The sequence below is a fragment of the Zingiber officinale genome, chromosome 8A (assembly GCF_018446385.1).
Source record: "Zingiber officinale cultivar Zhangliang chromosome 8A, Zo_v1.1, whole genome shotgun sequence".
Lineage (NCBI taxonomy): Eukaryota > Viridiplantae > Streptophyta > Magnoliopsida > Zingiberales > Zingiberaceae > Zingiber > Zingiber officinale.
In genome coordinates, this window is record NC_056000.1 from 26,814,142 (window position 1) to 26,886,230 (window position 72,089).

The following is a 72,089-nucleotide window of genomic DNA, read 5'->3' on the forward strand; positions in this document are numbered from 1 at the left end:
GTTATGTTTCAATAATAACTTGATAACAATCATCATTTGGTTGTTAAACACTTGCTAGTGTGGAATCATTATGTTTCTTAATTATGTGTCATTGCATTTATTTTCTTGAGCTGGTTAGTGATCAAAGAAATAATATTAATGTCTACCTTGGAAGGTTCTCAACTTGGTCATTTCATCTATGCTGTGATAATGGTTTAACATTTCACAGAAGTTGACAGCAGTTGCATATCTACAATTGTTAGAACCTATTTTTCAGTATTAGTTGATGATGCATCTATGAGTAATGTTTCCAATCTGCTTATTATTTTGACTAATCTGTTTGTTTTTGTGGATTTTATTTTCTTATTATGCTTTAAAAAATTGTTAAAGTATATTGTTTCGCTTGATTAGTAATGGAAATTTGATTATTAAGTTGTTATTTCATGACATCATCAAGTTATAGTAGCATCGATAATACGATATTTCAACTAGTAACATGCAGGGATTGCGAACAAAGAACATTGGTGTGTGTTTCTAGATCAACCAAGAATCCTGGAAGGCACTATTACAGATGTAGGCAACATGGTTGGTAAAAGTGGATGATGACCGATACTAGCTCATCTGGCAATATTAAAAGTAAACATAATGCTTCGTGTTGTTAGTTCATCTTGTTAGTTAGTGTTAAGTAATGTTGGTGTTGTAATGTAACTTGCTAAATGTTTGTAATTCTTGACGTAAAATTTTTTTGTTAGTTGGTGTTGGAAATGTTAAACATTGTTGAATAGTGTTGGTATTGTTATTATGGAATGATAATGATATTTTGTTTGTTAAAGACAAAATTTATCTGAGTTGAAGTTAAAACATCTTGATTGTTGTTATGTTATTTACTAAAATTCTTATTTGTAGTTAATTATCATGGAGTTGACTAATTTTATTTTGATATTGAAAAACATCTTGAAATGAAAGTGTTAGTGTTTAAGTGAATCCTGTTCAAGGCAGGAACTAATTCAAGTGACCGACAGTGGGACAACACAACAGAGCTCTTTATTCTGATATTTGTTAACCTAGCAACTATAAATATTTCTTTTACAAGATAAAAAATTTCCAAGCAAATTCTACACTTAATTTAGCACAAATTAAGATTGGAAACACTGAAATACATAGTAAAGCATGTTTCTGTCTACAGAGAACTATCAATAACAGATGACACATATCCTCACCTTGAATGCTTGGATATTAGCATGACGAACCTTAGTGCCAGATTCCCGTTTTAAGGAATCCTCTGCTCACAAGAAGCGCAATTGTCAGATAACTTGAATGGCAAAGGCACAAAAAATAAATCTAGCATTATGAAAATAAGAAAAGCTTCATTGTTCCAAATGAATCACATAACGGCTACATTAAAAACGAACACGTTGCCAAGCCTATAAACAAACATGATCTGGCGAGCCTATAAACAAGATGAGCTCATGCTGGGTTCGAGCTTAGCTTGTTGAAAGGGCTCGGCAACGTGTTCATTTATAGGTTTGCGAGCTTTAACCTCTAAGTTGTCACTCAAAAAAAATTGAGAAGAAGTATTAATTGCAGGAAGTTGCGACTGGAATCAATTTTAGAAGATGGTGAACTTGATGCGTAGCACATACAAGCTTTTCATATATGATCAACTACATGCGGAGCACATCCAAATGGAAGGTGACGATACATTTAATACAGAGTTACTTGCTATTTTGCAACTTCATTAAAAAGTACATTATTTCCATTTCATTAGAAAGTACATGCAGAGCACATAGCTGGATATGTACATTGTTTCCATTTCATTAGAAAGTACAATAAACCACCTTGTTGTTAGAGATATCATTAGATACAGAATTGAGAAATCATAAACCAACCCTGAACTTCAAATTTACATCGTTTGCTTACATACAACACAATGGATAAAAATTTCAACAATCCATCTACAATAGGTAAATTGGGTCCAGAAAAAAAACAAAGCCAAAGCAAAACCAAAGCCAAGGCAAATCTTCTCTAACAATGAATTTCACTGAAAGAAAACACACATCAAGTTAAATACAAACAACAAGGATAGAAATATTTAATCTTAAACTGCAGGAAAAACATACCTTAGAAGGAGGGAGGTCCTTTCCATTTCCATAAACAAGAACATGTAACTCTCTAACCACTGTTGATACACACAGGAAATGTACTAAACCAAATAACAAATACCTCAATACAAAAATTGCACTAAACCAATCAAATATACAAACAAAGGAAATAGATATACCAACTATGGATAATTACAATATCCTAGCACATGTTATTAGAACTTGTAACAATAAAGATATCAGACCCTAAGAGGGCCTGATATCATAACATTCGGAAAGTAGCGAATTACCGGCCTGATGTCGAAATTTCTAACTCGATGGAGGCCATTTAAATCTTTTGTATAACAAATTTGGAAATGAAGACTCAAGTCTTATAACAAAAGGAGAAATGCTTAGGGTTTCATATTCAAGTCTTATAACTCGATGTCGAAATTTGAAAATTTGTTAACTCACGTCTTATAACAAATTTCTCCTTTTGTATAGTAATGTAATCTGGAAACAAGCCTAAGATGTTGCTCAATACACCTTAAGGTAGACGATCTTAAGATCATTAGTGGATGTCGCTAAGATTGGAAAAGTAACTTACCAAACAAGATTTCGTCATGCGTCAGCCACAGAGAGGGAGGCGAAAACCCTAGCTCTGTGGTTCTGGAGCTCAAGGCGAGGGAGGCTGGGAACCCTTGCTTACGAGAGAGGAGCGGCAGCCGAAGAAACCCTAGATCCAGCGGCACTGGAGCTTGCGGCAGAGAGAGATCTCTCGCGTGTGAGATTTGGTGCAGAGGGTTGATCGTGGCAAGAGAGTCGCTCGCCGCAAGGGTATGCTGAGCTGGATTTGGTGCGGAGAGGGAGGAGAGGCGCGACACGAGGAGAGGGAGGAAGGAGAAAAATCACGGCGCTTCTTGTGCTAGGGTTAGCGTAGAGGAAGGAAGGAGAAACAGGCGCCACGATTTTTTTTTTAAGGCTTTGACATGCCTTATTCTCGCGATGACGTGGAACTTGCCATGTCAGCAAACCGCACGAAACCGCAACAACCGCACCGTAGGAGATCAATTTTGTGTGTGTATATATATATATATATGGTCAATTTTGAAAAAAAAAAGTGAGGCATTGAACCGGGATTAAAACTATACTTATTAAGATGTAAAAGGTTTTGATCAAAGCTATTGTTAGAATCTTGGAGTACCTCAGTATTGACTCCAACATGGTTTGACAAATTAATAGAATCATCTTTGAATATCCTAAAATATCTTCCATTGATTGATGTTGTCATAGCATTTAAGAGAGTTCAACCATGGCATATCTAAGAATTGGACTACTTGGCTAAATAAGCATTTAATAATGCCTTCTCCCTCTATAGCCTTTATATAAGTCATGATACCTGAGTGGTTTCTTTTCTTGCCCTTTCATCTCCCTTGTCAAGCCACCAATATAATAGATTGAGTAAATATCTTGATGGTAATACAACTCCTAGAAGCATGGCATTGTTGTGTTTGTTCCAGTCATCATCGTATTGTTTGTTCTACCTATTTGAGATATTTCCCTATGAGTTTAGAGGATTATATTTTAAAGATTTTTTACCTAAATTTTAAAATAATAGTAAATAAGTTAATACTATAATGACTCTGCAAACCCTCACCCTTTGGGTCATGCATCACATGACTACTAAAATTGAAGTTGTGCTAAGCTTGGCTTGAACAACGAGGTAGCTAAGTAGTAGGAGCTTAGACTACAAAAAAAAAAATCTAGATTTCTGAGATAAATTCTGGGATAAAAATATAAAAAAATTTTGTTGTAAAAAATTTTGCGACAAAATTGGCGACGAGAAAAAAATTCGTTCCCAAATTGTAGTTGCAAAATTCTACAATGAAAAATGAAAATCCATTGCAAAATTTGGGATAAATTTTAGATATTTGTCGCAAAATTTATAGCAAATCTGTAATGAAAATAAAATCATCGCAAAATTCAATAATCTGAAATTTGCAACGATTATAAAATTTCCTCCTAGATTGGCGATGAAATTTTTTCGTCGCAAAAAATATTACATATTTGCAAATCGACGTAATTAAAAAATCGAATTTTCATCGCAAATTTGCTTAAAAAAAATGTTTTCGTCCCAGATTTGGGACAAATTCAGATTCATCGCAGATTTGGGATAAATATGAATTTGTCACAGATTTGCGACAAATCCAAATTCATCCTAAATTTGGGACGAAAATTTCTTCATCGCAAATTTGGGACGAATCTGTTTTCCTCCCAAATCTGGAACAAATTTGGATTCATCGCAAATCTGTGACGAATCTAGATTTGTCTCAAAATACATTAAATTTGCAACAAAAATATTTTTGTCGCAAAATAAAAAAAATTCCAACATTTCTCCTCTTTGTCTTATATCCTGTTTACATTTGTACATATATAACATAAACAACATTCAAACATTCACCAAACATTCAACTTTTTACAATCATACAACATCCTTCACCAAATTTGTGAATCCAACAAATCAAATTCATACAAACAAGTTCATACAAAAGACATATCGTCAACTAAACATTTCAAATTCATACACAACTACAACATCCAAACAAGTTCAACTCAAACATATCAAACTTCAAAAACTCATAATAAATAACTATACAACAAATCTAACAAGTGAAAGTAAAATATACATATCGTCATTCATCAAGGTGCTTCGTTCGTTTTATCGTTCATCTTTTCCTACGTCAAAATATAAATAAACAATAAGTAATAGTTATTAAAAAAAATCTATGATATATCAAAAGCATAGATGGCAAAACTTAGATGGTTGCCATAATACATCAAAAGATTATATGACAAAAGATATCATTCATCATTAAATTGTATGAAGCATATAAATAAATGAAATGAAACTTGTAACTAAACGTAACAAAAAAAATGTATACCTCATGTAATCAAAAATAAATGTATGAAACGTTCCATGACATAATAAAAGTATCAAAACATATATTGAGAAATTTGCATGGATTAGTAGTAAGCAAATCAAAAATATGTAAAAAATGACATAACACAAAGTACATGTATCAAATGTTCCACCATGACAGAATAAAAGTATCGAAACCTATATAGCTAATTTTGCATTGAATAGTAAGGAAGTCAAAAATACATAAAACATGGCATGACACAAAGTACATGTACCAAATGTTTCATAACATAATAAAAGTATCGAAATCTAAGCTAAATTTGTATTGAATAGTAAGGAAGTCAAAAATATGTAAAATATGACATAACACAAAGTACATGTATCAAATGTTCCATGACATAATAAAAGTATTGAAACATGGCATAAGACAAAATATCAAGGTAAAATAAAAATATAGAAATAGCTATAACACAACATGCAAAAAATTCTAACATAACACTTAATAGATAAAGACTTCCTCAAATATGATTTTATTGGAGAACTACAAAAAAAAAAAAAAAAAAAAAAAAAAATTAACAGTTATTTTAAAGTGTATAAAAAAGAAACTCAAAAAAAAAAAGTTCATACTTATGTAATTTAAGAAGAAGCACCACCACCGCCATCATCATCATTGTCAACGGGAGAAAATTGACTCGGAGCAGAACTCAACTAAAGATATTGCAAAATCCAATCTTGTTGTCTACACATTTCTCTTATTTCTTGATCTCTTTAAGATAAAATGTCCTTCAACTGACTAACTTCTTCAGTTAAGTTATGCATTTGAGTGGCTTGCGAGGAAGAAGAAGGCATACGACTAACTCTGTGGATTCTGTTCAACTTCTTCCATTCTGCATTTTGTCTGTTTCCAATCAATTATATTAATAAAAAGACTTAGACAATACACTAATCGTCAATATATAATTAGTACAGATATAGATGAAATTAAAATATAACAAAGAAGATAATAACATGAGATTGTACTACAATATGCAAATTGTTTCAATATTACAATAATAATATCATTCATAAAATATATAATTCTGACACTAACATTATTATTATTAAAACAACAATGCGAGATACATATACTTAACAAAGCAAATAAAAAATGAGTGTTTCTCCAAGTCACGCCAAATACAAACTTGCATAAATACAGAAGTTTGAGTAGTGTAACTTGCTCTATTCAATCATATATAGGTGCTATGGTTTACCCTATATACTCTAGCAATAACTGAAAAGAAAAATAAAGTGTCTCAAACATGTTGGATATTGGGGCCTTAAATGGACCAAAACGATTTAGAGGAAGGAAGCCATCAATTGTTGAAAGTCGTAATTGACTTCAAAATTGAAATCTACGATTCGCGTAGATAGATTTAGACTATTAATTTACTCAAAACCGATTAAGGGTGAATGAGAAATTAATGTTTAAAGTCAGCCCAAAATAACATTTATTATTCATTAATAAAGTGCATGGGAGAATAGTCCCACATCGGAAATTCTCGATGTGTATTCTTTACTTATTAATGAAGATGTGTTAATGGAGTTAACACAAAAATAAAAGGACAGGTTACCCCTTAGCCCAGGGCGAGCAGGTGCTCGCACCTGTGAGCCCGCCACCCGCCACGTGCGCAATGGGCGCTTTGTAGGCGCACTTTGCACTTCGCATCGTGAGTACCTATGCGGCATCCTTGTGGGCAAAGGGAGATGACTGGACAGTTGACTTAGGGAATGGATGGCTACCGTTGATCAACGTTGATCAAATAGGTATGATGGATCGCTTGTGATGCAATCTAGAGCGTTGGATCGCAAAGAGTAACGATCTGATGACCTGGGATGAGACTTGATCTGAAGCATCAAATCAATGGATCCAGATCCGATGGCCGATGACAATAGGCGGGATCTGAGGGTCACAACTCCTCAGATCTGATGGATGAGATTGAAGTGGGCTTGGTGAAGGGTTACAACCCTTCAGAATGGATGATCTAGATCGATCCAGCCCAAGGAACACATCCACTCACCCAAAGGACAATCAACCTCTTCTTTCAGTATAAATAGAACCCTCCAGATGATGGAAAATTCATTCAATTCACTCAATCTTCTCTTCCTCAAGCATTCATCTCATCTTGTGCATTCAAGAGTCCAAGAAGTCTACTAGAAGGTTCGCTGGTCTCGGAAGTCGGAGTGCTACGATTCCGAGACGTTCATCGTCGTTGTATCTTGGGAACGAATTGCAACAATCCGTTAAGCACCGTAGCGGAGCAATATCGTTTACGGAGATAGTGTCGAACACTAGCCTCGACGATCAGTTTGCATACTCCAGAAGCTACCCGGGGGTCAACAGTCGTAAACGATATTCCTGCAAACTGATATGGCTACCAACGACATTCCGACGGCTGTTCCGACCGCCATTCCGACAACCATTCCGCACGGAGAAAAGCCAGAGAAATTCACCGGAACCGACTTCAAAAGATGGCAGCAGAAGATGCTGTTTTATCTAACAACGCTAAACCTTGTATAGTTTTTACACGAAGACACGCCAGCCGCTACGGAAGGTAGTAAGGCTGCTAGCGATGCGTAGTCTCACGGAGATTTTCTGTGCCGCAATTATATACTCAACGCCTTGGATAACACGTTATATAACGTATATTGTTCTCTGGAGACGGCAAAATCTTTGTGGGAATCCCTTGAGAAGAAATACAAGACCGAAAATGCTGGATTGAAGAAATTCATCGTCGGTCGGTTTTTGGATTTCAAGATGGTGGACTCAAAAAGCGTTTCATCTCAAGTCCAAGATATGCAATTAATACTGCATGATCTGGACGCCGAAGGCATGAAGCTGAACGAGACATTCGCAGTTGCTGCGGTAATTGAGAAGCTCCCTCCGTCATGGAAGGATTTCAAGAATTACCTAAAGCACAAGAAAAAAGAAATAAGGCTGCAAGACCTGATCCTGAGGCTACTAATAGAGGAGGATAATCGAAAGTTATCCGACTCCAGAGGAACCAAGCGCACTATAGACGAAATGTCCAACCTGGTCGAGCCGAACGCCAAAAAGCCGAAGCAGTTCAAAAAGAAGGCTCAAGCAAAGAAGTTCAAAGGCTCCTGCTACAACTGTGGAAAGGCAGGACACCTATCCAAGGATTGCAGACGCCCAAAGAAGCCAACCAAGGGGCCAAAGGATGTTGCGAATCATGTCGCAACCTCTCTTGAGGACTTGGATCTCACTGCGGTTGTATTTGAAGCCAACTTGGTGGATACCAACCCGAAGCAGTGGTTCATTGATACTGGAGCAACTCGTCATATCTGTTCCGATAAAGCGATGTTCTCCAAGTATACTCCGATAAATGGCAGGAAGCTCTATATGGGTAATTCCACGACGTCGCCAATTGTTGGACTCGGAAAAATTGTTCCGAAGATGACGTCCGGAAAGGAGCTAACACTCATTGATGTACTCCATGTTACCGACATCAGTAAGAACCTAGTTTCTGGAGCGGCATTGGTCAAGGCCGGATTTAGGCTAGTGTTCCAGTCAGACAACTTTGTACTTACGAAGAATGGTGTCTTCGTAGGAAAGGGTCCCTCGAAAAGGGTCTATTCAAAATGGTTGTAATGCCTGTACTCCGAAATTTTGATGGTAATAAAATAAATGCTTCCAGCTATGTTGTTGAGTGTTTTAATTTATGGCATGATCGACTCGGACATGTGAATAATAATACTCTCAAACGTCTCGTCAAATTAAATTTATTACCAAACGTCAATGTTGACGGAACACACAAATGTGAAGTGTGCGTGGAAGCGAAAATGACGAAACTACCTTTTCATTCGATGGAAAGGACAACAACTCCTCTAGAGTTAATACATAGTGATCTATGTGACTTGAAATTTGTGCAAACTAGAGGAGGTAAAAATATTTTATTACTTTTATCGATGGCTGCAAAGTTCCATTATGTCTTTCTTTTAAGAAGTAAAGGCGAAGCCTTAGAGGCGTTCGGAACCTATAAAACAGTTGAAAACTAACTCGACAAACGAATTAAAATAATTCGGGCGATAGAGGTGGAGAATATGGTGCACCGTTTGATGAATTTTATGCAGATCGGCATTATCCATCAAACAACGGCGCTTACTCACCTCAATCAAACGGTGTTGCCGAACGTAAAAATCACTCAAAGAAATGATGAATGCCTTGTTGATAAATTCGGGCTTACCTCAAAACTTGTGGGGAAGCAATATTATCGGCAAATCACATTCTCAACAGAATCCCTCATAAGAAAAATGATAAAACTCCATATGAACTATGGAAAGGCCGCGAGCCATCGTACAAATACCTGAAAGTGTGGGGGTGCTTGGCAAAGGTCGAAGTACCTAAACCAAAGCAAGTAAAGATCGAACCTAAAACGTTCGATGCGATATTTGTCGGATATGCCCATAATAGTAGTGCATATCGTTTCCTAGTTCACAAATCAGACATTCCTTATATACATGTGGGAACAACCATAGAATCTCGGAATGCGATATTCTTTGAAAACGTATTCCCAAATAAAAAGGGAAACGTTGAAAGTGATAACAACGAAAGTTCAAACAAAAATGACGTTACCGAACTTAGCTGTTATAAAAGGACTATTGACGATCAAAGTGAAGAGCCACGTCGTAGCAAACGGGCTAGAGTTGAGAAATCGTTCGGGCCAGATTTCATGACTTTCATGTCAGAAATGTAACCAAGAACATTAAGTGAAGCTCTCTCTAGACCCGATGCTCCAATGTGGAAAGAAGATGTCAATAGTGAAATTGAGTCTATCATGAATAATCATACTTGGGAATTAGTAGACCTTTCTTTTGGTACTAAACTATTAGGTTGTAAATGGATACTAAAACGCAAGTATAAAGCTGATGGATCAATTTACAAGTATAAGGCTAGACTTGTAGCCAAAGGATACAAGCAAAAGAAAGACCTTGATTACTTCAATACATACTCACCGATAATAAGGATTACGTCTATATGAGTGTTGATAGTCATTGCAGCATTGTATTACCTTGAAATACACCAAATGGATGTTAAAATTGCGTTCTTAAATGGTGAGTTGGAAAAAAAAATTTACTTGGAGCAACCCGAGGGGTTCGTAGCTCCTGGAAATGAGGGAAAGGTGTGTCGACTTGTTAAGTCATTGTACGGACTTAAACAAGCGCCAAAACAATGGCACGAAAAATTTGAAAAAATAATGTTGTCAAACGAATTCAGAATAAATGAATGTGACAAATGCATTTATGTCAAAAACACACCTGAAGGCTATGTAATTGTTTGTCTATACGTAGACAACATGCTAATAATGGGCGATAATCATGATGTAATCATGACTACAAAGAAAATGTTGACCGAAATTTTGATATGAAAGATATGGGTCAAGCAGATGTTATATTGGGAATTAAAATTCTCAGGACATCAGAAGGGATAGTTTTAACACAATCCCATTATGTAGAATCCGTATTGAAAAAATTCAATGCGTACGATCTCTCTACAGTGAAAACACCTATGGATCTAAGTCAACACTTAGCGAAAAACCATGGTGAGACCATATCGCAGTTGGAATATTCTCGGATAATAGGCAGTTTGATGTATCTCACAAACTGCACACGTCCGGATATTGCCTGTGCGGTCAACAAACTGAGTCGTTTTACGAGTAATCCAAACGACACCCATTGGAAAGCATTGATGCGAGTTCTCAGATATTTGAAATATACTATGAACTATGGATTACATTATGGAAAATATCCCGTTGTGTTGGAAGGATATTGTGATGCTAATTGAATATCAGATACAAAAGACTCCAAATCCACTAGTGGATACGTATTCACGATCGGTGGGGGAGCAGTATCTTGGAAATCCACTAAGCAGACTTGCATTGCTCGGTCAACTATGGAATCCGAGTTTATAGCACTAGACAAAGCAGGTGAAGCTGAATGGCTGCGAATTTCTTGGAAGATATTCCTAGCTGGGTGAAACCTGTGCCTGCCGTACTAATCCATTGTGATAGTCAATCGGCGATTGGAAGGGCACAGAGTAATATGTATAATGGGAAGTCACGACATATACGTCGTAGACATAATACCATTAGGCAGTTGATCTCGAATGGAGTGATTGCAATCGACTATGTTAAGTCCAAAGATAATTTGGCGATCCTCTAACGGAGGGGTTGAGTCGAGATCAAGTATACTGCTCATCAAGAGGAATGTGATTAAAAATCTACAACTAGCAGGTGCTCGAACCTGTGAGCCCGAGACCCGCCACGTGGGCAATAGGAGCTTTGTAGGCGCACTTAGATAGTTAGATATCTCATCCCAATCCTAGGATGAATTTGTGCTGTCCTACCTCATGTAGTGAGGTTAAGCTTATGCTTTTAGTGACTTCTATACCTGATAAGGTGGAGTATGGTAGGATACTCTTGATAGAAGTGTCACCTATGTGAGTGTGAAGACAGGCCGCTTCAATGAAACACTCATGAATCCAAGATGGTATCCATGGCCGAAACGGAACCAACCATGAGAACCTAAAGTAGGTGAGATAGATCTCTGTGTGGGTGTTATTGTCTAAGTATACACCAACAGCTGAGCAGTTCAAGACATCACGTTCACTGCGCAGCCTAGTATACTCGATAGCATTTCACTACGGAAGGTTCAAAGCCATAAGCTACCTCTCCCGATGCAGTGACTTATCGATTGGACTCTTGTAAAATGTCAGCATGCATACACGCATTGCATTAATTTCCATTCATGTGGGGGATTGTTGGATATTGGGGCCTTAAATGGACCAAAACGATTTAGAGGAAGGAAGCCATCAATTGTTGAAAGTCGTAATTGACTTCAAAATTGAAATCTACGATTCGCGTAGATAGATTTAGACTATTAATTTGCTCAAAACCGATTAAGGGTGAATGAGAAATTAATGTTTAAAGTCAGCCCAAAATAACATTTATTATTCATTAATAAAGTGCATGGGAGAATAGTCCCACATCGGAAATTCTCGATGTGTATTCTCTACTTATTAATGAAGATGTGTTAATGGAGTTAACACAAAAATAAAAGGGCAGGTTACCCCTTAGCCCAGGGCGAGCAGGTGCTCGCACCTGTGAGCCCGCCACCCGCCACGTGCGCACGTGCGCAATGGGCGCAATGGGCGCTTTGTAGGCGCACTTTGCACTTTGCACTTTGCATCGTCGCGAGGAGCATTGAGGAGCTTAAATTTATGCTCCAGGTGATATTGCAGTGCCTACGTGGCACTCGGGTGACGTGTCAAGCTCGTACCTGACGTGGCAGTACCTATGCGGCATCCTCGTGGGCAAAGGGAGATGACTGGACAGTTGACTTAGGGAATGGATGGCTACCGTTGATCAACGTTGATCAAATAGGTATGATAGATCGCTTGTGATGCGATCTAGAGCGTTGGATCGCAAAGAGTAACGATCTGACGGCCTGGGATGAGACTTGATCTGAAGCATCGAATCAATAGATCCAGATCCGATGGTCGATGACAATAGGCGGGATCTGAGGGTCACAACTTCTCAGATCTGATGGATGAGATTGAAGTGGGCTTGGTGAAGGGTTACAACCCTTCAGAATGGATGATCTAGATCGATCCAGCCCAAGGAACACATCCACTCACCCAAAGGACAATCAACCTCTTCTTTCAGTATAAATAGAACCTCCAGATGATGGAAAATTCATTCAATTCACTCAATCTTCTCTTCCTCAAGCATTCATCTCATCTTGTGCATTCAAGAGTCCAAGAAGTCTACTAGAAGGTTCGCTGGTCTCGGAAGTCGGAGTGCTACGATTCCGAGACGTTCGTCGTCGTTGTATCTTGGGAACGAATTGTAACAATCCGTTAAGCACCGTAGCGGAGCAATATCGTTTACGGAGATAGTGTCGAACACTAGCCTCGACGATCAGTTTGCATACTCCAGAAGCTACCCGGGGGTCAACAAAACATGCAATAAAATCTGATGGCTTAGTGTGGATCTCAACATCAAGAAGAAATTGTAATATTCAAATAGAAATGGCAATTTGAATTGTTCCTCCTGATACATGTGAAGTTGCATTATCTATTTAGAGGAAGAAGTTTACAACATAAAAAAAACTCTTTCATAGGTACATATGTTCATAATTCCAACAAGTAAGCTAAGTAAATATTTCAAAATAAAAGAGATTACTATTAAAGATGCATGGATATATGCTTCACACTCAAATCAAGCTTCTCTTTCACAGTTGGGGGCCGACATTGGCTGCTGGGGGCCGAAAGCAGGCCGTGCCGGCCTCCGACGGCCCGCTGTCGCCTCCCCCTAGACATCGGTGTCTTGGCCTGGCCGACAAAAGCCACCCCAGACCGGCAATGGCCTAGGGTGGTTGCAACCGACCGGCAACGACCTAGGGTGGCCGCGATCGGCCGACAGCAGCCTAGGGTGGTCGCGGCCAGCCGGCAGCGGCCTAGGGCGGTCGAGGGGGGCCGCTACAGGCCGACAGTAGCCCAGGCGGGCCACGACTAGCCGACAGCAGGCGAACTCGACAGGCCAACGACCGAATCTAGCTAGATCCGGTCGGATTTGGCTAGATCTGGGAGGTGCGCCAGAGAGGAGAGAAGTGGGAGGAGCATCAGAGAGGAGAGAAGAAATAGGGAAGAGAAACCTACCAGACGGAAGAGCTGCGCCACCACTGCTAGGTTCTGAAGTGGAGAAGATGTAAGAGAATAAAGATCGGGCTCGGGCTATATTTAGGGAATTTGGCAACGAAGTCAAATTCGTCACAAATCTGAGACGAATTTTAAAATTCGTTACGACAAATTTATAAATTCGTTCCAAAACTTATTTTTTAAAAAAATCAAACTAAATGTCTAAAATGATGAAGATGGACCTAGAAAACATGATTGACATGAAAATAATTTCTATAAGTTTGTATCAATCGTTTGATCACATTAATGCCCTTAGATATTTTTTTCACCTAATATTTTGAGGTTCAAAATTTTTTGAAAATGAAATAATTTAAGTGTTGTTCAAAAAAATTATGAACCACAATATATTAGGTGAAAAAATGTTTGAAGCCATCAATATGATCAGGAGTTCGATACGAACGCATAGGAACTTGTTTCGTCTTATTCCAAGGTCTCTAGGTCTATCTTCCGTATTTTAGATGTATTTATTCTTATTTTTTAAAAAAATCAGGAATCTGGGATGAATTTAGAAATTCATCCCTTACAAAATTATACTTAATTTCTATATACTTGTCTTTGCTGTGATATTTGGGATCCTTGAAAAAAGCTATTGCAGATTGACTGTCACAGTACATTGTAACAGGACTTCCACTATTCTCAGCAATCTTCTGTTGGTGCAATCGACCTCCAAGGTTTTAATATCAGACAAATATGTTTAAGTATGGAGCTTGATCAAGGGAAGCCCTAGTTGTAGGCTAAGCAAGGGGAGAATCTCGGTAGATCGTGGAAGCCAGGTGGATAGGTCTGGAGAACCTGATCCCTGGGTAGCCGAATACTGAGTCCTAGTTGTAGGCTAGGTAAGGAAAATCTCGGTATATCGTGGAAGCCAGGTGGATAGGTCTGGAGGACTTAATCCCTGGGTAGCCGAATACTGAATCTTGGTGAGTCAAGCCAAGTGGAGAAAATCCTAGGGGGTGGTAATCTTAAGTTCTGGTAAGTGAAGCCAGATGAAGTAAATTCTAGAGGGTGGTAACCTTAAGTAACGAGAAGTCTTGGAGGAGTGAACTCCAAGCAAAGTTGTTCGGATGGTTTCCGGTCGATCGCACGCGGTCGACCGGACCAGCGGATCTCGGTAAATCTAGGTTTAGGTTTACCATTATATTCTGTATTACTATTATTGTTATTGGCTAATGTAGTATTGCAGGAAAAGTTTTAGTGGATCGGGCGATCAGACACTGAGCTGTCAAAAGTCCAAACAGGTCTGGAGGACCAATGTTTGGCAGGTAAGTTGAGGTATGTAACTGGAGGAGCGACAGTGAGGTCGGGTTCCTAAAGGAAACAACCTTAGGTCATTGATCCAACTGAAGAAACCGGAGAAGTTTCCAAGTTGAGATCAAGACAGTTCTACTGTCTATATTACTCATGCATTATATTACTGTGCTAACCTTTGTTTTGCAGGAATATTGTTTAACTCTGTTTTGCAGATTCGGCATGATCAGTCAACCAAACAGGAGGATCAGTCGACCGAACTAGCTTGACTCAGACCAAAGATCAATTCAGACCAAAGCGAAGCACAGTCCGATCGAAGGCTGATCGATCAACCGAACTAGGGATCAGTCGACCGATCCAATCAGTATTAATGGAGCATTAAATGAAGATCTCAGCAGATTTCAACGAACAGGGAAGGAAGCTGTTCGGTCGACCAAAAAGAGGTTCGGTCGACTGAACCCTTAAAGAACAGTAAATGTAGAAGATCGAGCCAGCGTCAGACTCTAGCCAGGAAGGAAGGGAGCGGGTTCGGTCGACCGAACAGAGGGATCGGTCGACCGAACGATAGTGGCACTTATAAAAAGGAGCTCGAGATCTGAGGCTTAATAGAACACTACTGATTATCAAAAGGCTCTTCTCTGCACAAGCAGCTCGTACTGCAAGATTCACTACAACTCTTCAAGCTACTTCGGAAGTACCGACCGAGCGTCCATTTCTACATCTTGTCGGAATAATTTTTATAGCTTGCATTGTAATTAATTTAAGCAAGATAGTAGGGTGTTACTATCTTGCTCATTTGTATGATCTACTTCTTTTCGAAGGATTTCGGAAAGAAGAGTTATAGTGCTTTGCCCATCGGTGCGGTCAAGGACCGCGGGCCGTCGAGTAGGAGTCGAGCTAGGCTCCGAACGAAGTAAACAACTTTGTCCCTTTTCTTAATTTTCGCTGCACGATTCTGATCTACAAAGTAAAAGAAAAGTTTTAAAAGAAGCGATATTCACCCCTCCTCTCTATTGCTCACATCCGATCTATCATCTTCAGATGTTTCAGGAACCTTCTTAACCAAACAACCTCTTGCACAACTGCTGCACAAGCCACATACTCATCTTTCATTGTCGACAAGGCTACACAAGCCTACTTTTTGCTATTCCATTAAATGACGCCACCATTCAGCAAGAAGGTATAGCCAGATGTGGATTTTCTGTCATCAAGATCCTCTGCCCAATCTGCATCTGTATAGTCACTTAGGCTCATATCTGAACCTTGGAAATAATGACAATAATCTATTGTTCCTCTGAGATATCTAAATATCCTCTTCACTACTTCAGTGTCTCAATTATGGGTTTGACTGAAAACGACTAACTAAGCCAACAACATATCTTATATTAGGACGAGTACACAACATAGTGTACATTAAACTACCAATAGCACTGACATATGATTTTTTCTTCATTTCGGTTATTTCCTCAGGAGTCTTAGGATATATATGTTTGCTCAAAACAATATCTCTCACTATAGGTGTCTGTTCAATGTTACAATCTGACATATTGAAGTGTTGTAGCATCTTAGTGATATAAGCTTCTTGAGACTAACCCAAAAATCTTTTTGATCGATATCTAATGATCTTCACTCTTAAAATGTACTACACTTCTCCCATATCTATTATGTCAAATTGTGATGAAAGCCAAGATTTGACTTCCATCACACACTTTATGTCACTTCCAACTATTAGTATACCATCAACATATAATGATAAAATGACAAACTTTCCTTTTTCCTTTCTAAAATAAACACAATGATCCCTTATTGATTAGTTCAAAATCATAAGACAAAATGACTTCATTAAATCTTATGTTCTATTATCTTGATGCTTGCTTTATCCCATATATAGACTTTTTAAGTCTACATACTCTATTCTCTTGGCCTTCAACGTAATCTTCTGATTACACCATATAGATTTATTCATCAAGATTACCATTAAGGAAAGTCGTTTTTATATCCATTTGATGTAATTCCATGTCAAATTGTGCTACTATAGCTAGGATGACACGTACTGATACAAACTTTACAACTGAGGAGAATGTTTCTTCAAGATCAATACCCTCCATTTCAAAATCAATACTCTCTATTTGGATATATCTTTTTGCAACTAATCGAGCTTTGTATCTATTAATCGATCCATCTGCTTTCCTCTTTATTTTAAGAATTCACTTATTCCCAATAGCCCTTCGGCCATGAGAAAAATCGACTAAATCTCAAATTTGATTCTTTCTCATTGACTCCATCTCCTCATCCATTGCAATTTTTCATTTTTCTCTTACTGAGCTTCTTAAAGTTTCCTCAACTGTTCGAGGTTCCTCATCGTCAACTGGGAGAATCATCAATGCTTCATGCTCAATGTCAAACTTTTTCCGAAGAATAATCTGATGACTACTTCTTCGTAGGTTAGACTGTTGAGAAACTAACTCATTCAGTGACAAATTACTCTCATTGGGTTGATTAAATTCAGACATCTCCTGATTTGTTGATAAAGGAATATTATCCTCTTCCTCTATCCTATATAAAGGAATTGTCTTATCAACTTCACCTCGTGTTGGGAACTCAGTTTCAAGAAAAGTAATATCTCTTAACTCTATTTCAGAGATGGTTCCATCTTGTTGCTCACTATTAAAAACATAATCCTTAGAAGTCTCAGAATACCTTATAAAAATACACTTCTTACCTCTGGGTTCAAATAACGAATGAAGCAATCTAATGCTTCATTTTTATGAGAAATCAAATACAGATGACCAAAATGAGTGAAGTCGTCAATAAATGTAATGAAATAAGAACCCCCATTTCTAGCTTCATATTCATTGGATCACAAATATTCGAATGAATTAATTGCAATGGTGATTCAACCCTAATAGCTTTACCAAATGGTTTCCTAGCTGTCTTTCCATTAAAACAATGTGTTGGTACAATTTGCACTAACGATCTAACTCGGGTTTTGATAAATGACAAGTAAATTAAGTTATGTTCTGTTATGATCTAACCACATGATTAAATGTGCAGTACGAAGTCCAGATAGGTCGACGGGCTGATTGAATATCTGGCAAGAAATCCAACTAGGTCAACGGGCCGACCGGATAGCTGGTACGAAGTCCAGATAGATCGACGGACTGACAGGATATCTGGCGAGAAGTCTAGCAAGGTCAATGGGCCGACCGGATAGCTAGCATGAAGTCCAGATAGGTCGACGGACTGACCACATGTCTGACAAAATGGTAAGTTAAGGTAAGTCACTGGAAAAGAGTGACCAAGTGAGGATGCGTCTGGGTTGAAGGGAAAGTAGGCGTCAGTCCAATTTAAGTCCATTTGGGATTCCTAAGCTGAGACCTTGACTAGTTCCTGGTTTTGGGAGGACATGAACTAATTAATACTACTCATTATTATTATACTAACATTTATCTTGCAGGTTATTATTTTGTTTATTGGACTAATGTTGTTTTGCAGGATAAAGGAGCACATTTGCCTTCGGATGAAGGCGCCTTCAAGCTTGATATAAGGCGTCTTCGTATTGTTCATAGAAGGTATCTTCCATAGCTATGGAAGGTGCCTTCTACAGGATAAATTTTGGTCGAAGTCGGGGATAAACATCGGGCTATTCGGGATCGAATCTGCCCCATTGGAGGAGCCTTCCATGCCTTTTATAAGGATGCCTCGAGAAGGCATTGGACAACAACACTTACACGAGGTACTGTGCGTTCATTTGAAGTTCTAATTGCTCCTGGCTCCTACTACGACTCTGATGCAAAGCTGCTACGCCCGACGACTACTCCGAGGACTTCCGATTATGGCCGGCAAACCAACATCGACACGAGCGCTCCCACTTTAATCTTTAAGTGTCGATAATTTTCTTTTGTAATTAATTACTGCAAAAGGACAAGTGTATTGTGTTGCACTTGTTCAACTTTATTTGTACTCGATTTCCTTTTATGGAGATACCAGAAGAGGCCTTTAATGGATTATAGGTCCGTGAGACTTGGGTCTTAGAGTAAGAGTCGCCGAAGGCTTCGAACCAAATAAACTGTTCGTGTTTTCTTGTGTTCTTATTCTTTTTAGTTTTCCGCTGCATTCGTACTTTGATTTTAAAATCGAAAAGACAAGTTTTTGAAAACTACGTGATTCACCCCCTCCTCACGTGCGATCGATGCAACACAATATTTACATATAGACAAGTTAATCTTAGCATGAGTGTCTAAAAGACCCTCCTTAACTAATCTATTCATTCGTTCTTGTCCTATATGTCCTAGTCTAGCATGCTAAATTTCATCATTAACATCAACATTACTAGTAAGAGCAATGTTTGAAAAACAACCATCATTATTATTTGGTTCTATATCAAGAACCATAAAACCATTTGTTACATAACCATGCCCAATTAACACAGAGTTAATTCGAAGTTCTACACAACGACTATAAAAATTTACACAATAACTTAAATCAAGATGATAAATGATGGAAATAAGATCCGTCGAATATAAGGAGCATATAGGATATCATGTAGAAACAAGGTACGCCCACCACGTAGGTTGAGCTTGCAAGTGTCAATTCCTTTGACTTCAATTCTTGCATTGTTTCTCACATATATTCATTTGTTGTTCACTGGTACCCGACGTACTCCACATATGTAGCTCGATCACGAGCTACATGGTTCGTTACTCCTGAATCTACAATCCACAAAGGATAAGAATCATCTAACAACATTGTACTCGTAACATAATACTCATGGAAAGAAGTTAAAGATGGATATACCTTTTTAGGCTTAGTACAATCCCGAGTAAAATGACTTTTCTTGCCACAGTTGTAGTAAGTCAACTTGCTCTTAGGTTTTTGTCAATATTTATTTCCTTTCTTCGTGATTTGGTTTTTAGCAGCAACAGGACTAGCCTCTTTTTCTTTTCCCTTTCCTTTCTTAAACTATTTTTTTATTATTCTTGGAACCAGAACCTTCAGTTACAAAAGCTTGACTAGAAATCTTTACAGATTCAATCCTCTCCACTTCAAGTTCAATATGACGTGAAACATCAATGAAAGTCTTAATACTCTCACTGTGTGGGTAAGGTTCTGTTTCATCGTTCCCCAAGAATTAAGAAGGAAACGAATTATTGCTTGAACTTGTTGTTCATCAGTCAATGCATGACCTGCAGTTGTAAGCTCTCGAATTATATTACCCATCTCCCTGAGATGTTGGGCCATAGTAATATTCGAACGTTTTTAACAGCTATCAAACTTGATTGTTAGCTGACAGAGCTTACTCAAACTTACTCTACTGTTCTTCTCTCTAAAAGCTGCCTAGACAACATGTGCCGATGGTAATACCTCATATTCAAATATCAGGCCATCCACTATTGAACTAATCAATATTCCCTTAGCAATGAAATCTTTCATTTTTCATGTCTTATAGGCATCAAGGTCACGTTTGTGCTGTGCTGTAGGACCATCAACCGGTTCCTCCATGAATTGATTTACAACCTCAAGAACTTCTTGTTCCTTAAAAACATATTGTATCTTGAGGTGCCAGATTTTTTAGTTATCCCTATATAATTTTTCTCCTTTATTGAGTTCAATGATGATGTTTTTAGTTGTCATAATGTACATAAATAAACACATTATTTATTATTTCAATGTAAATCATATACATGTAATTAATTATTGACTCACTGTAAATTAGAATTGATTTACAAAATCAAGTGATAACTATGTTTCACTTATCATTTGTATGTGTCAATCTAATCAACATTGATTAACTATATTACACACATCTCATCAAATGAACTAATCATATGGATATATGAACTAATCAAAATTAAGCACGAACTAATCATAAACATGAACGAATCATTAAATGAACTAATCATTTTTAAGTTTGTTAATAGATAACATAACTTTTCATAACATAACTATGTTCGTACATAACGACAGAAATTATTACACTACTCAAAAACTAAATGGACTATTACTGTTCGTATATAACGACAACAAATAAAACACTAATAAATTAGATAGGTCAACATCACTCCCACTAGGACAAATTCTAGTGCAGCAGTCAACATTATCCCTATCAACCTGGATTCCTTTGGGGTAATCTCAGATGGGACAACTTCAGGATTCTTCATCGAATCCATTTTTGAATCTTCCTTGAACATTTCTAGGTCCTCTTTAGACTCTTTAGGATTCTCTTCAGATTCTTTGAGCAACATCTCTAGATCCTCCTTGGGATCCATCTCTGGATCCTCCTCAAAATCTTTAGGATCCATTTCTGGATCCTCATCAAATTCTTCGAGGTTCATTTCCGGATCGTCCTCAGATTCTGCTGGACTTGGATCCTCATTAAATTCTTCAAGATCCATTTCTGGATCCTCATCAAATTCTTCGAGGTCCATTTCCGGATCATCCTCAGATTCTGCGGGACTTGGATCCTCCTCGAAATCTTGAGGATCCATTTCTGGATCCTCAGATTCTTTAAGGTCCATTTCTTCGGGATCTGGATCCTCTTCAGATTCTTCAGGACCATATTCCAATTGAAATAATTGTTTGCACATATCTAAATATGAGATGTGCCCTTCAGAATCATCCCATAGCTGGAATGTTATCTGCCTAAGATGTTCTGACAGTGAATAAACCATAGCTCATCTTCTTTCTTTGTCCTGGACTGGATACCCTTCTCGCTTGAGTTTCTAGAACAGTCAATCGAGCCGACCAATAAGCCAATCGACTCCGTGATCCGATTTATATTCCATCTTCTTGATCACCTCCCAAAGCTTATGCTATTGTTTATAGCAACCAATCATCGTGTATATTGTTCATGGTATTTGGAATTGAAAATAATGATGTCAGTACAAAACCGACAAATCAGTAACAAAACCGATCATATTCAATTCCCACATATAGAACAAATATATACAGAATACACAAGTAAATAAGAAAAATAAATTTTCTTTATTTGGTTAGTCTCATATGTCTGACACATTGAATCTTTTGACCAACTCCTGTGTTCGGTCCATTTTCCAGTCAGAACTAATCTAATTGGAAAGGGATGTTTTATCTATGTTTGTTCTGACCCATTTAAGTCAATTTCAGATTTATTGATCAAACTCAGGTCTGTTTGATCAATCCAATGCCCATTGGATTAAACCCGACTCATTAGAACAAATCTATTTTTTTTTTTATCAAATCTGACACATTAGAACTAATCTGGTCATATTCAATCATCCCAACTTATGTAATCAAAATCACCCCAATTAATTCAATAATAAAACTGAACTGGTTAAACCAACAAATGATTTGAACCAGATCTAACTATTATTGAATCAAACTAGTCTGCTTAAATCAACTAATGATTTAAACCAGACCTGAATTTGATTGGATAAGTTAATCTAGTTCAATTTTTAATTAATTGAACCATAAATTAATTAAATATGTATTTATTAATTAATAATACATTTATATATTATTTAATTAATTAATAAATATATTTAATTAAATTTTAATCTTTTCATGTTTTGAGAAAAGTTTGTTCTTGGTTTTTTTTATTTAATAAAATCAAAGATTTTTTCAACAAAACAATATTTTGACGGATGAACATATTACTGTTCATCCTTTTTTAATCAATTACTAGAATTGATTAAAAATCTATTTAATCGATTATAGTGTTTGAATCGATTACACCAATCGACTACATAAATTTACTATGATTCATCAGTTTAATCGATTACACAGACTTTAAATCGATTAAGATATGTTTTAATCGATTAAATTGCTTCTTCTCTTCTCTGTCATGACCGCGACACTCTCTTCTTCTGCCGCGACGAACGCGATTATCGTAACTGTTGATTGTCAGCCTTCCGACGTGGTCGCTGACACTCTCCGGCCACGGAAGCCGATAGCCAGCAACCTCTCGGGGCTCGACAACGGTAACAAATCGCAACCCAATCGCGATCTTGCCTAGCGACGACAGTAGAGACATTTTTCAGACAAAGAGACAAGTTTCATGCATTAGGTATCGCTCTGAAACCATTATTGTTCCTAATTGCATGAAACAAACGTAAGATAAAAGCAGTAACAACTCACAGTGATTTCCCGAGACGAACTTGGTTACTGATCACCGCTTGTCGTCAAAAAAGCGATCACGAAACTAAATCGACGAAACTAAATCGAAAAGCTCTTATCAAAGTTCACAAACGAAAACCTCTGCTTCTCGAATGTTCTTCTCTTTGCTCACTGTCACCTCTATTGTGCACACTGATCACCGTCTCCCTCATCCCTCGATTGCTCTTGGACGCCAGTATAAATAGGAAGCAAATATCGATTACAAACCGATGCTTTGAAAGCATTCAATGGAGGAAGATGGAGGTGAATGAGCACCCATTTATCTTCCTAACGTTGCAACTGATGCAATGTCTAACAGTATGAATATACGAGAATGGATAGAATAAAAAATAAGAGCATCAGATAGAAAGTTAGAATTGCATATATTAAGCGAAAATTCTGACAGATACGTATCTTATGGGTGGAAGCTAACATAGGCATACTTCAATTGAACCCATGCCCATATTGAGCAGATTAGTGTGATGTCACCAACAGCCAACGATATGGCTTGCCATATTACACAACAACTCAATTGGAAAGTACAAGTGGAACAGATATGTTTGTGTACCATACTGCTGTGAAGGAGTTGACAGGCCAAAGTCGAACAACGACCTCTTTTCAAAAAACAGGGAGGACAAATTTACACACATCTTCATTCTATATTTGGTAACTCTCAACCAATGTGAAGAAAAATTGCCGTTAGAAAGAGAAACCGTCAATGAATCACATCACTAATATTGAGATTATAAATCTACTTTTTCTCTTTTTTTTTTTCAAATAAAACCTTATATACTAAGTGTTTTTTCTTGATATATAACCTAATGTTTTAGTGAAAGGAAAGCATGCAATAGAAGTGTAAATAGATATACATGAAATTTATTGGGAAAAAAATCATGAGCTCACTAGTAAAGTCAACTCTGTCATTTGTAGGTTAAGTCTGTTTGCTTCTTGCACTGTTCCACTGTCAATCTATGAGATGACTTATCTTTAATGTAGACTAATCTATATGATTCTTAGTTGTGTACCAATAACAAAATTAAAGCAAAACTAGGCAACATGAATGGAGCCTCTAATACTCTGACTTTATTTTTGTCCACACATCAGCCGCAACACACTTTAGGTGACACCAAGTTGGGCACCAACACTCACACTGAGCATGTGCAAAAACATAAAAAGTAAAAATATGAGTGTGTACAATTAGATTGATACTTGCGTCGATACTCCTATTCTAGTCCAACATAGGTTAGAGAATGGATGCATATTAGGCTCATTTATTTAACCAGGTCCGTAAGATAACATAGATTTAGATCTCTTGAACAGTCTAATACTAGAATAGTTTGTTTGTGTGTGATCGAACACTTAGGCAAGAATACTATGAATTGCATGCTCTATTGTTTATAATTACCAAAAACTTACAGAAATATACCAAAATACAAATAAGCACATGGAAATTAAAATAACAGGGACAGGAAGCAATTATATAGTAAAGAAAATAAGTTATCTTTAAACTTTCACAGAAGCAACTTACATGAGAATTGAAAAGACAACCTTGCCCTATTGCCATCCCTACTCTCGTCACTCTTTGCCAATGTCAGCATCTTCACCTATTCAACAGAGAAATAGCCAGCAAAGACTATACAAAGATCACTCTAAATTAATAAGAAAAGATGAAACAGTTCGAGTAAATCGTCAAGGTAAGAACTAGTGAGGTCATCCAATTTATTATGCGGAGAAAAAAATGGATATCTTGGTTCCCATGATGCAACATATGACAGGAGACCAAAACATGGGCTTTTCACATATAAACCACCATTAACGTCCCTGCTACTTGATGGGATTTAAATGACAACACGAGTATTCTCTCTCCAAACCGGTAGCCTTCATAAATGAGAAGAACCAAGTATGATCTGCTAAATCTCTTACTTTTCACCTCAATTTCCACTCTGGATGCTGCATCACTGAGCACCTCTGCTATGCTCACCACCTTTTGCAGCTTTCTTTGCTTGAGCAGTAGCAACTGCTTAAGTCCTTGATTACCATTTTTCTAATGATATAAAAGTCAATTAACATTGGCATAGTTGATTCTTCTTGCAAATATGTGATGGATCTGATTCTTGATCAATATACCTGAAATAAATTAACTAAGAAACCATATCTTCCAAGCTTATATAGAGAGCATGAGTGATCGCCACCAACAAAGGATTTTAATGAATGACAATGACTCAAGGTGGGGATTTTAGGCTAAAAGAACTTTTTTCAATATTGGAATGTGTGAATTGTCTAAAGGGAACAAATGAGATTAAATCAACTAATCAACTTCTTTGATAGTTCGATTGGTAGAAGAAGAGAATATCATAAATAAAATTCACTTTTAGAATTATTAAACATTTCAAAGAATTTTAATAAATGAATTAAAGTGTGAAAATAAAGTATATCAAAATTTATGTATGAACTCAGATATAATAAAGTATATTTAATGCTCCAAATTAATTACTATTAATTTTAAATTAAATATGTTATTATTTGGAAAAAGAGGCCTCTACTTAGTAATTAATCAAAATAGACTGAAAACTACTGTTAAACTAACGATAAAACAAAAGAAAAAAAAAATTAGAAATTACATAGAAACAAAATTAATGTATCGAAAATGGCTGGTGGCTCCTTTACCAGGAATTACATGAGATGGTTAGAGGTTCATGGACGAAGGACATCAACACATTAGTGAGATAGTAATAGCACAGACCAATTGTCTGCATTGTAAAGTTTAGAGTTAAATAAATAGAGCACTTTCCTTTTTCTAAATTTATTGAATCAAAAAACATATAAATATATGAACTGGAATGTTTTGAATGGAACAATAGGTGTATAACTATTGAACTTTTCTTTTTTCAATATTAGTTTTAAGTTATAAAAGTTCTGCAAAGAAGCCCGTGCCCTCTGAATTCACTTTGCACGTGGAATCTAAATCTACAGGTGGCAAAATTAATCTAGAGGTGGTAACACTTGATGAGATTAAACAATCTTCAACATAAAAGGTGCTCTGTACACAACGTTTCAACACAACAAACCTAACTATATATATATATTTGTAAAAAAAAAATCTAGGAATCCCTCTTTTGTTTTGTTTTTGATATCTAAAGTGATCTTGATGGCATAAACCTTATCCAACCAACTTCAACACCTTACATTTTGACAGTTATAGTAAGATGCACTAATGCATTCGACCCTAAACAAAGGTAATCTTCCTAATTACTTCTGATCGCATGTTTGTTAATTATCTTTAACTGCATAGTTATAGCAGGATGCAATGCCATCTACCCTTCTTCATTCCTACACGCAAGTTTTCAATTAATCAGACACACTCCAGGTGCTATTTGGTGAATTTCACACAAAAAGCTAGTTGATAATATTAGCATTCATGTAGCATGAAGCAATCAATTAATGGATTACATCTAGTAGAAACTTGAATAGTAGAGCTTTTAAGCAGTTACTAAACAAAGGGAGCAATAACATCATCCTTGATGATATTCAATCAACCATTCCTAGTTTCAAACTTTCAATATCAAATCATTCACATTCCTATAGAGAAAGCATTAGTTTGGAGATTGGATCAAGGATCTGCTGATTCGATGATTTAATCGGTCGAGCCAGAGAATATCACAAAAAAAATTTACATTTTTAGAGGTATCAGATATTTCAAAGAATTTTAATGAGCTAGCTAGCTGGAGCTTTTCAGTTAAACTTTCTTGTCCAATTTTTTAAACTATGGAGATAACAAATTGGTCAGAGAGTAATAACATACAACCACTGTGTGCACGGAAAGGTAAAGTTTAGAGCAGTTAAATAGAGCATTCCTTTACTTTCTAGAACAACAATATGCCTACAAGTTTAGGTCATCTTCACGCTTGGCCTGATACGGTATACTAATTTCTTGAATCCAAACCTGTTCCAGAACCCCTATGGTCCTAGTTGAATAAATGTTTGTTCATAAACTAGTAGACGCAACATTGAACATGCACATTGACTAAACAAGAAATCTTCAAATCAGTATTCCGATAAACCAAAACTGATCTTGATGCTTTATATTGGCTGCCTAACAGATACTTAAGTTCTAGTTTGTTCTAAGTTTTAGACAGACACACATGAACATCATTAACATTCAATCTATGCTAGAGTGACATCACGGTTATAGATCATAAAAACAAATATGGAAAAACTCCACAAATCCAGATTCAAGATTGCTAATTAACCAATATAACTTCAGTTGCGAGAAATACTTGCTTAATTAACAGCCTCAAAAATAATGGGAAAATGATGAAGATCAACTTATTAATTGTAGCTCAATGGAAGAATCAAGTATTAGTGGCGGCCAGTAACCTTTGATGGGATTAAACAATCTTCAAATATCAAAAGAGCACAAAATTGAAGTAGATGAGCGATCAATGTTAAAATTGGATGAAATGGTAATAAGTAGATTCACATGGAAAATTCTTTTTTTCTTATTTCATTACTTGGTAGTGTCTGAATATAAAAGGCATGAACTAAATGAAACAATTTCACCTAGCATGACTTATACACATAATGGTCAAGCCCAACAGTCCTGAAACCAAATATTCATTCCCAATTTCACCTTTTAACAAGACTCTTGGAAGAGATGCAATGAGTTTTCAAATCCGAGTGGTTCCTCCTGTGTTTGCAGCTTCTATTTCAAATGAACTACAAATGATCACTAGCTTTAACAAGATCTATCATAAGAAAAACAAGAACTTAAGGATAAGTAATTCTGCTCATTTGAAAGAAACAACATAATCTATTAGAAATTTGGAAGCAAATAAAATATGAATATACTTCATGTTTCACATGATATTCAGTTTCTTTTTTTTCTTGGTTTGGCCGGTTTTTAGTTATTTATCAGTCATTGGATAATTTTGTTTCAGATCTGTTCAAGATACTTCAATAGTGTTCTACTTAATTGAGGCAGAGGTTGTGCATTTCACAGTTGTCCCATTCCTACGCTCATCATAAGCATCTAAAAGGAATTCTAACTCAAACAGAAACAATGCAAGCCAACAGAAAATCCTTCTCAAATTATTTAATATTCCAGGTTTTTTTTTTTAAAAAAAGATATAATTCTTAAGCACGCTATCTACTGCTTCCATATTCCAATTAGACATTGCTATTGTAAAACGAACTCAAGAAAAGGAGCCAAGAATAAGAATCAGAAAGCACAACAATGAAGACAAAAATACACAAGTTAGGGTTTTGAACACAAAGAAGGATGATGAAATCTAAATAGAAACAACAAAACATCGAAGAAAGTGAAAAAAAATACTTCTGGGAATTAGAGTTAAAGGTAGGGTTAGGGGGGTAAAAAGCCAATAATGGAGGAAAAACATAAGGGGAAAAAAGTAGGAGGAGCTTTTGCGAGTTGAAATCGGCAATTGCAGGTTAGGGAAAAAAATTTGGACCATTTCTCGATTTATGCGTGTCATCCTTGCGCAGGGGCCATGCTAATCTTCTCTGTATCGTTCCAATTTTATCGGATGTCTCCGAAGAGACAGCCTCCCGTCGATGACCGAACTATAAAGAGAGGCCATGTTATATTGAAACTTTCGATGTGGGACTACACTGCACTCGATATTCAAAAAACACCTGCCCCAACCTCTACTTCCCAAATGAAGACAAAGGACACGAGAAGAATTCGCACAAGACGGAGACGACGAAAAGCACTGCCGGCAATGAGATAACTGGAACAACAGAGGAATAGCGATGAAGCAGAAGGAGAGCTTCGTCTGTGTGGACAGCATTGCCGGCGGCCTGCGATCGGGGAAGAGGGGCCTGTAGGAGGGTTAAACAGATCAGCTTTAATCGGACAAACCAATTCACACTCTCCTTGTCAGACAAACTTAGCTACTTTGTTATAATATTCAATTACGTCTTGAATTTGAACAATAATCTTTCATATCATTTTAAAAACAATTCAATATTCAAAAATAATACAAAACATAATACAGCGAGCTCGGCTACTGCACAAATGTCAAATAAAATTTACTTAAAAAATCGTTCATGATTAGAACTATAAGTTTGCTTTAGATACCCAGGGAATTAGGTACAAACTGTTCAAGCAATATACGTTTTTTTTAAAATTTAAATAGATTAGTTCATAAAGAACTGAGAATGTTATTTTGAACAATCTGTTCATATCATTTGAAGAGACCAAAGTATAAATAGGGATTAAACTATTGTGAAACTTTACATGTGGGACTTCACAAACTCGCATCCTCCTCTCCAATCTCATCTTCTTGGGGGTGCTGTAATATTTTAATGTCCAACTTCTTTTCAAACTCAGTATAAAATATATAGAAAAATTCAAAAGATTATTTAATAAATTTCGTTTTCAATTCCGTCTGATTCAGAAGCTCGTTAAGTTTAACATAAATTTAATCCAAATCTTTACGATAACTTAATTGGCTCTATCAGAGCCTCAACTACAGAGTGAATCCATGAAGCAATAGTGCCAAAAGCATAGAACAAATGTAGGCAAAATCGGGCATCTCATTGAACTCTTTGTTCATCAAAACACACCATTAATTGGAAAACAACGGTTTCACGACACGAATCAAACAACTATTATATTGGTGAGTTGAGGCAGTGACTTCAAGGCGAAAACCATATTGAGAACTGCCGCAAGAGAAAGCATAATCTCTGCTGACCTGGGCAGCCAGGACAAATGCACCTAAACCCAAATAGCAGGATGGACCTTGAATGCCACACAAGTCACTTGCTTTAACCGACATCATTCGTGCACTGTTGTATAACTAAAAGTCGACGATGCTACAAAATGTCAATTGAGTATCAGGACCAGGTAATCGGGCAGCCTGACATAAAATGAGCAGGCAAGTGATAGGGAGAGTCCAGATAACAAATTTATAAGCTACGGAGTCACAGCGTCGCCTAAGGAAATCATGTCCACATCGGATTTCCCTCCATTTGATTTTGTTGCACGATCCATTACCGAGTTGCCTGATGATAGAAACAGAACTCTGCTATTAATATGTAGAGTATGTCTAGTAGTATCGTGCATGAAATCAGGCAGTAAATCGGTAGGGCAAAACCGAAAAGAACTTACCGAATATAGTGTCCAGTGATGGCCTCCTAGGTGACATACTCCTCCTCTTATCTGCTCATAGTTAACAGATAGTTAGTGGCCATATTAAGAAAAGAAAGATGCTAGGAAACTAGGAACCAAAATAAAGAGCCATTGAGATTAACTAAAATTTTATTGAAGCAAAGCGATCTCAAAGTCTCAACTTGTAATCCTGCATCCACCACTAACATCGATCCTAGTATCTCCTTTGCAAGCAGGGAGACCGAAGTTCCAGTATCAAAGTACTGGGTTGACAAATGGATGTTGACCATCTGTGAAGCTTTCCATTGTTTGCATGAGCCTCATGTGCTGGGTATGGAATTTTGAGGGACCACAAATTTCAGGTAAGTAGTGTGTATTGCATTTTTCTTTGATAGGTTAGTTGAAGATAAGACGTCGGTTGAAGAGAAGCAAAGTGCAATGTCGTCTAGCATGTGGAGCACATGAGACAACCATATACTGGATCAAGGTTAAATACTATTTTGTCCTGAAATGGTGCGAAATAGCTAAAGGTTGGAAACAGCATGAAAACAGCAGTAACAACTCGGATTGATATCATTTTGTACTGACATACAGTACACCGATAACATTGAAACAACTAATTCCAAGTTAGCAACGAAACCTAGCACTGGAACCAAACTTTACACCTTAAATTGAATATACCATATGAGAGAAGACTTCGTGTCTTCCAAACCTACTGACTTACGAAAAAAAAACAAAAATTAATTAATTTTTATTTGTTTGAAAAATCAAGTGCTATATTGACCAAATATCAACTATGGTTGTCAGAAGAAAAAAAGTGACCAACATGTGGATAATTTCACATCAAGCTACTTATTCATATCTAAGGTTTTCTGATGCATTTTCAGCATTTCACATATTCTTTACATCTTATGCATTAGTTATTTGATTAGCTTCACTAATTTGCTGTTTAAAAATACTAAAAACAGCAATCATTAGGTTAAGTGCTCCAACTGTTTGGAGTCGATCATATGAAGCTTCCCTCATATTAGCTCTACTGCTCTAGTTTGAGACTATATATATATATATATATATTTGTCTTCTTTGTGTTCCACCTAAAACTGTTTCACAAATAAAACATCTCATAGATATCTAGAGGCAGAAGATAACAAACCTATTCAAGGTGCAGCAATGTAGCAAATACGTATTACAAAAAATTGAAGATATATTGGCCATGAGATTGATGTAGACATGTAGTACTAAAAAATAGAAACTTATGGTGATATTTTCATCATAAAATCAATATTTTGTACCAAGGCATTTATGTAACCCTTTGACAGCATCGAAGTTCTTGTAAGTATATCCAACAAAGCTAAAATCTTCAGGTTTTAGAAATGCCTGTAGCAAAACATGTGTTAAGAATGAGTCAGCAGGTGAACAATGCTCCTAAAAATCAACAAAAGACCACAAGAGCAAGTAATCAAATACGCAATCATGGAGCATTGTGAACAAAGCATATCAAGTGGACTTATATGTCTGTAGAAGGATCTACTTTCACCATGATTTCTCAAGCTTCGACTCACTAGCTGATGGTGCAAGAAAAGCCATGGCTACAAACACAGGCTATAAGAATTTTGATGTTCCCAAAATGGCATAAAATGATATATATGTTTTAATTAATACTTGATGCAGAGATGACCACAAACACAGGCCATAAGGACTTATATATCAGTATTAATTAAAAATGATATATATGTTTTAATTAATAATTAATTATATATATCAGTTTTAATTAATCAAAGCTTATATGTGTGTTTTAGGTTTCTCTCAATTTCACCATAGTTGCCTCTCCCACTTCTTCTCCCCATCATGATTCATCGATTGACCAACAATCGCTGACGACCGCCTCCTCTGACCATAAATTTCTTACCTAGTTCGTTGCTACTTTAAAGAAGAGTTTGATACCCCTACCACTGTTCAAAATTTCATTCCGTGCCGGGCGGAACGGGAGAAACTTGCCGTTCTGCCCGCGCACCGAAACCGGCACCAAGCCAGCGACCATTTCGTCGCGTCATCGCATGCACCAGGAAGAATCACGCACACGCCTGACAGCATGGGTAGCGTTGCCAGACGCTTCTGGTGCCGCCGAAAGTGTCACGGGGTGCCTGAAGCGTCGCACCGCACTAAGGCATCGCGAGGCGCCTGAAGCATCGCAAGCGCTGGAGGCGTCGCGACGCGACATTTCTAGCGCCATCGGAAGCATCGCCGGATGCCTCCGGTGTCGCCGGAGGTGTCGCTGAACGCCTCTGACACAGTCGGAGGCATCCGCGGATCGCGAGCGTAGGCACGTCACGAGAGCGGGGGCGGGTGCGTCACGAGCGCAGGCCTGGGCGTGTCGTGTAGGTGCATCACAAGCGCGGGCGCGTCGAGGGAGCCCGTGTCGCAGGGCGTGGCGTTACAGTACAAAATTAACCCTAATTAAATCAAACAATTTCCACTTAACTGTGATATTTTACAGAGGCTTTCATAAACCTTAATTAAATTATCCTAATAAAATACAAAAAATATATTTAAAATCTGTTAAAAAATATTCTAAAATTATTTTTACTGTTTTAAATTTTATTTAAAAATTCTAAACAAAAATTATAAAAATTTATAAAATTTATAATAAATCAAATTTATATTCTTATATATTTTTTAATTATTTTATATTTTTTTACTATTTTAATGTCTAATTGATATTCTAATTTTTTTTACAATTTTAAATATATATTATTTAAATTATTAAATAAATAAATAGTTAATTTATATGATTATTATATATAAAATAGTATTTTGTATTAATTTATATAATTATTTAATCTGGACATTGGAAAACTATAAAAGTTATTTAAGCAAAATATTACAAGAACCCTTCAATTTGATTCACGACACTTCTTTTAGTATTAGTAATGTAACATATTATGATATTATGATGTATCAATTTTAATTTGAATTATTGATAGATCAATTTTTTTTTAAAAAAATTATATTTAATTATTTTTTCTAACAATATTAAGTTGTTTAATAATGGAGAACTTGTATAAAATCAATATATAAGTTATTTTTAAATTATACACTAAATATATTTATCTAATAATTATTATATATAAATAAAAAATACCGAAACTGTATCGGCACAGCACGATACGATACTGAAATCGTATCATTATAGTTTAGGACCGAAACCTTGGCACGGGTCGAGATTTTAAACCTTATCTCCTACCATCATCCCTATCATTCCCTGCCACTCGTCATCTGTAACTTCTCGTCAATACTCACTGCGAGCTTTTACAAATCCTCATCTGTGTTATTGATTTTGCTTCTATCTTGTTTTGTGTCAGTCACAAGCACGAGTCTTCCACTGGAATCTCATGTGTGGGGTACAGTGTGCATAAGCATGTATACAGAGTTTCGATGTCATCCAATGGCGGTAAAAACCACCCATATCATATAGCACGGATTGACACTATAAATGTTGTTGTATACACAGGTCATAGTCATTATAATATATCATATTCTTAAGGTTATAAAGTTTAAATAGTAGAAACATTTGCATTATAAGCTTTTAAAATAGAAGCATGTCAAGAGAATAGCATATACAATGATGGCAATTACGACTATGATAATCATAGTGGAAATTTAACCTTGCATGGCTGATCTTCAAAATTAATCATGTGGTAGCAACAAAAAAAAAAAATTAAACCATTCAATCTATTTCTAAATGAAATAATTCTTGGAAGTATTAGATCCAAGGATTAAAATCTTGAGTAGTTTCGTCCGATAGAGGCAAAACATCTAGTTCCGCCTGTGGATCTACACTGGCACAAGCACACCTCCGATGTCGGCATGCCGCGCGACAATAATGCCTCTGGATGTGTCTTGCGGGCTCGGCGACTGTCCGCGTCTTGCGGGCCTAGCTCGCAAGTGCCCATAGTCGTAATGGTGCGGAACAAGAGGTTAAATTAAATAGTTAGGTTAATAAGTTTAATCAACTCCTAGTTATGGCTTAATTAAAACCTAATAAAATTATCATATATATATATATATATATATATATTAAAATTTTTAGATTAAAATTTTTATTTTTAATTAATATATTTTATATTTAAAAATATCAAAATCATATTGCCAAGGCACGATATGGTATCGAAACCGTATGGTTTTGATCTAGAACCAAAACCTCGATAAAGGTCGAGATTTTTTTTAGTTTGCACAAGGTATCCAAATTATGTCAACTAATCTGGGGTGACCGACCTAGCCCCATGGAAGATTTCCACCCGCCACCAAGGTAAATCCGGAAGTGCTTGCAGTGGGCAGTCCATCAACCCAACGTTCTTAGGTCAACTACTCATGATGGAAAATTCATTCATTAATTCGCCAAAGTTGGAACTCAATCCTTAAATGTCAGGAAATTAAGAAGGCACCCTGCACCATTGATAGCTAAAATTAAAAAAAAAATGATAAATGAAGGAAAGAATAGACTCCAATTTATCTGGTGCCTAGAAGTGTTTAGTCGACTACAATAAAGGTAGTGACTATCAAGGTTGACCAAAAATTCATTATGATAATTCTATCAAGAATTAACTACTCTTTCCTCATTTCTTACTGAGCAGCAGTAGTATATAATTATATATGAATGAAAACTAAAACTGTAAGTGGCATAATCCAATATACATCATATACCAACTCAATTTAGTGAACCAAAAACTATCTGATCAGCATATCTTGCATATGTCAATAATAATGGTCCATACCTTCTTCCTCGTAGGCCCAGAACCGGTTCTAGCTGGAGTAGGAGGATCCAACTGGAAAACAGAGCAAAAATTTGAATAAAGATAAGTTGGCAAAATGGAAAAGTACAAGACTCGGTAACACATTACCATCAAATGCCACTTAAAAAATATCATTTTGAGAAACATTAGCATGATCAGATGACAATAGAGCACTGTGCAGGTGATTGTGATTAGGAAAGTTCAACAATGAAACAAGTTCGAAGAAGATCAATATAAAAAACTTATCGGCAGAAGCTAAACATGGAGACTTGGAGTACAGTAAATCAAGGATATTATATATCATGTAAGGTTCACGGAACTAACTAAAAGGGGTAAAGAAATTTGTGATCAAGCAGCATTTCTGGTTGATCTAGTAAAATCAGCTTCAGATGCTAAAGAAATACAGCAAATGGGATCTGGTACACACGCATAAAGAAATAAGAGAACTAAGGCAAACAGACATACTTCATCAAACTTCAAGAAGTTATGAGTGTCCAATTCTCCATGAACTTCAGGTTTAAATGCTGCATCCATTTCATAAAGTTTGTCCCAAATAATATCTTTGAACCAAGGATGAGCCTGCAAAAGGAAACTAGCCAGAACTTGATAAAAAATCAAACAAGGATGATGATTTCTGTTCCACAATGGAAACTTACCTTTATTTGATCTGCCCCTCCACTGCCAATTCTGTGCTCAACATCACACAATAATCTACAAATAAGACTCTTGGCCTCAGAAGACAACCTTGCATCTTCTGGAAACCTTAAATAGGTTCGCCAATGCACAATCTAAAATCAAGAAAGCAAAAATTAGGAGCTTGTTCATAGTTAAAGCGATTAACATTATAGCTCAAACTGAATTGCAGTCTAATCCTTGATATTGGAAATGTTGACCGGCACAGCTTGACACTAGAAGCCATGGCTGAATATATTTATAACAAGTTGAGTTTCTATAGTCTATTTGAATGGGGTAGAGGAGTGTTGTGAACCCATATGTAAGTATAGGGGTGTACTTGTAATATTCCCTACTCATTAAAAACATCTATACTCCATTAATAACATTATATATATATATATATATATATATATATATATATATATATATATAGGTAGTAGAGGCCTTGTTAGGATATGTTCGATGCGATGTGTGCTAAAAACACGTTTCGTAAACATGCACAGTGGAAGACAAAGTAAATAAACTAATTTATTACAACACACACATCACACGCATGCATGATACAATCGCACAGACAAGATTATAAAACAAAACGAAAGGAATAACAATTATTCTAGGTATACCTTACGGATGACCTGTAACGAGGAGGGCATCAACCGTAGTGACGTTGTCGAACCTCGCCTCTATTCGTATCCACGCCGAGCTCCTCAAGACAACTCCGTGAGTACAAGCCTCTCTTTCGGAAGTTACTAGCCACGAGCGAAAAAAAAAAATCAAGAGGAAGAAGAGAAGCACACAAGGATGAGATTTCTTCCTTGTGGTGGTCACGACAACAAGGAGAAACTTCTCCTTATTAGCGGCGGGAGAGAGAGAAGAGGAGGGGGGGAGAGGAGAGAAAAGTTGGGTTAAGGTTTCTTGAAACCCTATCAAGCCAATTATGATCTTATGTGTTAATTTTTCTCTCAATCATATCAATATATATTCCTCATTAATAAATTGGATTAAGCAAAAATCCAACAAATTATCCCTTAACCAAAATATTAGCTCATTAACCCCTTGGTTTTGTTCACAACTAAACTAAGTTAGTTCATGACTAATTTAATTTGGTTCAACTCTTACATAAAATATGTGGCCCATCCGCGCTTCCACTTCAACAAATATTTTCATATTTGTCTTATGTATGGTCCAACCAAACATTTCTCTTGATCTAAGAATCCTATTCCTTAACTTGTTTTACGTCTTTTAGAGATTCGTTAGTGCGTGTCACCCAATAGGTTCCCAGTTTATCTTGGTCGTCCATAATTAACTATTTAATTATGGAACGATTATGAGTGACATCAAGTAGTACATCATGATCCCAATTAGCCGGAAAATCATAATTGATTTTATAATTAATTTTGAACCATTTAGCAGCTACAGTGAGTTGTGTCTTATTCCTTTCACTCGTCTTATACCCACTTAGTTCAGGACATGGTCTATGTGTCAATCCTCACTAAGCTGACTATGTCACATCTAGCCCAAATAATACTTGTTCCGCGAATTCAAATTACTAGTACATGTGTCTAAGAGTCTCGTACTCTTAACATTTGATGCTTTAGCCAAAACTTTGAGTAATAATTCTAATGAGTGGTCATAGGGTATACGTCTCCTCGCAAGGAGCGGTGAATCCTCTGTGGGCTATCCAAACACCTTCGGACACTTCAACTTATACCCAATCATCTCGGGTACACACCTCGATGAGATGCTTGCTTAAGATGTCAAAGTATAAGTCCCCATGACCAAGATGACTTGTATACCTCAAGTCGAAGGAAACTTGCACTCGAGCTACAGTAAAACCTTCACAGATATATCTATATATGTAGATAACCATATAAAGTCTTACATCGAATCACTCCAATGAACTAGTTACCATAACCAGCATCCATGTTTAACTCTTGACATCCCAGTGTCTAGCCAGTGAGAAGACAGTTGCTTTGCGAACCAAGGAGTATAACCCGTACTAGTCTTACAGAATTGATGATGTTCGAATGCATCAATTCAATGACTAGGAAAATTCTAATACGTTCATAATTACACAAGTAGAGACAAGTTGTGATCCAATCACAAATTCTCTCATGCTATGAATTGTATTGCGGATATTCAATAAATGAGTTTAAGATCATCAAATATATAAAATGCACTCAAATAGTGAATCTATATTTATCAAATAAATAGAAAAAATATAAGGCGATTGTCTTAGGATATCCCTCAAAATCTAACAGGCCTAACTATGGTATCCTAAGTGGAACAATTTTCCTAACAAACATGAATCGTGAAATCATGCTATATAGTTCTTTTTCAAATGCATTCAGAATAACATCTTGGTTACGGCTTAAGATAGTACAAGGATGTTAGCAAATTTCATAGAAAAGGAAGATTTACATCATAACTAATCCGCAAATTATAGATTTTTCATTACCTTTCGGCATGTAGTTATTGGATCATCAGAATAGAATGGTGGATAACCAATCAGCATCTCATACAATATTGCACCCAAGGACCACCTACAATTATTTCCACAAGTAAATCAAAAGGAATTCTCTATCCGCAGGCAGTCTATCGCATCAAAGTATGGAATACAGGTTTCAAGAAGGCAATAGAGCATAAACAAATACAACACAGTTGCACACAAATACACAATGAAAAGAATATCAAAACAAACTTTACTATTACTTGGTGGAACCAATATATCACCATAATATAAATACTCAGACAGAGATAAATCCACATAATTGCCAAATATACTCAGTTTAACAACAAGAACAACGAAATTGTTCACGAACAATCTGTAGAAAATTCCATAATTGTCAATAATGAACAATTCACAATTCACAAAATTACAGTTCAAATGAAAACATTCGGCAAAACAGATATGAACTTCTATGTGAAAGAAGTGTGACAGTTTGTGAATAATATGCTATTTGATCCTAAAAATAAAGAAAACTTGTGAGAAATTAAATAGCATCCATAAAATTAAATCTAACTCATTAAATTAAACACAACTAAATGAATATTAAATCAAACCATTATGAAACATGAAAAAATGCTTAGTACTTGAAGCAAATTTGTCACAACTCTAATATGGAAAATTCAACTACTGCACTAATACCCTTGTCAGATATCATCACTAGGATAGAACTTTGTGTAGACACTCGTATTCCTATTCATCACATTTAATTTTACATAAAAAAATATTTGTCATACACTTGGATCTACACTCACGTCAGATACCAGTATCCAAGTCCATGTATGTGTACATGGCAAGATTGGAATAATTTCACAGTTAAATCACAATACACAAGTATATACACGATACTGTTACAGTAATATCAACATTTGATCATCTCCAAGAAGGGATTATTAAAGGATTAAAAATTCTGTTATATTTACCATGTCCAAAATGGTTAGCAGCTAATAATAGGTCCTTTAATATATTAGATTTTTCCCCCACATGTGAATAGATTCTTAATGTGTCAATAGTCTATCTTAGCATGTGACACAAAATTAGTACACAATTATTCTCAAAATATGTGATCTTCCATGAACCACAGCGTCTGATTTGATTTTGTTTCCTCATGCAATTGGCTTTTTTTACAAGAAATAGTAATCCAAGAAGGGAACTCAGTGAGGCTTAGAGGTGTGCATAGGCAATGCAAAATTTTGTGAAGGTTAGTGCTGAGATACTCTTATGTCTGTGTTGTGGAATGTGAGACCTTCAATTTGTTCTACGTTTGTATCCCTCTTGTATGTTTTCAGTATTAATCTATCCTCTCCCATAGACGTAAGTTGATTGGTCAGGTCATATTAATATTAGGTATCTTTTGAGTCTTCATTACGATGTCTCCCTGCCAATTGAGCAGCTCTATTCTCTACAATACTTGAATATAGCCAAGGGTTCAAGGATCCTGATCCTCTGTCAAAAAATTGGAAAAATAATCAATTGCTATTACACTATCCACTTCACTTTATGACAAGTCAAGGTGTGAGTAATAGTATAGACAGAGTTCGAGAAGTGGTCGCGAACAGGTGCAACACTTAACCTTGAGGCTATTTGGAGAATTTCTACACTGAATCTCGTATCAGGGGCATTTGTTAGGATGAGACTCAAAATGGATTGCCAAATATTTGCCAGATTTGTGAGCTACCACAATCAGAAATGCAGTAAATTTAATTTGTTTTCTATTTACTTTTCAAGCCATATACTTTTTTCTATTTTAATTGAAATATAATCTATAAAAGAACCTGCTGAAATTTCCTGGTGAGGGTTTAAATTCTTGGGATTGTGCTTTATGCTGTGGAATTTGAGTTCCAGTAAGTTATCCACGTTTGTATCCTTCATTATGGTGTAATAGTATTATGTATATTTCACCTGTGAATGAAGGAAAATTGGATGAACCATATTAAAACTGAATGTCATCCGTGTCTACCCATGGTTTTCTGTTCTTCCTTTTATTTCTTCTTTATGAATGACTCTATGTTCACTAGATGACAACAACTAATAGCTTAGCTTTACTGAACTCTGTAGACCTAATGATATTACATTTTTCTCAAATAAAGCTGAATCATGGAAACAAATTGATGTAGGCTACCCGAAAGTCTAAATATTGACACATTATGATTTGCAATTTCTGACATCATTCAACAACAGTCACTATTTCAAATCGACCACTAAAAGTACATGTAGATAGTAACAATGTAGAAATGAAAATATATATAGATGAAAATATGCCTCTGTAAAAAAGAATGAAAAGTACTGCATAAGCATAGGAAAAAAACCATAAGTCTATAGTTTTGGTTTTCATAAATATTCAAAACCAAACTAAGCAATTTGCCATTAAGCTTGAATGGTAAATGACCATAACTAACAGAACATGTATCACTTTGGCGATTGCATACCAATCACACTCTAAGCCATATCCTTTCTTTAATAATACTTCTGGAGCAATATAGTCCGGTGTTCCAACTGTAGAAAATGCCTAAAAAAAGTGTTATCCCATATTAGATGTGTACCTTGATAAACAAATATTTGTTCAGAAAAGAAAAGTGATTGCAAAGGATTTTCTTGCTGCTGGAGGATAAATCATTTTAAAGTACCAGTGTTCTCCTGTTCATCTGCCAATGCTGTAGTTGTTCATGAGGACTTCTCCACCTGTTACCATTATTTGTATCAGACGAACCATCAATATCCATCGAATCCCGAAGATTCTCATCACTCATGGGTTCATCTTCATTTAATGTTGAAAGTTTTGAACAATCAATCGGTTTGCACAAGCCAAAGTCTGACAGCTTCATGTGTCCATCTTTATCTAAGAGAAGATTGTCAGGCTTTATGTCCCTGAACAAGAAATAAACTGTTAGTATCCTGACAACAAATATAGGACTTGCTGAATAGACCATAAGGATGATTGATGAACTGATCACTTGACATCCATGACACACTGACCTGTGAATGTAATTGTGTTTATGAATGGACTCTATGGCCAAAACACTCTGAGCAATGTAGAATTTAGCCACGTTTTCTGTTAAGGTATCTTCTCTAATGAGTAGTGTCATCATGTCTCCTCCAGGAAGATATTCCATTATTAGGTAAAGATATTCAGTATCTTGAAATGAGTAGAAGAGTTTGACAATATAATGGCTAGCTACTTCAGCTAGCAAGTTCCTTTCAGCTCTTACATGTTCCACCTAAAAGGCAATATCACATTCTAAATCATAATCAAGTATCTAACAGAAACCATATTGCCAAAGTAGAACACATACAATGTCATTTAGTACCAGAACTTAAATAGGAATCAGAAGAAAGAAAAAAATTGAAAGAGTCACGTCACAAAAAAAAATAAATCAGAGAACAATGATTGGAACAATCCAATATAGTTTAGGAAAAAGGCAAAGAAAATAAATGAACAAACAATTAGAATGCAACTAGAAAAGCAAGTTGATAACTACGCATATACAAGTGGAATGCTTATAACCCTTTAGTTGTATCACCTTTATGCCAAACAAGAAGCAAACACAAACACATAGAGGTACTCTTACATTCTGTTGACGACCTGACACCTTTAATGTGCCTTAACTATAATCTCTTAGAAACTTATAGACAACATTTTACTGGCTCATCTTTAGCAAAATTTCAAGCAGCTTTTCTCAAAAAATTTAGCAGATGGCATCTTACATGTTTCACTTTAAACAGTTGAAAGGAAATTTAGTAGGCAATAAATATGGTAAAAGATATTAGCAATTGTACAAAATAGCTATTATTTGAGGCATTTAGAAGGTCAGAATAAACTTCCATAAAGATGACAAAATCATTCAATCCACTAAAATGTCAAAGTAAAATCTCAACAAGTTACCTAAAGACATTATTGAGTACACATAAAAAATAGTGCAAGAATACTAAGGGTGTGTTTGGTTTGTGCGTTTTCTATTTTCATTTTTTGGAAAATGCGCGTCTTCTAGAAAATAGAAAATGACTTTTTGACATTTTCTATTTTTCCAAAAAATGCTATCTATTTTTTTTAGAAAACAAACATAGAAAATGCAAACCAAACATCATTTTTCATAAACATGCATTTTTCAGAAAATGAAAATAGAAAACGCACAAACCAAACGCACCCTAAAGGTTTGGAAAAATTTACTAAACCACAAAAAAACCTGCAATGTCTGAGTATCAGTGGAGACATACCAAACATTATGCTAAAAACACAGGTACAAGTATCTAATGTATTTTACCTGTCCCCGGCTAACCATTTCAGATTTCTTCAATTTTTTCATTGCATATATATTCCCGGAGGACTTCTCCCGACAGAGTCTGACCTGATGTGCAAAAGATGATAATTATACAACTAACCGATAAACTAAATTGCTTAATTTTTGGACTGTTTGCAGTACATAGTGTTTTAATAAATATCAAAAAGAGACTTGTGGTGTGGAGTAAAAAAAGTTGGTGACATTTAAATGCACTCCAAACATATAAAATCAACAAATTGAATATATCTTTTGTTTCATGCTAATATCTTGATGCAAAATCTCATGTTACGAAAAAACAATAATATAATGGTTTGATTAGATTGAACATGAAGTGTCATGCTAGTATTCCTCATTATTCATATTCAATTAGCAAAAACATAGTCATTTATTACTTCAAATAAAAACTCAGTGACGCCAAATGCAAAGGAATATACAAGCACAGGGAAGGAGGGGAAAATTTTGTTAACTGTAAAAGAAACATATGAGTCCAAACCTCCCCAAAAGCTCCTCTTCCAATTATGGTTAGTAACTCAAAATCATCAACACAGATCTTGTGCCTTTTAAGCCTAATATACTCTGTTTCCTTTCTCTCAAGATCCTTTAACAAATTGACTTTCTCCTCCTTAGGAGCCTGTGAAGAAGCCAATTGTCTCTCCAAGAACCAACGGCTGCATTCAAAAAGTAAAGTCATCAACCACCAAAAGGATGAATCTTATTCTTTAAAGTCATAAAAGGATATAACTTTTGGAGTGCAATTGAACTACTCTTGTAATCAAATCTTTGAAAGAAAGGGGAAAAAATGTTAAAAAAAAGTGGAAAACCATCCTCAAATTTTGTATGAATACAAAATAATAACAATTTGCAAAAACATGATACGGCACATTCGGAAGGAGATTTTGATATTTTACCAAGCATATACTACATGGGCTCGATCCCCTGCTATATCCTCATCATATTTAAATGAATTTTATCATTGTTAACCAAGTCTTCTTTGGTTCCTTCTTCCTCTATTAATGTGCATATTTACCATATTTTACCCAACATATTAACTAAAAAATAACTCCAAAAAGGGCAGCCCGGTACACGAATCTTCCACCAATGCAAATCCAGGGAAGAGTCTATTATATGCAGCCTTACTCTGCTTTGCAAGACATTTCCGAGACTCGAACCTGTGACCTCCGGTCACACGACAGCAACTTTACCGTTGTGTCAAGGCTCCCCTCTTAACAAATAACTCCAATGAAAAAATAAAAAAGAGTCTAGTTTGTAATCTATTTCAGACATTATCATAAAAGTTAATGTCATGTTATGTCATTCTTCTTTGAATCAACAAAAATTATCAAAGCCACACACAAAAGATACATTTTGTTTCTGAATTTTATAAATGCATTGAACTGGTAAATCTGTGCAGATCCAGAATTATTTCTGTATTAAGAATAAGAAGGTACAGAAAGGATGGAGTTTAACTACACTTAGTTATAATATTAATAATCCAAAATGCGATATGAGAGTTCTGAATTTTATATAAATGTTAAAGTTGGAAATCTAAATAGGATGCAGAAGCATTTATATGTTAACAATGAGAAGTTTAAAAGGATTCATTTAAACTACACTTAGGCCAATGATAGTTAGCATTAACCTTGTTCACAGCATCAATATATGTATGGCCAAATCAGAATAGACTGAGAAAAGCTGAACAATGTTTTATTCTTACAAAAGTTAGATCAGAAAGGATAAATTCAAGCTTAACAACGTTCACCCTACAAAACAAAAGCACCTGACTGAGACTTCTCATGAACAAAGGTAAATAAACTTCAGATAGCAAAATCCAATAGCTCATCAGCATTCAAGCTCATTTAGTTATGCATGAATCATTAGTAAGCATTCAAATAAGTTCAAAAACTGAAATGCCCAAGTTCGTCACCAGATCATAATGCTATATAGATGAGCAATGTTTCCATCACAGTGCCTAAATAACCCCTTGGTCCCATGTAGCAGAGTTGGGAAAGAGCAGACTATTTATGCATGGACAAGAAATTCAACTTCCCATGTGAGACTAAGGTTACATGGAAATGCTTATGTTTCCTTCCACTCCAACAGATATGACAACACTCAACAGCATAGTGTTTTTTTCTTCCTTTCAAGCCTGATGAGTCAACAACTATGTAAGTGATATCGACTTGAATGATCAACGACAGAACTAGATGCTCAGGGACGCTCCAATCTGATTCAGGAACTTGAATTAAATCATTTCAATAAACTCAACGAATGCAAATAGCAAATAGATTCAAGAATGAACAGACCAACATTTTGATTGTTTGGGGAGTTTGACAGAGTGTAATGATATGATCAGGTCATTCATGCTTGATGAATCTTTTTGTCCTTTGTTAACCTCAAGTCAAGACAGACAACATTGGAGGCCGGAATTGCCAAAATGTATGTGCTCCATCTGGCATAGAAAGAAATATTTCCATTCCTGATGCCTACCCTGTTCTTTCTACATAATTGAATGTAGTTCTAAGCAACTCCTGCTCCTCAAGACAGTGATTTCTGCTATCCAATCAAGTTTTGGATTGGTTTCTCTCCGTGTTGCAGCTCTAGGAAATCCCACTCGAAGTCAAAACACTATAAATGGTACTCCTGGCAATCTTTTAAACTAAGTTGACTCATATGACTAATGAAGGGTTTGCTTCTTGGTTAAGAGGCAGTGTTCATTCAGGAGTCAAATGAGTTATGTTTAGCAACGTAGTTGGATCACAAAGTATTGATTTTAGACACGAGAAACATCACAATCAAAGCATAATCCTAAGTTTTCGAAGCAGACAACTTCTCTTGGTACTCAAATTTTGGTGAGATCTGGAGGGGGAAGCCGGAAAGGTTAATAGTTCTAATAAACACCAAAACCAACAAAAGAGCTAGAAAATCAAGGCCAAGAATTGTACAGAACTTTACTGGAGTAATCTTGTCCTCTTCATTCTCTCGTTAAGGATATACTAAGATGAAACATAAATGAAAGCTACGAAGAATCATCTCCATAGATGTTCTTAATTTTCAGGGCTGAGTTAGAATATTCAATTTATTACTAGCTTTTCATATTCACCATCTTCATAAAAATGATTCATTTTCATTTCAATCACTGCTTTCAAGTAAATAATTTGAAAAAGATCTTTAGTGTCAAGAACTTGCACATGCATCCCTAAAGAAAATGCCGTCACTTTTTAAGATAAATGCTATCCAGGTTTATGTATTTTTATCCAGCATATGTGGCACGAAGTACATTTTTAATAGCATAATTTCCATAGGCATTCCAGACAGGAGATAGATGAAAGCCACAATGAGAATTTCCTGCCAAAGGCCAAAGGAAATGTGAAACCCTATACAGACTGAAGAAAATAGCAACTAGAAGCACACACTCATTACGATAGGCGATCAGATGTGAATATTCAGCCTCTCCCAAGTTCTACTGTGATTTTGAAGCAATTGTGAGTGACATAGAATAAGCCAGTTTCAATACGTCACACAGAGTACCGGTAGCAAATTGGGAACAGGAAGACATGAAGAGGTAATTACGTATTTGAAGGAGTGTTTTGCAACTTCTTCCTTAATCAACCAAAGTTGCTCAAAAGCCAAACTTCCCAGTGGTATTTAGTTGTCATGGTCCTCTAGTCCTCTGTTACTTTGCCAAGTTACCACAGATATTGAAGCCCCTTTGCTAGCAGAAGATGTTTGCAAGTTGCGCAGATTTGTTCCAAGTCATCGCAAAAGAAAAGTTTTCAAGCCCTCTTGCTCACAGAAAACGTTCGCAAAACATTCACAAGTCATGGAAGAAACCCCTTACTCAATCTAGCTTGACCCGTTTTGCATGCTAGTCAGTAAGCAAAATGAGATGTTTCACTTGTTTCAACTAGAACAGCAATGTTTCAAACCATGAATTAAACATGCGTTATCATCCACTAGTTGCTAGGCAAGGGCCTTGAGGCCTAGAAAAAGTGCCTTCGTACTACAGCAAGGGCATCAAAGTGAAGAGCTTGGACTTACTCTAACCTGCTCTATTCAACATTGGTTTGAATCAACTCAGATTTGACACATGGGACCAGTTCAATTTCTGGTGTAAAAGTTGATTCACTTCAGAGAAGTGCTGTCAAAGTTAAAACAAGTAAAAGGTAATTCAACCAACCTCCACAAGTCAAATGCACTGTATTAGAAGAGGAAGTGGTTTGGGTTCATGCCCTATTTGCTTGGAAAGAAAGCCAATAAGGGAAGAAAAGAATAGGGAAGGCATATTCTGTACATCCTGTTTCCTTGGCATGGTGCAAAAATCAGGCAATTGAATTGATTTTGTATTCACATTCCATCTAATGAAGAAGTTTTAGAGATTACAAATAAAGATCAGATATAACAAATGCCATGACAATAAGTAAGGTCTCTAAGCATATCTATTGGATGAAGTCTCTTCTTTTTGTACAAATAACAACATTGAAGTTCCTAATATGAATGTAATAATTGTAGACAAAGTGCATCAATAACAACAGCATAAGTCACAACAAGTTCTTAGCATGCAGGATTATGTTCTACATATACAGCTTTCAAGAGTTTAATGATCGGTTTGATGAAGTAAATATTAAGTTACTTCTTTGTGCAGCATGTCTTAGTCCAGATAATGTTATTCCAAATTTTGATAACAAAATCTCAGTGTTTCTTGCTCAATTTAATCCATGTGAATTTTCTCCTATAAAAAAGGTAGATCCGCTACCTTAGCGGCCCCCCTAGTGGTGAATTTTCTCCTATAGATTTGATGGCTCTTGGTAATCAACTTAAGACTTATAGAGTTGATATACATATAAATGATCAGTTTGTTATGATATTCTTGTCAAGACAAAAAAAAAACATGACGTTTACTCAGTATATTTGCTTGTGAAGTTGGCCTTGTTGTCCCTGCTACTGTGGAGAGATCTTTTTCTGCAATGAAGATAGTGAAAAACAGACTGGGAAATCAAATAGGAGATTATTGGATGAATGATTAGTTAGCTACTTATACAAAAAAGATGTATTTGATAATGTTGAGTCATAAGATAATCATTAAAGATTTCAGTCGTCAAGGGCAATTATAATGTATGAAGGGGAGTCTTGGCGCAACGGTAAAGTTGTTGTCATGTGACCAAAAGGTCACGGGTTCGAATCCTGGAAACAACCTCTTGCAAAAAACATGATAAGGCTGCATATAATGGATCCTTCCTCGGGACCTCGCATGGCGGGAGCTTCGTGCACCGGGCCGCCCTTTTATGTGAAACAATTTGGACAAAATTGAATATAGTGTCATTAGTGTGAGCATATTGCTTTAGATATAGTTACTACGTCTTCTAGTGTGTTTTGAGGAATTGAACTAGTATGCTTTTATAGGGTGTCTTTGTGTTAGAGGATTTTATCATTGAACTTTCATTGAATTGATTGGATTCTATTAAATCATGATGTGTTGCATCCATATGCCATTTTAAGGTGGAGTTTAATATTGTATAGGTACATAGCTTCAAATAAACTCTGGAAAGAGCATTGTTTTGTCACACTTTCAAAATTAACCATTTAAAATTTCTAATATAGATTATATAATTTCTGCATCCAGCACCTCTCAGGTCCTGGATCTGCCAGTAACCATATCAATTATAAATAATACAATGATTGTCGTGTTCAAATCTAGCCAACATATAAACTAAAGCTCTTAAAAGTCAAATTTTCAACCATACCGTCTGTAAATACTGAGCACTTATGGGGGAATCTTCCTGGCAAGGCCACCAAGATCAAAAGGCATGCTCGAGCTAAGAATTTTATAATTAGATATCAAAAATTTATAAAATAACTAGTAATCCATCCCTGAGAAGAAAGGCAATACAAGCACACCCAGCAAGAATGAGACCGGTTTAAGCGATGATCATTCGATGTTCAAGCATAAGAATTCAAGATCAATGATGTCAGGCGAAGAAAACCGAGCTCATCGAGAGATAATACCGACCGTTCTTTCCGTTCCTGAATGTTCTTCGTCTGGTTCCTGTAGTGGTTCTCGATAAACTGCTTCGCGGCAGCTACCCGCTCCATCGTCAAGCTCGAGCCGACTTCCTCAACCCCTACCTCCTCCGCTACCGCCGCCAGTCCCCCAGCCGCCGCCGCCGCCCCTCCGTTCTCCTCGCTGTCCATTTCCATCTCTCTGCCCTTCTTTAACTCCCCCTTCCTGCGCTGAGTTCGCTCTCTCCCTTCCGGCCTTCCCCGTTCTTATTTATGCATTTTCTATAATTTTAATTCTTGTACACTTTTGTAGCAAACACTATGCGGGCGGTCTTACCATGACACGATTAAACTAGGCCTCTCATCCGTCAGATTACCACTACTTCCTTGAATCGGACGTCGAATGATCTTTCCGCACCCGACGAGAGTCCGCAGAGGATCCTGGCGTCTTCGTTTTTTTTTTTTTATTAATCTGGATTCCTCCTTATTTATTAATGAATTAGATGGGAACACGACGAGATTGGATCACACTAACGAGGGCATGGGAGCGGAGTCCGGACCCGCTTCCTTGCGCATCCCTACCGTCGATTTCCAATCCGACGGTGAATATTGGCTGATCAATTGTTCAGGCGGGAGAACATCGTGGCTCCAGCTCACGTCGCCGGCTGACTGCCAACTCCTCGGCCCTGCGATGACGATCCAACGCTGGGAAAGCAGCGAGCCGTACCCCTCCGCGGCCCCACCCGCAACGTGCCCGATGTAGTACATTGAACACCGAAAGAGCAAATAGCATCACGCCACGTAAAGAAACTTCTAGTCCTTGGGTGCCTATTTGTCCGTGAATGTGTTTGGTGGCGTGCAAAGTGGCGGAATAATATCTGGCTCGATGGCGGTTTGATATTTTTGTGTCGGTATAGAATCCAGCTGTCGGATGACGAAGCAAATTTGTGAATCGGCGTTTCATATTAACAAATTTTCATATCGATCCTCCAGTGAGTCAATTGAAACTTTGAAAGGGGATTTGTGAAAAACTCAGCAAGCACAACCGGGGAGATAGTTGTCTGATCTTGGTTTCAAAGCTAATTAAGGATAAAGTTGGTTAGTAGTTTCTTAATCGCATCCAGTTGGCAAAACTGTCCAAAGGATATTTAGTGAAAAGTAAACTTGCCCGCTATGGTTTCTACTTTCTAGTGGAAGCTCTTGCTGTATTGTTGCACAAATTTTATAATTATGACGACTAGCTGTCGTATTAGTGATCATGAATATAATATTATATTCTTGCACCAAATATGAATTTAAATATGATCTCTAGCTGTCATATTGTTGATGAACATGATACTTGAGAGTTTGTAAATACCTCGTTAAAATGAGCACAATTTTTTATATTTTAGAAATATCTATGAAAATAATTTCAAATATTTTTACAAATACTAATACTATTTAACTCTGATAATATTAACTTTTTTAAAATTATGTTGGCACATGTGTTCTCTAAGATTCATAACAAGAAGTGGAGTGGGAGAAAGATTTCGTCTATTATTTATCAATGCATTCAACTTCAAAGGTACTTCACAGGGGAAAAAAAAAATAGCCGTTGGGTTATCTTGCAACTCAGATTGTTGGGCAATTGTACTCTTCAAGATTATTGTCGGAGCAATCTGAATTAAAATTATAAATTAAAATTGAGTTTATATGTTATGATGACTGGAGAGGCTAAGACGCTAAGTTGCCTAGGGCGGCTAAGCTAAGTCGAGCAGTGCCGAACTAGCCAAATATCAAGTCAATCGAGTGTCGAGCTGGACTGAGTTGCTAAATGTTGACCCAACCGAGCTATCGAGTGTCAAGCTAAGCCAAGTCTGAGTGGGTCGCTCGAGTGCCTAGTGCCCTAGTTGTTGAATCCCAAGCAAGTCAGCCAAGAGACAGAGTCATCTACCAAGTGCATAGTGGTCAGAACTGATATCGCGAGTTACTTGAGCCTGAGTGCCGAGACTGTAAAATCTCGAGCTAGCTGAGTGCCCCAAGAGCTAAGTGGTCTTAACCAATCGCCAAGTGGGTTATCGCTACTTAGACCATGAGTTAGGAGAGAGATGTCAAAATATGTGTTCTTTAAACATATTTGTACCCTTGGCAACAATAAATGACATTAAATGGCAGAATGAAGGGCATTTACTATCTTTAGGCATAGATCCAATTTAGATCTATTTTAGAAACTTAAATTGAAATTGTGACTAGATCCTGATCTCGGGGAGACAGAATCTAATTAATAATATTATTTTATTATTATGCTAACTTTGTTTTGTAGATTACTTTTTGTTATTGATCTAACATGAACTTGCAGGATTGATTGGCACAAATTAGTCTCGGATGAACAGTGTCTGATGTGCCTCCGAGCTGACAGGAGATGTCTCGGAGCAGTGCTTGGAGGCTGTAACGCCCGAAAATTCTCAAAACTATTTTATAAATATTTTATGATTTTTCTGGAATTTTTAGATATTTTTCCGGAATTTTCTGAGTAGCGGAAGCAGCAAAAATAATTAGAACCGCAAAATAGCTTAGGCGGGAATCGAACCCGGAACCCCTCAGATCCGATAACTTTTAGTTAGCCTTAGTAACCGGTGAACCCAGCAGGGCCGTGCTGAAAGAAAGAAGAATCAATTATATTTATATTAGAGTTGGGTTCAACTATCCACTTAATATAAATAGAAGAGTTAGGTTGGGTTTGGTTTATTTTAGAGTTTGGTTCGGCAAACTCCTCCCCTCCAAACCCTCACGCCGAACACCCTTCTTCTCTCCTTCTCTCGGCGCCAACCACAAGGAAGACCTAAGGTTCTCTCCCTGGGGCCCCAAGGACATCTTCCGGTGATAAGACGCTCTCCTTCGCGAGGGGAACGCTTAGACGCGAGAAGATCGTCGAGAAGTCGTCTCCATCGGAATTCTAGCGAATAGAATTGTAAGGAAATTAGCGTACGAGGTAAGAAACCCCTCACCTGCAGTATAAGTAGCTCCGTTTGGGTTTTCTACGCATTAGTTTATCTATATGCAGACTTTTATCGACGCATAGCGTGAAATTGATCCTCCTCGCAGGTTTAGGGATTTAGTGAGCACTTCTAGATGGGTCGGACACGTAATCCCTCTTCAGTGGGGGTTTCTAGACGTTGTCGGGTGCCTAGAAGTGGTCTCCCTAATAGAGAGGAGAGTTGGGGCACACTAAGTGTTCGGTAAAATAGCTAGTTGAGTAAAAATGTAAATTAGGCATTTTAACAGCTCAGTTGAATGCATTAGAAGCATCTAAATCAGTAAATCAGTTTATTCTAGTTTATATGGGACTACGGTCCAATGGGTGGGATCCCACAGTCGCCTCTGGGTTCAGACAACCTAGCTCTAGGTTCAGATAACCTAGAAACAGCAATTTAGAACAGTTTAGCTATACTCAGTATTTTACTTTTCAGTTGGCACTGTACCGGATTAGATATCCATTGAGTTGGACTCCCACAGTCGTCCCTAGGTTCAGATAACCTAGCAAACCCTACTAAATTCGGGACTTGCAAACCCGGGTTTAGTTAGGGATGCACGCACAGTAAGTACAGTTGCCGGGCCCAACAGCACATGATTATTATTTTGATCTACTATGCTATTAGTTTTCAAAACTCATAAAATCAGTTATGATAGTTGAGTTTGATTTCAGCTTCAGGTTAGCTTCAGTTAGCTTAGTTCTCTATTATTGTTCTATGTGATTAGCTTGCTATGCCATGTTTCAGCTTACATGTTCAGTTATTTCAGTTTATGCTTGCAACCATAGTATGTTATGCCAGTACATATTTTCAAATAGCATTCTTTAAAAGCATGTTTGCATCGTTGCATGTTTTAGTGAGGTAGTTGGTTTCTTACTAAGCTTTAAGCTTACAGATTCTATTTTCCTTATACTGCAGATAAAGGTAAAGGGAAAATGGACTAGCAGAGGAAGTTGGAGTTCAATGCAAAGATGGTGTGTGTGGCAGAAACTGGAATAAAAGATCCTCAGGGGTTTTAGCAAGCTTAAATAGTTGAATTCTTAGTATTTCTTCTTTCATGCAGTTTTTAGACCTTAGAATGTTTAAACCATGGGAGATTTATTTAGTTTGTTAGTAATTATGTTAGAATGCTGGTTAATAGTTGCTAGAATATATTCCAATTGATTTTAGAATTGTTGTGTGAGGTTTTGGCATGCCAGAGTGCTGAAATCAGAGTTTCAGAGTGAAATCAGAACCCAGATCGGTCTACAGACCGATCAGAGTCGAGTTGTGCCGCTGGATCGGTCAGCCGACCGATCCAGATGCGAACAGAGGGCACAGAAGCTCACTGATCGGTCAGCCGACCGATCAGTGAGCCACTGGATCGGTCAAGCCGACCGATCAGTGTGCTCCTGGATCGGTCGGTAGACCGATCCAGCTGCGTACAGAAGCGACAGCTTATGGATCGGTCAGCCGACCGATCCAGAGGGTTGTTTCCGTGCCAGTATCAAGCTGGATTGATCACTGGATCGATCCGACAGGCCAATCGATCCATGGATTGATTGAAATGCCTGATTACAGCTAGCAGGTCATCCGAGAGGCATAGGTTCTCTTCCCTAGCATGTGTACAACTCCTAGGTACACCTAGAATGTTAAGTTCAGATTGTACAGTAATCAGCTTAGTAAAATTTTAATAGATCCAGATTTCCGCATTAGTAGTTTAGCACAGCATAACGTAACGGTCCGACCTCGCAGCCTAGTCAGTAGGAGGCGGGTCGTTACAGAGTGGTATCAGAGCAGTGTTCCATACTTCCTACACACACACATCAGCATTAAACCTGCAGCTTCCAAGTAAGAATACCTCTGCTTTATTTATGTTTCTTGCTTTCTTGTTATAGCTCATGTTTATAAATAATTGATGCATGTTAGTATGTGATAGTATATAACATAATAGCAACAGTTATACAGTTATAATTGTATTAGTTATGCATGTCCTGTCCTCCATGTCTTTAAAAATGGCACTAGGACGCCCAGCTAGAAGGACACCAGCTACTGAGCTCCAGCATGAGGCAGGCAGTTCAATGCCTCCCCCAGACCTTACAGTATTAGTGGCTCGATTCTGACTAGCGACAGAGATAACCACCCTCGGGGCTAATCAGAATACCCCCACGGTCACCCCGGAACTGGCGACTCCGGTGGTCTTAGAGGTTCCACTAGTCCAACCTGCAGCAGAGCAGCCCAGAACAAAGGCAAGGAGAAAGCCAGGATCCAGCAGAGAGTCAAGCCAGAGAACTTCTCGGGCACTAGTGAACCATGGGATGCACAAGCCCGGTTCAAAACACTGGAGAGTACGAGAGCATGGAAAGGTGAAGTGTGCCTCCTTACGCCTGACGGGATGCCCGCATGTGGTGGGAGAGAATCGAGCGGCGCCCAGTGAACCGGATGTTGTGGGCTTCAAGAAGGAGTTCTTTGAGGAATTCTTTCACATGCGGGTCACGAACCGCCACTACGACGAGTTCACGAGTTTCGTCAGGCAACCTTTCGGTGGAGGAAGCGTGAAGAAATTCAACAGGTTGGCTCGTCATGCCCGGAACTAGTCGGCACAGAAAAAGAGCGAGTCCGGTTGATGCTTAAAATCAGGAAATAGCAATGAGCGTGGTGGCGGCATCCTGCAAACCAGAAGAACTAGTCGGCGCCTTGACCAGCACTACCGAATAGTATCAAGCGTGACAAATCCTCTCGGAACCTAAGGGTCAAGGAGGCTCGGTACCCGAAGCAGGCCCACGGCTCTCATGGCTCTAGCGGAAGGAACTCCAGCAACAAGCGCAAACCAGGGAGTTACCCAAAAGGAGGACCAGCCAGCAAGCAGCCCAGTTATCCAAAGTGTGCTACTTGTGGGAAATTTCATCCTGGAGTTTGTCGTAAGGGCACACGAGGATGCTTTGAATGTGGACAAGAAGGGCACATGGCTAAGCAGCGCCCAAACAAGACCAGTCTTCCTCAGCCACAACCGATTCAGTACGGAGGCCAGCCAGCTCAGTTACATCAGATGCAGGCCGCTTTAGATGGTCCACACATCAGCCAGGGCAGATTAGAAGCCCCTCCAGCTATGACCAATGTGAGGATCTACTCACTCACCAAAGAGGACGTAGCAAATGCCTCGACAGTTGTTACAGGTTAGATTAGTATTTTACAGCAAAGTACAACTGTCTTATTCGATACTGGGGCAACCCATTCATATATATCCAGGGCATTTACCGAGAAGTTAGCAATACCTCCAGAGGTACTCAGTAGTCAGTTTCTGACGACACTGCCTTCAGGAGAAATTATGGCATCCACGCACTGGCTCAGAGCAGTGCCAGTCATTATAGCAGACAGAGAACTCTTTTGCGATCTGATAGTGCTAAATATGACTGACTATGATGTCATCTTTGGAATGGACTGCCTGATCAGATACGGCGCTTCTATAGAGTGTCGTAAACAGAAAGTCGTATTCCAACCTGAAGCAGAAGCACAGTTCGAGTTCGTCGGAGAACCAAAGAGAAAGGCCAAGATGTTTCTCTCAGCTATGAAGGCACAGAGATTAATGGATTCAGGGTGTACGGGATTTTTAGCACACGTAGTCAGTACCAGTCAGGATAAGGACCCACAGCTAGCAGAGGTCCGAGTCGTACCAGTCAGGATAAGGACCCACAGCTAGCAGAGGTCCGAGTCGTATGTGACTACCCAGCAGTCTTCCCTGAAGAGTTACCAGGATTAGCACCAGACAGGGAGATCGAATTTGAGATAGAGCTCATTCCCGGTACAAATCCTATCTCCAAAGCACCTTACCGCATGACTTCAGCAGAACTGAACGAACTTCATGAGCAACTACAAGAGCTGCTTGACAAAGGCTTCATACGCCCTAGTCACTCACCATGGGGAGCACCGGTATTGTTCGTGAAGAAGAAGGACGGGAGCATGCGCCTGTGTATAGACTACCGGGCACTGAACCAAGTCACAATCAAGAACAGGTATCCTCTTCCCAGAATAGATGACCTGTTCGATCAGCTAAAGGGAGCAGCAGTGTTCTCTAAGATAGACCTCAGATCAGGTTATCATCAGGTGAAGGTCAAAGAAAGGGACATACCGAAGACAGTATTCAGGACCAGATACGGACATTATGAGTTCGTAGTCATGCCCTTTGGCGTGACAAATGCTCCAACTACTTTCATGGACCTCATGAATAGGGTATTCAGAGAATACTTAGATAAGTTCGTTATCGTGTTCATCGATGACATTCTTATCTATTCAGGAACTCAGGAAGAACACGCAGAGCATCTGAGAATAGTACTGCAGACCCTCCAGCAGAACCAGTTGTACGCCAAGTTCACAAAATGTGAATTTTGGTTAGATCAGGTGTCCTTCCTGGGTCACATCATCTCAAAGGATGGTATCATGGTAGACCCCGGTAAGATAGAAGCTGTGGAAAAGACCCAAGAACCCGGTGAGATCGAAGCTTTACGGGATTAGCGAGTTACTAAAGGAAATTCGTGAGGACTTCTCCAGATAGCCTCCCAGCGGCTCTTACGGAAAGAGCAGAAAATTTCGGTGGACGGAGGATGTGAGAACAGTTTATTGTGAAAAGGAGATTGACCGATGCACCTATTCGACTCTACGGAGAACGCAGATAGCTTTGACATATATAGTGATGCCTCGAAGTTGGGACTAGGAGCAGTGCTGATGCAAGATGGCAAGGTGATTGCCTATGCCTCCAGACAACTTAAGGATTATGAGAAGAACTATCCTACTCATGACCTTGAGCTTGCAGCAGTAGTGTTCGCTCTCAAGATTTGGAGACATTACTTATATGGAGCTCAGTGCAGAGTGTATACAGATCATCAGAGTCTGAAGTACTTCTTCACTCAGAAGGATCTGAATATGCGACAACGCAGATGGCTAGAGCTGGTCAAAGACTATAATATAGACATCCTCTACCACCCAGGGAAAGCAAATAGGGTAGCAGACGCCCTCAGCAGAAAGTCCAGCGCTACCCTATTATGTTTAGCAGCCATGTCGCCGCCCCTACAGAAAGAGATCACAGATTTCGGTCTCGAACTCATAGTCGGACAGCTCTCTACTATGACATTAGAGTCTACCTTTCTTGGTGACATCCAGACAGCTCAGGAACAGGATCCTGAAATTCAGAAAATCAAGCAAGGATTAGCAGAAACAGAAAGTGGAGAGTTTAGAGTGTCAAATAGCGGGGTGTTGTATTTTGGCGACAGATTATGTGTTCCAGATCAGGAGGAACTACAGAGGAAAATCCTAGACGAGGCTCACAAGACTCCCTACGCGATGCATCCTGGCTCCACCAAAATATATCAGGACTTGAAGAAATATTTTTGGTGGCCTGGGATGAAGAGAGACATCGCTCGATATGTCAGCACCTGCCTAACCTGTCAGAGGGTTAAGGCAGAACATCAGAGACCAGGAGGAGTTTTGCAGCCTATTCAGATTCCAGAGTGGAAATGGGAAGATATTTCTATGGATTTTATAGTGGGATTACCCAGAACCACGAATGGTTTTGATACCATCTGGGTAATAGTCGACAGATTGACTAAATCAGCCCACTTCTTAGCTATCAGGATATCCTACTCCATGGAACAGCTAGCTCAGTTGTATCTCAAGGAGATCGTTAGACTACATGGAGTCCCACGAACCATTATTTCAGACAGGGACAGTAGATTCACATCACACTTCTGGGAGTATGTACAGTCAGCTTTAGGCACGAAGTTAAAGTTTAACACAGCCTTCCATCCTCAAACAGATGGACAGACGGAGCGAGTAAATCAGGTACTCGAAGATATGCTCCGAGCATGTGCCCTAGATTTCAAAGGAAGTTGGTGCAAATATCTGAGTTTAGCAGAATTTGCATACAACAACAGCTATCAGACCACTATCGGTATGACACCTTATGATGCTCTCTATGGGCGGAGGTGTAGATCTCCAATCTGCTGGTATGAGAGTGGTGAACAGAAAGAACTAGAGCTTCAGATAGATCTAGTAGCAGATACCACAGCAGCTATACAGCAGATCCGCTAGAGGATAGAGATAGCTCAGAGCCGCCAGAAAAGCTATGCTGATACACGGCGCAGACCCTTAGAGTTTTCAGTTGGGGATTTAGTGTTCCTCAGAGTAGCTCCCATGAAGGGAGTAATGCGGTTTGGGAAAAAGGGCAAGCTAAGTCCCAGATATGTGGGACCATACCTTATCAGCAGAAGAGTGGGCAAGGTAGCATATGAGCTAGAGCTACCCCAGGAAATGTCAGCTGTCCACAACGTATTTCATGTCTCTATGCTGAAGAAGCATACCCCAGATGCCACCCAGGTGATTGAGCCCCATCGGTACAGATCCGCGAAGACCTCAGCTATGACAGTCGGCCTATTCAGATAATAGACCGAGCAGTTAAGAAATTACGGAACAAGGAAGTACCATTAGTCAAAGTTATTTGGCACAGTCACACAGCAGAAGAGGCAACTTGGGAGACAGAAGCCAGTTCGAGGACGAACTTTTTATAAGGTATGGGGGATTGTAACGCCCGAAAATTCTCAAAACTATTTTATAAATATTCTATGATTTTTCTGAAATTTTTAGATATTTTTCCGGAATTTTCCGAGTAGCGGAAGCAGCAAAAATAATTAGAACCGCAAAATAGCTTAGGCGGGAATCGAACCCGGAACCCCTCGGATCCGATAACTTTTAGTTAGCCTTAGTAACCGGTGAACCCAGCAGGGTCGTGCTGAAAGAAAGAGGAATCAATTATATTTATATTAGAGTTGGGTTCAACTATCCACTTAATATAAATAGAAGAGTTAGGTTGAGTTTGGTTTATTTTAGAGTTCGGTTCGGCAAACTCCTCCCCTCCAAACCCTCACGCCGAACACCCTTCTTCTCTCCTTCTCTCGGCGCCAACCACAAGGAAGACCTAGGGTTCTCTCCCTAGGGCCCCAAGGACATCTTCCGGTGATAACTCCGGCATGAGGACGCTCTCCTTCGCGAGGGGAATGCTTAGACGCGAGAAGATCGTCGAGAAGTCGTCTCCACCGGAATTCTAGCGAATAGAATTGTAAGGAAATTAGCGTACGAGGTAAGAAACCCCTCACCTGCAGTATAAGTAGCTCCGTTTGGGTTTTCTACGCATTAGTTTATCTATATGCAGACTTTTATCGACGCATAGCATGAAATTGATCCTCCTCGCAGGTTTAGGGATTTAGTGAGCACTTCTAGATGGGCCGGACACGTAATCCCTCTTCAGTGGGGGTTTCTAGACGTTGTCGGGTGCCTAGAAGTGGTCTCCCTAATAGAGAGGAGAGTTGGGGCACACTAAGTGTTCGGTAAAATAGCTAGTTGAGTAAAAATGCAAATTAGGCATTTTAACAGCTTAGTTGAATGCATTAGAAGCATCTAAATCAGTAAATCAGTTTATTCTAGCTTATATGGGACTACGGTCCAATGGGTGGGCTCCCACAGTCGCCTCTGGGTTCAGACAACCTAGCTCTAGGTTCAGATAACCTAGAAACAATAATTTAGAACAGTTTATCTATACTCAGTATTTTACTTTTCAGTTGGCACTGTACCGGATTAGATATCTATTGGGTTGGACTCCCACAGTCGTCCCTAGGTTCAGATAACCTAGTAAACCCTACTAAATTCGGGACTTGCAAACCCGAGTTTAGTTAGGGATGCACGCACAGTAAGTACAGTTGCCGGGCCCAACAGCACATGATTATTATTTTGATCCACTATGCTATTAGTTTTCAAAACTCATAAAATCAGTTATGATAGTTGAGTTTGATTTCAGCTTCAGGTTAGCTTCAGTTAGCTTAGTTCTCTATTATTGTTCTATGTGATTAGCTTGCTATGCCATGTTTCAGCTTACATGTTCAGTTATTTCAGTTTATGCTTGCAACCATAGTATGTTATGCCAGTACATGTTTTCAAATAGCATTCTTTAAAAGCATGTTTGCATCGTTGCATGTTTTAGTGAGGTAGTTGGTTTATTACTAAGCTTTAAGCTTACAGATTCTATTTTCCTTATACTGCAGATAAAGGTAAAGGGAAAATGGACTAGCAGAGGAAGCTGGAGTTCAATGCAAAGATAGTGTGTGTGGCAGGAACTGGAATAAAAGATCCTCAGGGGTTTTAGCAAGCTTAAATAGTTGAATTCTTAGTATTTCTTCTTTCATGCAGTTTTTAGACCTTAGAATGTTTAAACCATGGGAGATTTATTTAGTTTGTTAGTAATTATGTTAGAATGCTGGTTAATAGTTGCTAGAATATATTCCAATTGATTTTAGAATTGTTGTGTGAGGTTTTGGCACGCCAGAGTGCTGAAATCAGAGTTTCAGGGTGAGATCAGAACCCAGATCGGTCTGCAGACCGATCAGAGTCGAGTTGTGCCATTGGATCGGTCAGCTGACCGATCCATGCGCGAACAGAGAGTTGGCGTTGTTATGGATCGGTCAAGCCGACCGATCAGTGTGCTCCTGGATCGGTCGGTAGACCGATCCAGCTGCGTACAGAAGCGACAGCTTATGGATCGGTCAGCCGACCGATCCAGAGGGTTGTTTCCGTGCTAGTATCAAGCTGGATCGATCACTGGATCGATCCGACAGGACAATCGATTCATGGATCGATTGAAATGCCTGATTACAGCTAGCAGGTCATCCGAGAGGCATAGGTTCTCTTCCCTAGCATGTGTACAACTCCTAGGTACACCTAGAATGTTAAATTCAGATTGTACAGTAATCAGCTTAGTAAAATTTTAATAGATCCAGATTTCCGCAATAGTAGTTTAGCACAGCATAACGTAACGGTCCGGCCTCGCAGCCTAGTCAGTAGGAGGCGGGTCGTTACAGAGGCGCCCTGGACGAGCTAGAAAAGCCCTCAAAGAGATAAGAACTACAGATAAGGTTTCGTGGCGCTTAGGCACCCTAGAGGCCTTGGAGGCGCATTGGAGGCGCCTCAGAGTGGCTAAAGGTGACCTCGTACAGATAGAAGCCGAAGTATGCGAGCTTATAGCGACTGAAGTTTTTGAGATGAATTTTTGCTATTGGAGGTGTTGGAGTGTATACTGAAAGCCTAAGCTTTTGTAAACATTTGTCTTGAATAAAGAATCACATTTGGTCAAATTATCTACATTTGTTAGAGTGTATACTAAAAGCCTAGCTTTTGGTATAAATATTTATCTAGAAATAAGAATCACATTGGTCAAATGTCTACATTTATGATAAATGTAGTTGCTTAATTAATTTATATTGTAGATAACATGGTGTGTGGTGTCACACACAGAAGATCATGTTATTGGTTCCTTATAAATTATAAACAGTAGCTCACGACCAAGATGGAAAGGAACAAACCATTGGAAGGTCGTAGTGTAATTAGGTATTAGTTTATCTTAACTATATAATTACACTAGTACATTAGAGTGTATTGAGTAGGACCATTTGAGGTCGTTCCTTTTATACTGACTTTATGAAGGAACAAAGACCTCAGTTATTATGGAAGTGTGTGCTCTTAATCCTAATATAATAACAAGCACATATATTTGATATTTATTTCTTTAATTTATCAATGGGTGAGATTTAGTTCGATGAATCAATAAGCCCGATAAGTTGGGAAATGATATCACTTATAGTGTCGTTGTTGATTATAGAAGGAAGCTGTGTCCTAGTGATCTAGGTTGAGAATGTCCTCAAGAGGAGCTCATAAGGATTGTCATGTTAAACCCTGCAGGTGGACTTAGTCCGACATGACGATAAGGTTGAGTGGTACTACTCTTGGACTAAGATATTAATTAAATAAGTTGTCAGTAACTCGCTTAATTAGTGGACATTTGACATCTTAAACATAGGGAGACTAACACACTCATAATAAGAAGGAGCCCAAAATGTAATTTGGGATTGGTGCGGTAGTTCAATAATAGTTCTTTAGTGTAATGAATTATTATTGATGGAATTAAGTTGTGTGTTCGGAGCGAACACGGGAAACTTAATTTCATCGGGAGACCAAAACCAATTCCTCCTCTCGGTCCCTATTGTAGCCTCTTGTATATAGAGATTTATACCCACCACATACCCACTTCTTACCCAATAGGGGTAGGCCAAGCAAGCTTGGAGCCCAAGCTTGGTGGAGCCAATTTTAGGTGGCCGGCCAATAGCTTGGAGCCCAAGTTTAGGTGGCGGCCACTATATAATAAAAAGGATTTTTATTAAAATTATTTCTTATGTGGATATCATGTTTTTAAAAGAGAGTTTAAAAATTAAATCTTTCCTTTTAAAGCTTTCTACAAAAGATTAAGAAAAGATTTGAAATCTTTCCTTATTTGTAGATTGAAAGGAGATTTTAATTTTGAGAAAACTTTCCTTTTTAACCATGATCATAATTTAAAAGAGAGTTTTAAAAATTAAATATTCTCTTTTATTAGTTTCTACAAAAGATTAAGAAAAGATTTGATATCTTTCCTTATTTGTAGATTGAAAAGAGATTTTAATTTTTAGAGATAACTTTCCTTTTGGAAATTATCCACATGTTTAGAAGAAGAATTTTAATTTATAAAATTTCCTTTTTATTAACCAATCATGAAGTGATAAAAATTATTGGAGAATTTTTATAAATTTCTAGAAACAAATTAGGAAGTTTTAATTCTTGTGTGAATTAAATTTTCCTTGTTTTGGGGAATTAGAAGTGGCCGGCCATTATTATTAAAAGAAGAAAATTGTTTTTTAATTAAAATAATTTTTCTTTTTTATGACAAAAGAATTAAGGAATTTTTTATTAAAATTTCCTTATTTGTCAAGACCAAGGATTATAAAAGAGGGGGTAGAGGTGCCTTCACGGGTGATCAACTCTATTATTCTTCTCCTCTCTTTTCCTCCTTGGTGGCCGGCCCTAGCTTCTTCCTCTTCTCTTCTTCTTATGGCCGGCGACAACCTCTCTTGGAGCTCTTGATGGTGGCCGGTTCTAGCTAGGAGAAGAAGGAGAGAAAGGTGGTTTTGTTTCTTGCATCCCTTGGAGCTTGGTGGTGGTGGTCGGACCTCTACTTCTCTTGGAGAATTGTGGTGGCTGAAACTTGCAAGGAAGAAGAAGGTGCTTGGTGGTTCTCATCTCGGAAGATCGTTGCCCACACAACGTCCGAGGTTAGAAGAGGAATACGGTAGAAGATCAAGAGGTCTTTTTAGAAGGTATAACTAGTAATTTTTCCTTTCCGCATCATGCTAGTTATTTATGGAAATAATACCAAATACAAGAGGCTTACGATTCTAGTATTTCGAATATGTTTTTCGAAGTTGTGTTCTTTTATTTTTCTTTTCCTTGTGATTTGATAGTTCTTTTCGGTTAACCTAAAGTTATTTTAGGAAATTAAATATTAGCTTTCCATAAAAGGTTTTGTCTAGTCGGTGGTGGTTGCTCCCATATCCAAGAAGGTCATGTGCCTCACCACGTCAGTACTGGGAACCAATTATGGAAATTAATATTTAATGGAATTAATAACTTAAGGTGACTTGGGTCGAACGTGTTAAGTTCCGCAGGAGATCCAAGTCAAAACCTAAAAGAACAAATAGATTAAGTTTTGGATCAAACGTGTTAAGTTCCGCAGGCGATCCAAAATTTAATTTAAAAGAACACATGGTAGCTAGGAAAATGTTCAGACCTTTGTACAAAATTTTTGTACAGTAGAACCTCTAGGTTTTCCGAGTAGCAACCAACAGGAGGCGCATTGGAGGCGCCTCAGAGTGGCTAAAGGTGACCTCGTACAGATAGAAGCCGAAGTATGCGAGCTAATAGCGACTGAAGTTTTTGAGATGAATTTTTGCTATTGGAGGTGTTGGAGTGTATACTGAAAGCCTAAGCTTTTGTAAACATTTGTCTTGAATAAAGAATCACATTTGGTCAAATTATCTACATTTGTTTGTAGTTGTTCAATTAATTTATATTGTAGATAACATAGCATGTGGTGTCATATGCAGAAGATAATGTTATCAGTGCCTTATAAATTATAAACAGTAGCTCACGACCAAAATGGAAAGGAACAAACCATTAGAAGGTCGTAGTGTAATTAGGTATCAGTTTATCTTGACTGTATAATTACATTAGTACACTTAGAGTGTATTGAGTAGGACCATTTGAGGTCGTTTCTTTTTTACTGATTTTATAAAGAAACAAAGACCTCGGTTATTATGGAAGTGTGTGCTCTTAATCCTAATATAATAACAAGCACATATATTTGATATTTATTTCTTTAGTTTATCAATGGGTGAGATTTAGTTCGATGAATCAATAAGCCCGATAAGTTGGGAAATGGTATCACTTATAGTGTGTGTTGTTGATTATAGAAGGAAACTGTGTCCTAGAGATACTAGGTTGATAATGTTCCCAAGAGGAGCTCATAAGGATTGTCATGTTAAACCCTACAGGTGGACTTAGTCTGACATGACGATAAGGTTGAGTGGTACTACTCTTGGACTAAGATATTAATTAAATGAGTTGTCAGTAACTCACTTAATTAGTGGACATTCGATATCTTAAACACAGGGAGACTAACACACTCATAATAAGAAGGAGCCCAAAAATATAATTTGGGATTGGTGCGGTAGTTCAATAATAGTTCTCTAGTGGAATGAATTATTATTGATAAAATTAAGTTGTGTGTTCGGGGCAAACACGGGATGCTTAATTTTATCGGGAGACCAAAACCAATTCCTCCTCTCGGTCCCTATCGTAGCCTCTTATTTATAGAGTACTATACCCACCTATACCCACCTTCATACCCATGATAAGGGGGTCGGCCAAGCTAGCTTGGGGACCAAGCTAGGGCCGCCAAGCCTAGGTATGGGTGGCCGGCCCTAGCTTGAACCTAGTGGGGGCCGGCCAAATTAAATTAAAAAAGAAATTTAATTTTAATTTTTATTATGTGGAAAATATAATTTATTAAAGAGAATTAAAATTAAAATATCTCTCTTGTAAAAGATCTACAAAAGATTAAAGAAAGAGATTAGATCTCTTTCCTTATTTGTAGATTGATGAGATATTTTATTTTCTCTTTAAAAATTATTCACATGTTGTAAAATTAAAATTATAGAAATTTCCTTTTTATCAACCATGAAGAGATTTGAAGAGAAATTTTATTTTTTAAAATTTCCGGAAACAAATTAGGAAGTTTTAATTGTTAATTGAAACTTGTCCAATTTTGTTTTCATTGATGTGGCCGGCCACTTGATTTTAATTGGGGAAATTTTATTTTATTTTTCTCAATTAAATCATGTCAAAAAAATTGAGGAAATTTTATTGTAATTAAATTTCCTAATTTGCCTAGGCCAAGGAATATAAAAGAAGGGGTGAGGGTGCCTTCATGAGACACAACATCTATTATTTCTCTCCCTCTTTTGTTCCTTGGTGTGGCCGGCCATCCTCTCCCTCTCTTCCTCTTGTGGTGGCCGAACCTCTCTCTCCCTTGGAGCTCTTGTGGTGGCCGGATACTACTTGGAGAAGAAGAAGAAGAATGAGAGAAAGCTAGCATCTCTTGGAGCTTGGTTAGTATTTTGGTTTTTCTCCTTGGTGAAGTTTTCCTTTGTGGCCGAACCTTGCTTGGAGGAGAAGAAGGTGGTTGGTGGTTTCTCATATCGGTAGATCGTTGCCCACACAACGTCCGAGGTTAGAAGAGGAATACGGTAGAAGATCAAGAGGTTTTTCTACAAGGTATAACTAGTAATTTTTATTTCCGCATCATGCTAGTTATTTATGGAAATAATACCAAATACAAGAGGCTTAGGTTCTAGAATTTCGAATATGTTTTTTCGATGCTGTGTTCTTTTGTTTTTTCTTTTCCTTGTGATTTGATTGTTCTCTTTGGTTAACCTAAAGTTATTTTAGGAAATTAAATATTAGCTTTCTATAAAAGGTTTTGTCTAGTCGGTGGTGGTTGCTTCCCATATCCAAGAAGGCCATGTGCCTCGCCACGTCAGTACTGGGAACCAATTATGGAAATTAATATTTAATGGAATTAATAACTTAAGGAGACTTGGGTCGAACGTGTAAAGTTCCGCAGGAGATCCAAGTCAAAACCTAAAAGAACAAATAGATTAAGTTTTGGATCAAACGTGTTAAGTTCCGCAGACGATCCAAAAAATTTAATTTAAAAGAACACATGATAGCTAGGAAAAGGTTCAGACCTTTGTACAAAATTTTTGTACAGTGGAACCTATAGGTTTTCCGAGTAGCAACCAACAATTGGTATCAGAGCGAGGTTTTGCCTCTGTGTATTTGGTATTTAGTTTAATTATGCACATGTCATACATAATTTAGGCAGGTTAATAGTAGGATGTGCTAACTTTGTGGATGCAGGATCCAACTATTATGACTTTTAGTTATTATGTGTGTGATTGGACCCTTGGACATGTCAAGGGCATTTATATGTGTGTGCATGATTGTATTAAAATACAGCAGGAGCTGTATTTAGTTTTATTTTTGATCTAGTTACATGTACATTCCTTTTATGGAATATAGGATCAAAATGTAAAATTCTATTTATGTCGCGGATCGAATCTTGCAAAGCGTGAAACCTTCTAAGGACCAGAGGCGCAGCGGAACTAGGAGCAAGATGGATGCGACAGCGAGACCCGGTGGCGGTGGCCAAATATGGCAGCAGCTTGGGATGACAACACACGGAGGACAACTAGAGATAAAAGCCATAATAGTTGAAAATTAGATTTTCTATTTATTGCTTTTATATTGTGCTGTGTGTATGTGTTAGTTTACATGCTTAGTAGGCTAGCATAGTTAAAATTCCTCATTTGTAAATAACTAAGTGGGAGAGGGATTTTTAAGTAAATCTCATGGTCTCCATTACTGGTTTGTAAGTGATGCAAACAAGCTTGCGCGTTGGCTCTGAGTGCCTTCCTCCATAACGGATGAGCTTGTTTGTGGATCACTAGAACAAACTTCCATTTTTGGATGACTATAGGAAGTTAATTAAGAGCGTGTGATCTTCCCCAACGGAAGAGGCATAATCTTATTAATGGACTTAGTGTCAAGTAATGGTATACACTTAGACACATCTAATAGTATCCTCCCCATCGGAGTCACTGCTATTATTTGTGTGACCAAATAATACCAACTATTAATTTTATTTGTCAAAAAGTTAGGTTGACAAGATAATAAAATTAATGGGTTAAAACCCTTCTTTTACAAATGTTGAATTTGTATACGTCCACACTAATGTGGCATACAAAATTCACGGTGTTATGAGGTGTTGGTTAATTTAAAATAGTATTGTTTGAGGAATCAATATTATTCTAAATTTAGAGTTCTGATCAAAAGTTATTTGTGATTCTTAGGATGACTTTCAACCCACTGTCCATCATACTTCAACAGAATAGACTTACTGGACCTAATTACATAGATTGGAAAAGGAACCTGGACATTGTTCTTACTGCTGAAAGCTATAAATTTGTACTGACTGAGCAGTGCCCTGATGCACCTACTGGTGAATCTACCCAAGAGGAGATTGAATATCATAGGAAATGGGTAAAAGCAGATGAGATGGCGCGGTGTTACATTTTGGCTTCAATGTCAAATGTATTGCAACATCAGCATCAAGATTTACCAACAACCTATGATATCATGAACAATCTCAAGGAACTCTTTGGTCATCAGGATAGGGCTTCTAGGCAAGAAGCCATGAGAAAGATAATGACAGCCACCATGCAAGAGGGTACTCTGTAGGATCATATCCTAAAGATGATGGCTTATCGAACGAGATACAGATCCTTGGAGGAGAAATTGATGGGAAACCCGGATCGATATGATCCTCCAAGCGCTACCTAGAAGTTTTGAGCGGTTCCGCTGAACTATAATATGAATAAAAGGATTTATTCATTGGGGAACTCTTGACGGAACTTCAGAAGGATTATTTCATCACAATTCTCAAATTCACTATCTTTGAAAATGGTTCTACTTATAAACCGAGAGGAAGAAGAAGAAGAAACAAGGCTCGTGAAAGTGAATAAGTCTCAGAGTACGGGATGTAAAGCTGGAGTGAAGAAGCCGAAGGGCAAGTGCTTCATCTGCAAGCAGGCAGGACATTGGAAGACGGACTGTCCTCGTAGGAACCAAAACAAAGGTATATCTCATACTCTAGTTGTTGAAACATGTTTAGCGGTGTTATCTACCAGCACCTAGTGTGTAGATACGGGAGCCACTGATCATGTCTGCAATTCCTTGCAGGGGTTCCAGGAAACCCGACGACTATCTGAAGGAGAAATTACCGTCTACATGGGCAATGCTACTAAGGTGACAGCTGTTGCAATGGGAGACGTTTACTTATCTTTTAGTAGAAATAGAAATTTGATTTTAAGAAATTGTCTTTATGTACCCAGTTTTAGAAAGAATTTAATTTCAGTTTCTAAACTATTTTTAGATGGATATTCAGTTTCTTTCAGTAACGATGTAGTTATTAAAAGAAATAAAGTGATTATCTGTTCTGGTGCATTAGTTGGCAATTTGTATACTTTAAATCCAATTTCTTTCACAAAGCAAAACATGGAAATTTATAACTCATCTTCTAACTCTAATAAGAGAAAAGAACCTTCGGAAATGAACCAAGCATATCTTTGGCATCTAAGGCTTGGTCATATTAACTTAAGTAGGATTCAGAGGCTTATAGTCGATGGAATTTTGAGTTCATTTGAGTTGGAAAATTTTCCAACTTGTGAATCTTGCTTGGAAGGTAAAATGACCAAGAGTTCGAGGCCAAGGGTATAGAGCCAAAGAAGTGTTAGAGTTGGTTCACTCGATTTGTGTGCCTATGTCCGTCCGGGCAAGAGGAGGTTTTGAATATTTTGTCTCTTTCATAGCGATTATTCAAGATATGGATACATTTACCTAATGCGCTGCAAGTCCTAGTGCTTTGATAAGTTCAAAGAATACAAGGTGATGTGGAGAAACGACTAGGTAAAGTATCAAGACACTACTGATCGGATCGTGGTGGCGAATACCTCTTAGGAGAGTTTAGGAATTACTTATCGAGGCGGGATTCAATCCCAATTGTTTGCACCGGAACACCCCAATGAATGGTGTAGCAGAACGAAAGAATAGGACTCTTATGAAGATGGTTAGATCAATGATGAGTTATTCGAATTACCAAATCGTTTTGGGGATATGCTCTGAAAACGATGTGATATGTTCGAACTTAGTACCTTCTAAATCAGTTTCTTCTACCCATAGAATTGTGGAATGGTAAAGCCCGTCTAAGACATATTCGGTTGGGGTAGTCGGCACGTGTCTTGAAACCAGATCTTGATAAGTTAGAATCCCGTCAGAAGTTCGCATGTTTGTAGGATATCCCAAAGGAGCGAAGGTGGTTTATTTTATAGTCCTAAAGACCGGAAGGTCATTGTTAGCACCAATGCCCGGTTTTAGAAGAAGACTATATAATGGATCACAAGTCCAATAGCAAAGTTGTTTTAGAAGAACTTAGAGAGGACGTGTCTACTGTCCAAGATGAAGTACCACAAGAGCCGCAACACGTGTCACACATGATACACAACCACGATGCCTCGTCGTAGTGGGAGGGTTGTAAGGCGACTGAAGATTCATGTTTTGGGAGAGTCTTGGACTTGATCCGGGTAAACATGAACCTCCCGAACATCTGACGAAGCACTCCAAGATATAGATGCAGCATCTTGGCAAAAGGCAATGAATTCGAAATAGAGTCTATGTACTCTAATAAAGTCTAGGAGCTTGTAGAACCACCGATGGTGTAAAAGCCGTTGGATGCAAGTGGATCTACAAAAGGAAAGAGGGAGACGGGAAGGTAGAGACCTTCAAAGCTAGGCTTGTTGCGAAAGGTACACTCGAAAGAGGAATCGATTATGAGGAGACCTTTTCACGGTAGCCATGCTTAAGTCTATCCGGATACTCTTATCCATTGCTGCTCATATGGATTATGAGATTGAAATGGATTCAAGACTTTCCTTAATGGAAGTCTTGAAGAGAACATTCATATGAAGCAACCAGAAGGGTTCATTGAAAAAGGCAAAGAGCATCTAGTGTGCAAGCTCAATCGGTCCATTTATGGACTGAAGCAAGCTTCAAGGTCTTGGAACATCCGGTTTAATGAAGTAATCCAGTCGTATGGATTTATTCAGTGTCCGGATGAGTCTTGTGTATACAAGAAGTGTAACGGAAACGTGGTGGTATTTCTTGTACTATACGTAGATGATATTTTGTTAATTGGCAACAATGTCAAGGTATTATCAGACGTAAGGGTATGGTTGTCCAAAAAATTTGATATGAAGGACTTAGGAGAGTGTGCACACATTCTTGGGATCAAAGTGATAAGAGATCGCATGAAAAGAATGTTGTGTCTGTCCCAAGCTTCATATATAGATACAATCCTTGCTCGTTTTAGTATGCAGGATTCCAAGAAAGGTTTCTTACCTTTTAGGCATAGAATAGCTCTATCTAAAGATATGTCTCCGAAGACATCAAAGGAGATAGAAGACATGAAAGCAGTTCCTTATGCTTCGGTTGTAGGAAGCCTTATGTATGCAATGCTATGTACGAGACCTGATATTTGTTTTGCCGTGGGCATGGTCAACAGATATCAGAGTTGTTGGTTGCTACTCGGAAAACCTATAGGTTCCACTGTACAAAAATTTTGTACAAAGGTCTGAACCTTTTCCTAGCTACCATGTGCTCTTTTAAATTAAATTTTGGATCGCCTGCGGAACTTAACACGTTTGATCCAAAACTTAATCTATTTGTTCTTTTAGGTTTTGACTTGGATCTCCTGCGGAACTTAACACGTTCGACCCAAGTCTCCTTAAGTTATTAATTTCATTAAATATTAATTTCCATAAAAGGTTCCCAGTACTGACGTGGCGAGGCACATGGCCTTCTTGGATATGGGAGCAACCACCACCGACTAGACAAAACCTTTAATAGAAAGCTAATATTTAATTTCCTAAAATAACTTTAGGTTAACAAAGAGAACAATCAAATCACAAGGAAAAGAAAAACAAAGAACACAACTCGAAAAACATATTCGAAATTCTAGAGCGTAAGCCTCTTGTATTTGGTATTATTTCCATAAATAACTAGCATGATGCGGAAATAGAAATTACTAGTTATACCTTGTAGAAAACCTCTTGATCTTCTCGTATTCCTCTTCTAACCTCGGACGTTGTGTGGGCAGCGATCTTCGAGATGAAACCACCAACCACCTTCTTCTCCTCCAGCAAGGTTCGGCCACAAGAAGAACTTCACCAAAGAAGAAAATCAAAATACTAACCAAGCTCCAGAGATGCTAGCTTTCTCTCCTCCTTCTTCTTCTTCTCCAAGTAGTATCCGTCCACAAGAACTCCGAGAGATGGAGTATTCGGCCACCACAAGAGGAAGAGAGGGAGGGTAATGGCCGACCACACCAAGGAAAAAGGGAGAGAAAACAATAGAGGTTGTATCTCATGAAGGCACCCCTACCCCTTCTTTTATATTCCTTGGCCTAGGCAAATTAGGAAATTTAATTACAATAAAATTTCCTTAATTTTTCTTGACATGAATTAATTGAGAAAAATAAAACAAAATTTCCCAATTAACTTGAGATGGCCGGCCACATCATTGGAAACAAAAGAGGACAAGTTTTAATCAACAATTAAAACTTCCTAATTTGTTTCCGGAAATTTTAAAAAATAAAATTTCTCTTTAAAATCTCTTCATGGTTGATAAAAGGAAATTTCTATAATTTTAATTTTATCAACATGTGAATAATTTTTAAAGAAAAAATAAAACATCTCTCCAATCTACAAATAAGGAAAGAGATCTAATCTCTTTCTTTAATCTTTTGTAGATCTTTTACAAGAGAGATATTTTAATTTTAATTCTCTTTAAAATATATCTTCCACATAATAATAAAAATTAAAATTAAATTTCTTTGACCACCTAAATTCATACCTAGGCCGGCCCTAGCTTGATCCCAAGCTAGCTTGGCCGGCCCCTATTGGGTGGGTATAGAAGGTGGGTATAGGTGGGTATAGAACTCTATAAATAGGAGGCTACGATAGGGACCGAGAGGAGGAATTGGTTTTGGTCTCGATAAAATTAAGCATCCGTGTTCGCCAACACACAACTTAATTTTATCAATGATAATTCATTCCACTAGAACTATCATTGAACTACACACCAATCCCAAATTACATTTTGGGCTCCTTCTTATTATGAGTGTGTTAGTCTCACGTGTTTAAGATATCGAATGTCCACTAATTAAGTGAGTTCTGACAACTCATTTAATTAATATATAAGTCAAGAGTAGTACCACTCAACCTTATTGTCATGTCGGTTCACCTGCGGGGTTTAACATGACAATCTTTATGAGCTCCTCTTGAGGACATTATCAACCTAGTATCTCTAGGACACGTTTCCTTCTATAATCAACAACACACACTATAAGTAATATCATCTCCCAACTTATCGGGTTTATTGATTCAATGAACTAAATCTCACCCATTGATAAATTAAAGAAATAAATATCAAATATATGTGCTTGTTATTATATTAGGATTAAG

At 37.6% G+C, this 72,089-nt stretch overlaps 1 protein-coding gene, 1 long non-coding RNA gene and 1 other non-coding gene across 4 annotated transcripts; all 3 read right to left on the minus strand.

Annotated features, from left to right (window-relative positions):
• Window positions 1-4,617: 4,617 nt before the first annotated feature.
• LOC122008141 lies at window positions 4,618-29,005 on the minus strand. Of its 2 annotated transcripts, XR_006119205.1 has the most exons (4): window positions 28,779-29,005; window positions 24,645-28,696; window positions 5,608-5,878; window positions 4,618-4,796 (listed from the first exon to the last, which is right to left on the minus strand). It is a non-coding gene; the product is annotated as an uncharacterized LOC122008141 (long non-coding RNA). The 2 variants fall into 2 exon arrangements; XR_006119204.1 differs by having other exon boundaries at window positions 24,645-29,005.
• On the minus strand, window positions 28,573-28,675 carry LOC122013093. The gene has a single exon (XR_006120437.1). It is a non-coding gene; the product is annotated as a U6 spliceosomal RNA (small nuclear RNA).
• Window positions 29,006-29,653: 648 nt separating the features above from the next.
• LOC122008142 (serine/threonine-protein kinase 38-like) lies at window positions 29,654-48,768 on the minus strand. The gene is made up of 13 exons (XM_042563747.1): window positions 48,507-48,768; window positions 42,993-43,167; window positions 42,482-42,565; window positions 41,196-41,437; window positions 40,847-41,087; window positions 40,649-40,728; window positions 38,172-38,256; window positions 35,695-35,826; window positions 35,504-35,617; window positions 35,021-35,071; window positions 31,538-31,622; window positions 30,246-30,296; window positions 29,654-30,139 (listed from the first exon to the last, which is right to left on the minus strand). Exons 1-13 carry the CDS (start codon window positions 48,692-48,694, stop codon window positions 30,051-30,053), a joined length of 1,617 nt encoding a protein of 538 aa, XP_042419681.1. The 5' UTR covers window positions 48,695-48,768; the 3' UTR covers window positions 29,654-30,050.
• Window positions 48,769-72,089: the final 23,321 nt, after the last annotated feature.

Excerpts from the sequence above, each read along its gene's own strand:
- LOC122008142 (XM_042563747.1), bottom strand. The coding sequence starts at position 48,694 with ATGGAAATGGACAGCGAGGAGAACGGAGGGGCGGCGGCGGCGGCTGGG. Across the intron at positions 41,438-42,481 it reads AAATGGTTAGCCGGGGACAG|GTGGAACATGTAAGAGCTGA; the intron begins GTAAAATACATT and ends ATTGCCTTTTAG. Across the intron at positions 30,297-31,537 it reads AGGGTTACATAAATGCCTTG|ATAAGAGGAGGAGTATGTCA; the intron begins GTACAAAATATT and ends AACTATGAGCAG.